General features: G+C 42.0%; 1 protein-coding gene and 1 non-coding gene across 2 annotated transcripts; one reads left to right on the top strand and one right to left on the bottom strand.

Moving 5' to 3' along the window:
* Positions 1-6,146: 6,146 nt before the first annotated feature.
* On the bottom strand, positions 6,147-7,214 carry LOC118491537. The gene has a single exon (XM_035989389.1). The coding sequence runs from the start codon at positions 7,212-7,214 to the stop codon at positions 6,147-6,149; it is 1,068 nt and encodes a 355-aa protein (XP_035845282.1).
* A 33,513-nt stretch (positions 7,215-40,727) lies between these two features.
* LOC118492031 lies at positions 40,728-40,834 on the top strand. The gene has a single exon (XR_004892472.1). It is a non-coding gene; the product is annotated as a small nucleolar RNA R71 (small nucleolar RNA).
* The last annotated feature ends 31,255 nt before the right edge of the window (positions 40,835-72,089 follow it).

Raw genomic sequence — 72,089 nt, forward strand, 5'->3', positions numbered from 1 at the left:
ATTAATCATGTCCTAGCATGGGCATCGGTTTCTCTTTTGGCTGCTGCTAGTACTCTCTGTTCTTGTAACTTTTCATGCGTTTCCTACGCTCGTGTGCTCCCCTACTGAACCATCCCTTCTTTTTCTGAGGAAATGGCTCTTCAGATTGAGCCTTAAATACGAATATTCCTTCTTCCGTATCAGCAGAGTACCCCGAGAGGGCAGGCTGAGAAGAGGCACCTTCGCTTCTAGGCGAACCAGACAATTAACGGTACGCATCAGATGGTCCTTAGTCACTCATACTGTAAAATAACAAATAGTCAAATAACACATAACAATAAAATACAATTATGCACATAGTTTAATAATTTATTTCCTAACAGATTGGTGTCAGCAGAACACTTCTGTGGCTAAATCAGTGGCTTGGCTCTGATACCACATTCTGTCACAAACCCCGTCCCCCTATACCAATATGGGAACGGGCGGCCGCGGCCAGTTTCGGTGGTATCTTGTTTTTATCTAATTTGCCAGCGAAAATTACATCAGGACCGTAGTTAGGAAATATTTTATCAGAGTAAAATACCACACTTTCATAATATTAAAGACATGGTATAAAACCCAAGTTTTCAGTACACACTTTTTCATAGGAATAAATCCTATTTTTATTTAATAAAAACATCTATTTTATTTTAGGTAACTTTCTTGCCACTTTTCCAAGCCTTCAGTGCTTTCCAGCTGGCTTCTATTTGGCTTTCATATTTGGTTAACTGAAACGCGTTTAAAAACAATTTGTCAGTGGGAAATACTGGTGAGTGAATCCCAGTTCAATCAAGTTTAAATAAAAACCATTGTACAGTATTGAGGGCGGTCTCGCAATTACATTTATTTCCAAGTCATACCAATTAGCACCCACGGTACTGTCAAACCCAACTTGTGGAAATGTTACCCCTCGCAAGGCAGTAACAAATTTTGTATACAAAACCCCAACATAACGACGATAATTGTATCCTTACAAATACTCAATAACTGTTTAATATATAATTAATTAAGTGAGGTTTTGTAAAAATAGTTTGCAAAAAGGAGATTACTCACATTGCTGTCATAGATTTTCTGTAAGGGTTCCCTGGGAATTATCTATAAATTACACAAATGTAAACGTGTTAGTATAATAACTCATTTTAACATTTGTAATACCCTCCCCGAGACGGCATTCCAACGACTACGTCGGGCAAAACCACGACAGCCGTTACAGAACCCTAGATCAATCGGGCAAAGTATCTAATACATATCCAGGGGTTATGATACTTACAACGAAGCAGAACCTCGTTATTTAGGGGGTATTATACCCACGTATAATATTAAATCTTCAGAATTTTGAGAGAGAAAGAGTTCGTGAGCGATTTTCGACTGAAGGCCCGATGCCCTCTTATATAGGGCCTGATTTTGGGCTCTACGCGGCCCGCGTAAGGTGTAGCCAAGGGGTTACGCGGCCTGCCTAGTAGGTGGCTAGGGATGTAGCTGATCCGGGTCATCGTATAGGGTCGACGGGTGTTGGGCCACGTGGCGGCCTAGGGCCGCGCCAGCCGTCTGTGACAACCCTAAAAAAATTATGGGTATCCGTACAATTAATTTATATTAATTAGTGCTTAATTACTGTGCTTGACTACAATTACGAATAAACTGCTTTCTGTTTACTGATACATACATACTCATGCATCACATTTTATTACTGTCACTCCATTCATTACACAAACAATAATGACAAACAATACGAAAAAAAGCACAGTTAGCACAGTGAGCAAAAAACCCAGTATACATGCTGACATTGCCAGCGCTAGACATACATTGTCTCTGAGGCCATTATGAGCCGGGAATAGATTACTACACTAGTAGGGAGTGTAGGGAGGTGGGGATTATAAAACTGCGTCACTAAATGATAGTTATAGTGTCGGGAAGTGCCTAAAACATACTTTAACTGCAAAATTCTGCACTTTTAAATAAAATTTGGCATTTAAATATGCTAGTAATGTGCAAAAACTTGACAAAATGATCCTTTATACCTTCCAAAGTGTCAGGAATTAAATGTGTCACTAAAAACACTATAAAAAGCACTTTAAAGCTTTACCTGACACTTTAACGGATCAATATCCAACCGAACAACCGGACTTTACCCGGAACATTAAAATATTGTCAATGACATTGTTTACACTTTTCTGAGCTAGTTAGGGTCCCCGAACACCCTAACACCCGTTATATTACATAACACACCAATAACCTATTTAAATCTCTAACTAAACATAACTAATCCTTAACCATACATTTGAAATCCAACTATAAACCCCCCCCCCTCAACCGAACGGTTCCCCAAGGGGGACACACTCTGTACATTTTGATTATTTTATTTGAACTTGTCTAGTATCAAGATAGCACATTATATAATGGTTAATAGTGATGAATGGTTTATAAATGTGCATAGTGATTAACTCTTCTCTTACATCAAACACTTCACCAACAACTTTCTCTCCTCTCCCTACACACCACCAATCGGCCGCCACCCTCCCACCATCAACCACCCACTTTCAAGTCTCTTACATACAATCCACATACATCTAGAGGTGCAAGGGATCATACAAGCAAGCTTGGAGTGCTCGAAAGCTCAAGGATCCCTCTCGTTTTCTTTTATCCACCACTTTTACGCTTTGAAACTCCCTTAGCCTTGTGCTAGTAGTAAGTGCCTTAGATCTTCATCTTGTTCATATTCTTGGTGGTTAATAGTGGAAAGAATGGTGAAATTACAAGAACTCTAAAGATCAGAACTTAAAGCATGAACATAAAAGCTTTACACAAAGGTCATGAGATGAAAAGTGATAATACATGGTAAATCTGAAATAAATGAACAAAAACCTGCTGTAAACAACTTATGGTCTGATGTTAAACGTATTAGAAAGTATGGCGATCGTATGTGTGCGTTCTGGTAACATTTAACCTATAAACAGCTTGCTGATTTACATTTTCAGCCGACTTTAACTGGCTGTAACAGGACCTTAATAAAATGAAAAATGCATTTTCTGATGTCTAGGTTTATGTACTATGAAATACGGTTCTAATGGCACCAGAATCATAATTTTTGGACTTCGTTTACTATTTTTAAAGCGTCGATTTGTAACAGTAGCTAAAGCTGCATTTTTACGGTTCTAATGGCACCAGAATCATAAATGAGGGTCATATTTTTAGTCATAACTTGAAACCTGAGTAAAGTTAGATCCTGCAATTTGTACTGTAGGTGGTCACTGTTGTCTCCGTGATCCTCCAACTAGAATTACGTCAAACGGACTTACAATGAATTTTAAATAAAATATTCCGTGAACTGCAGTCAGAAAAAGGTAGATCTGAATACAGTCTGGAAAATGAATTTTTATAAAATATTGGTGATAGTTTGGACCACGATATTTTTACACAATAATACTTGGATCGTATAACACAATCTGTAAAAATTTGGGAATTTTCGGAATAAGGTAACTATTTTAATAAAATAACCGAAAACAGTCCAGTTTCGTATATTAAAACTGAAAGGATATAAGTAGTATTTTGCATGTCTAAAAGTCGGGTTGGTTATTGAGTACGATCTAACGTGTTATATATAAAAGAAAATGATACGCTTGTAAGCGTGGACACCTCCAGTTACAGAAGAAACTCTGGCGAAATTTTTCTAGAAATATAATGCTTAGAAATATTTTTGGTGACAAGTGTTATAAATATATTTTAACTTGTTTTCCAAAATATAAATTTCGCCATGATTTTTATTACAAAATAACCAAGTGTCGGAAGTGGATTTTCGTAAATGAAAACTTTTTAAATATATATTGAGAATATATATTCATTACTAAAACTCTTGTGTGATTAGTCGTTTATTTTGAGAAATAGTTATATTATTTTTAGGGTAAAAATAATATTACTGATAATGCCATGATTTTACGACTCCAAAATAATACCGACGCTCTCACCAATAAATATTTAAGTTACACCGGAACTGTTATTACAACGCGAACTTTAAAATGTAACTTATGTAATTTCGGAAAATACTCTTAAATGTGTATTTTAATAAGTGTATTATCTTGGGATATTGTATGGAATAAAATATAATATTTCTGGGAAAATATGTATATTTTGGAGACAGAATATTTTAGATAAGTGGGACTTAAAATATATTTTCAGAATTATAAAGCGTACATGTATAAATACCCCCATCCTTGGGAAGGAAATACACATATACAATACTTGAGAAGTATAACTCTAAAATAGTTGTCTAACTATTATTCCAGAACTAAATACAATTATTATAACTTGGAATAATACCAGAATCGTAACTCAAAATCATACATACTAAGACAAGCACTACCCGTTCGTCTAATAGACATTAGACCATTGTAGGTAGTCGTGTTTGCCGCGGAGATTTGGGTTACGAGTACGAGGACGCAATATTGTGAGTTCATGTCCCCCTTTTTCTCTTAACTGTTTTCAGTTTTATAACTTGGGGGGTGAAATACATGTTACATACTGCTACAGACAGTTACAAATGGTATGGTTAGCTTAGAAAGGAACTGTTAGAGTATGTGATTGGATAGGTGAAGTCTATTTGAGCTTAACAAACCCCACCCATGCGCCCGCTGGTTGGACCATGTGGTGACCTTGACTCAACACCACCCATGCGCCCGCGTATTGGACCATGTGGTGAATACATCTTAGCCTCACCCATACGCCCGCAGGTTGGACCATACGGTGATTACAGTCTAACACCACCCATGCGCCCGCAGGTTGGACCATGTGGTGACTAGGTCCTATCCCCTCCCATGCGCCCGCAGATTGGACCATGTGGATACACATTAACTGATATGTTTCCTTATTTGCTTTCATACTAGAGTTTACGAAACATTCATACTTACAATGATTATAAAGGTTTATTCGCGCGCACATACTAAACACATGAACTCGCTCAACTTTTTTTGACTTTTCAAACTACATGTATTTCAGGGAACTAATGGATCTGGAAGGGTATGCATGTGTCGTCAAGCTGCGTAGTGACATAAAAGATGTTATCCATGGTTGTCGGGTTTAGACGGTGTATCCCTTTCCTGGGCAGGAGACATGATTCTAAACTCCGGTTTTACTTAAGTATTTTTGTTGAGTCTTTGTGAACTCATTTGAACATGTCATGATTTGTAACTTATGTTGGTATCATGTTTTCAAGAACAAGTATGTTAAAAAGAAAATATTTTTCATTCATATTTGCCAAGTTACATCAAAACAAAACGTAGACGGGCAACAAGCTGCGCCGCCACCCCTTTCTGAATGGCAAACCCTAATCTGCCAAAGACAAAATCTCGTCCCTTTGGTGCCGAGCAATTGTTGTGGAAGACCCGTTGGACCCTGGTCAGGAATTGGATAGCTTCTGGCGCTAGAGAGCCAAATGTGTCAAAGGCAAAAGGGACAAAAACATGCTGGTTCTCTGCACAAGCTTTAGCGTGCTTGTCAACTTTCTTCGATTCTGCCTTTCTTTCTGCTTGACCAGCTACAAACCCATTTTCCCTTAAGCCAACCAGAGGGGAAACCCCCGTGAGGTCAACACAAGCGTGTTTCCCCTAGCCCAACCAAAAACGAGCAGATCTGCTGGTCGCAGAGTAGATCTCCCTTCCATGGGGTCCGTAAGGAAATTCACAGGAGCCTCTTTCTTAGCTGAAATCCCAGCTCTTCTCAGGATGTCCCACAAAACATCTCGTACCCAGTCATGCCGATATTTGAACCCAGGGAGCTCTTTCAATGCACTGCGTGCTCTCTGTATTTATCCATACAAGCTTTACGGCATATTGGGCATGTTTCATCTTCTGGATACATAGGGATCATCAGCCGGTATTTAAGGATTGCTCTGTATTCTACTGCTGACATACATTGTCCCAGCCCCTCAATTGGGATAACGGTCAGAAAATCCTGAGCATGGGGACCCTTCAGGCACTCCCACACCGCCCTTTGGCGAGGTGACAAATCAGAATTTTCTCCCAGTCTTTGAGCGATTTTGCTAAACAGAGCATTCGCCAAAGTTGTTTGTGGTTTCGAGGGGGCGGTGTCCTTTTTAGAGAAACCGCCGATATCAAAGTCTGGGAGATAGACATTTAAGCATTCAAGCGCCTGCAGATAGTCCACGTCGAGCTCGACAACCCCACTGTTCCGAAGGATATGATCCTGTAATTCCCAAGACTGAGCTCTGGACGCACAAAAGCATAAACCCCGACATCTCGAGCTGAGAGCAGACCCAAACCACCTAGACGCATTGGCAGGGATGCCAAACGCCATTGGAGGTCCCCAAAGAATGGGCCACCACCTACGACTATGTCTTCTATAGCCTCTAGGAGGCCATCATCGAACCGAGATGATGCATCCTCCATCAAATAAGGTTGACAAGTTCGCAGCCCGAAAAGTAACTTAGCAACCCCCATGCACGATCTTAGCAGAAGGAGTTCACATTGAGGGTCCCTAAGGCATGGCAAGAGTTTCATGAGTTCAACCGCCGCCGTCGCCCGCCGCCCTGCCAACTCGCCAACGAAGCTAGGGTCACGGCTAACAGCTCCACCCAGCAGCTTAACCCCCCTCTCTGGTCTGCCAATCCCTTTCGGGAAAAGCCCGTCCTGAAGTTTCTGCCCATCACATGTCGGCCAATATACCTCTGTTTTCTTAATGTTGAGGTAAAGTCCTAGGGATGGCCCTTCCTCGTTAATAATGTCTAAGGCCCTAGCAACCTCCGTCGCATTGCCAATAATCGTCCCATCATCCAAGTACCAAGCATGAAACGGGAGGTTACATCGGTCCTGCACCCTGAGAATGAGTGGGTGTAAGGCAAGAGAAAAGAGAAGGGGCCCCAAGGGATCCCCTTGTTGCACTCCAGTAGTAGCCCCAATACACTCATTACCAACATACAACCGGGCAGGCTGGGCGTACAGGAATTGAACCCATCGATAGATTGACGGGCAATGTTGATGAACCTCTTTCAGGAAGGTTGTGTGGTCAATCGTGTTGAACGCATTCGAGAAGTCCACAGTAAGCAAGGCTAAGGAACCATCAGCATGAAAGGAGTTGAGAAACCTGTTCGCACTGTGAAGCACCGCCTCTGCACCATTTGACATCCCCACCCCAAACTGAAAGTCTCCCAAGTACCGAGCCATGTTTTTCCCAACCTTCTTCATTGCCACCTTGGAAACCAACCTTCGCCATATACCTCCCACAGCGATAGGTCGAATTCCTTTATCGGGTTTCAGTAACGGGGTAAGGGGGCTGAGGCAACAAACTCTGCTAGCACCTTAGGGCAGGATCCTCCAAGCCATAAGTTGACAACTTCAGTAATGGCCGTTAGCAAACCCGAGGAAGCCATTGATCCCTCACCCCCGATAGCATCTAACAAGTGTTGGGCTCGCATCCCGTCCCTACCACACGATGTCCCTTTAGGAAAGGATCAGATACATTTGAGCACGCACTCGTCATCAACAACAAGAGTGGGTTGAGAGTGAGGGTTGGGAGGCAAGGAAAGGGGCGCCACCACAGGGTGTTTATCAATAAGAGCTTTCAAGGTCGAATCACATAGAGGGGCGACTCCACTGGAACTTAGGACCTTAACCGCAGCCGTAAAATGTCCATCCATATAGCATTGTTATGATTGATTGCTATGGTATTAAGAAGTCACACCAAATAAACCCACGCTTCCGTAAAGCCAGGGTGTGACAGCTTGGTATCAGAGCCTCGATCATAGCGAACTAGGATTCCTTCTCGAGTCTAGACTGTGATTACTAGGGTTCTCACAAAAACATTTTTACCCTGCATACATTATGTCCAGATCCGGGATTTACAAAATATTTTTACAAACAAAAGTATGAGCACATTTTTTTTAAAATTTATGGTTCAGGCATGTAGACTGAGGGGCCAATCTGTGAGATTAGGGAAGTTCTGGTCTGAGAGGCCAGGAATTAGTCTGAGAGACTAGGAGGTTCAGTCTAAGAGACTGGGAGGGTAGTCTGAGAGACTAGGAGGTTCAGTCTGAGAGACTGGGAGGGTAGTCTAGGAGACTAGGAGGTTCAGTCTGGGAGGCTAGGAGGATAGTCTGAGAGACTAGGAGGTTCAGTCTGAGAGGCTGGGAGGATAGTCTGGGGAAGACTAGGACGGTTACTTGCTTACATTAATTGAGACTTACCTGCTTATTTGATTTAAGGCTGATGTACGTGCATATGTGGTAGTTGTTCGCATACACTAATTGTTAGTAATTACTGTGAATATACATGCTACGCACCGACACACACGTCACCTTCCTCAGGGAACGAATTGTCAGATGATAACGACCCTACGGCCACCGCCACAGATGATGAGACTGTACCCGCGCCAGAGATGTTTACGTCAGACACTGAGAGTGACCCTAACATGCTGACCAAGGACGAGGACGATTTCCAACAGTCTGCGCTACCAGATCCTGATGATATTTTACCCTTGCGGATGGCTTCTTTGACAAGAATCCTTCTATCACTCTTGTTTCGGTCCATGATCACTTCATTACTGGTCATCCCGTTGGTAAGCACACCATGGCTCCGATCCTCGACAACGCGCCTCTTGTGGACATTCCTTCCGAAGGTTGGATACTCGATGAAGAATTGAAAATGACGTTGACATATTATTGATGGTCCTTCTGATAATACTCATGATGATGGGAAGTTAGACGAGTACGCTGCTACTAATTTCACTTTTGAGACCCCTGTTAACGAACTATCCTCTGATTTTAGAATACCCTCGATTTCAGACTCCTTCGAGTCTGTGACATTTACAGACTTATATATGGCCGGATCACAACTTTCTACTACTGACACAGACGACGAAGCCGTTATGACTGCTGCACTATCACTTGCTCGAGGCACCACACCGTTAAACACCCTAGAGCCTGCTCCTGAGCCAGCTTCTGCACCTTTTGGATCAGCTTGATGTCGCACCTGCTGAACCTGCACTTTACTTTATCATAACCCTGTTTCTTTTGGTTTACCAGACATTGCACCTCTTATACCCGACCCAGTACCTACACCCAACGATCTTCCTATCAGTGAGACGTTTGTTCCTGCACCTTCACCCACTGATGCCGCTCTTGTGAAGACCGATGTCCATCGCGCCAACATGTCCATCGATTTCTTTTAAGTTATACCCGCACCCCGGGAAGGTACTCCAGGTCAGCACCCGCGTGACGATCCCACTTGCTACGGCAACATTTCCTATGATCTCACAGGCCGCACCGTTTACTACATTCATCTCCACGCCATTGGAAAAGCTATTTCGATGGTTCCTATCGCACATTACACTGATTCTAGATGCTAACCATCCCTCACATTATGGAGGCTACACACAGGATGAGTTGCTCCTATAACATCAACTACAGATTAAGCATAAGTCGCAGCATTTTGGAGCTTGAACTGTCACCACGTCCTCCACCCTGTCTATGCCAGTATACTTTGTTCCCCACATTCATCACAGTTCCATTTGGGCACACACTCACCTGCTGCTAAAATACGCCCTCTTGGTTATTAAGGCTCATTTTCTTTACCGTCAAACAGCAGATCAATCAATTACTTCGACATTTATACGAGCTCGCGAAGGAGTTCACACATGATGAAGGTTTACTTTCCTTTCCTCCTACACCACAATCATCAGGATAGTTGGCGTTCGGTTTTATGCGAAATGCCTTACCTTGGGGTAAAGACGCTACTAATGAGCCGAGATTATGGAGACTTTTAAAGACCACTTTTGACCTCGACATTTTTGTGCACTAATTGACTTATCGGACAAGGGTAGGGTGACCCTGTGTCCCTATTTGATGTGATACACTTTGTAGACAATGTGATTGTGGTCGGGGAATAATGAAAGCCCAATCGACATATTCCCTATTAAACATGTAACAATACTTTGTGGTCAATAACTAGTAAAAGCTCAGTCGCCATATTCTCACTAAGCACATTGTTGGCCCTTATGTTTGGGTAATAATTGCAATGCTATGTGCTAGTTGTTATGTTCCCATTAAATACACTCACGCGTGCATGTTGTGCTATAATGTTATTGCTTGCTATGATGATTGCTTATATGCATATGTATATGCACCACCTAGGTCTCAGTCGTTCAGTGAATGCTTATGTGCTTATGTCCTTAATAAAGACCTGACCTATCTAATCTTCTTCTTAGAAGATGCCGCCACGAAGGAACACCGATACCAACAACCCTCTGCCAACGACAGAGGAGGAATTACACGAGCGCATCTCACAGGCCATCGCGCAGCATGAGGCCTTTCACTCCGAACACAGCAAAGGTACCTTAGGAAATAACCCATCCAACGGATGCTCCTACAAGCAGTTCTTGGGCTGCAAGCCCTTGGAATTCAACGGCACTGGGGGTGCCTTATCCTTCGTACGCTGGATTGAGAAGACGAATTATGTTTTGCGGGTGAGCAAATGTGCCCCAGAGCATCAGGTTTTGTACATTTCTGGATTGTTTCAAGACGGGGCTCTGTCATGGTGGAACCTTCAGGTTCAGATGATGGGCGAGACTGCTGCGTATGCATTAACATGGGACGAACTGAAAGAACTAATGCATAAGAAGTACTGTTCAAGGGCAGAGATCCAGAAGTGGGAAACTGCGTTCTGGAACTTGAAGATGGAAGGTCCAGAGATAGCTGAGTACGTGTAGAAATTTCATGATATGTCTTGGATTGTCCCCCTACATGGTAGATCCAGAGTTTAAGAGGATCGAACGCTTTATCGGGGGATTGGCACCTCAGATTCTAAGCATGGTGACAACATCAAAGCCTAAGACAATCAATGAAGCAATTGACTTAAGTGTAACGCTCACTGAAGAAGCAGTTAGGTTGGGTAAATTCTCAAACTCTGAGGAGAAAAAGGAGACTCATGGGGAGTCACCTGGGGAGAACAAGAGGAAGTTTACCAACTTCCAGAAGGTTACTCGGGCGGACAACAACAAAAATGCCAAAAAGGAAAGAGGATACATAGGTATCCTACCGAAGTGCGACAATTGTCGACGTCACCATAACGGGCGATGTAGATATGGAAAATGTGGTAACTGTGGTAAGGTGGGACATGTCAAGGAAACATGTCGGCAGGGTATTAAACATGGAAATAAAGGACAAGATGGTAGCGGAAATCGCGGAGGAAATAATGACGACAACAACTATCAAGACAGGGATGGCGATGATCAAGGCCATGGCCAAGCATGTTTTAATTGCGGTGATGTGGGGCATTTCAGGAAGTATTGCCCTAAGAACGCTCAGGCACGTGAATGAAGGCTCAACAGCGGGGATAGAATCCAAGCGTGGATATCGGTACGTCTCATAATAGTCAATGTTATGTTCTATTTGACAGTATTGTCAACTTTTAGCTTCAGAAAATATAGTTGTTTAGTAGTAAGTAACCTAGATACCCAGTTCTCGATAACACAAGCCTAAGGGAAGCTTCGACGTGAAAATTGGGATGGACTGGTTGTCGAACAACCAGGCGGAGGTTGTCACCCGCACCCCGACGACGAACGGAGAAACAATCGTGATTCATGGAGCAGGATACGCTCCTACGAATTATCAGGCGATGAAGACACGAAAATTTTCGCACAAAGGATGTGTTGCATTCTTGGCTCAGGTCGTGGAAAAAGAAGCCGAAGAACCAAAACTCAAAGATACCCTCGTGATCAGAGAATATCCTGGAGTCTTCCTCGAAGACTAACCAGAATTATCTCCTCAACGACAAGTCGAATTTTTGCATCGATTTGATTCCAGGTGTCGCGCCTGTAGTCAATGTACCCTGAGCGACTTACACCTTCGGAAATGCAAGGATTGACAGTGAAGTTTTAGCAGTGGATAGAGAAGGAAGATAACAGACCAAGATGTCCCTTTTGGGTAACCCCATTTCTGCTCGTCAAAAAGAAGAATGATGATTTTCAAATAAACATCAACTACAAGGAGCCGAACGAGCTAACACACGAGAGTCGGTGACTCTTACTAAGGGCTAACGAACCTCTTACATAACTGACTATGAGGACCCAACTACTACTACACGACTGATCGACGATCGAGCGTTGTTAGCGGTGAAATCAGGAAGAAAGTATACCAGGGCGAAACTGTGGGACAATGACTTGTTCTTAGACGTAGACAAAATGGTGCTTCCTACACAATGTACAATCCGGATCCCCACGGGATACGAAATCTGGAGAATCTAGAAAACTTATATCTAGGACCTTTGGGAATCCAGGACCAAACTCGTAAGGGTTTTGCTTAGAAACCATATCTGTCAACTCAATCAAACATCGTTAACTTGACAAACTTGTCATATCAGTTAACAAAACCGAAAGTACTTAAATTTTCTTCCGTTAAAGTCTTCACTTTTACTTCTAACGAGTAGATATTTGCATTTCTACTCCCCTCAAAGTAGTTGCATGACGTTGATTTCCTTCGCTGAGAGCGAACACACGTTTGCCTCGTATACTTGGTCACTTCTCCCTTTTGGTAGAAACACATTGCTTCATCACTTGAAAACTTATATATAATCCATGCACCTTTTGCTACGCATGCGGTTTCATTTCGAATAAACGCTTCATTAAAGTTCAAATGTTACGTTGCTAAATCTAATTACTGGTTCGTGATTCGAGTAACCTACGTTATTGAAATTATTGGCTCTTTTGCTATCAAGCCAACACACTCTCTTGAAACTTCTTTTATTACAAATTACATTCATGGTTTATTTTGTCACCATGCCAATATTCCTTTGTTGATACATATGTTTATTGCCGGGCTACACTGAGATTAAGTTCAATTGCTTGAACTTATCCACTTCGCATATTCAGTTTCAGACGTCATATGATGTATTGGGAGCATCATATTCAAATATTTTGGCAAAGATCTTTTCAGTTCGAGTCATAGTAGATTATGTTGGTCTATGACTCCACTAAATCATTGATTGATTTCGATACCTTGCAGTATCATACTTTCACAGAATTGAAGCTTGCGCTAATTGGGTTGCTTATTCCATACACGGATCTAATTGTCTATTTATTTATTAACAATCCATTTTGATATCCACGATCGAAGCAGTCTTAACACAATTGTGTGTTGAGGCAATGGTACATATATTCATTTCATAAGCACAAAGTACCTCCTAACGATTCTTTCGTTATCAATCAAATGCCTTATAGTACTTAATACTTTTTCATCTTCGATCAAAACAGTGGCCCTTTGATGATTCCGTATTCAACCGAAAACTTTTTGACATTATGTAAATCAAATCTTCTGGCTTGTTTCGGTACACTTTCATCTGGCCTCAAACACGGTGAACTTGTTCAGTCACCGCTATTATGGAATTATGTCATTGCGACACCTTGTGGTGTCATTACACACTTGTAGCTTGTGCTAATCATGGTCAACCGTTTCACACAGGACTACATATACTTTTGCTTGACTCATCATTCAAACATATCTGATGCAACTACTAATTAAGGCAAGGATACACCAGATTCGCTTGTTTTTCACTCAGCGTATTCTCGCAATTCAAAACTTTCAACACACTAAACTTTACCATTCATCTACTCGGGAGTTGACAGATCATTTTACTATTACATTTGAGTTGCTGATTTTAAATTCATATAGCGGGTGCTATGGTTTGTGAAAACTCGTTTACATATTGCGATCAACCATTTGAGGATCTTATTAGTCAGAATTCCTCTTTTGTGGACCCCCCTGCTAGCTGGATTACACACCTTTTTAACCCTAGGATTCGGGTTGTTATATATTCTTGGACTCACCAAATGTGAGTAAGGTTCGATTCGGTTTGATGATTATCTACCTCGATATTATTTATATACATACACGTGTGACGAAACCATAAGGGGTTAAGGTAGTACAAATTTCGAGGACGAAATTTCTTTAACGGGGGGAGAATGTGACAACCCTAAAAAAATTACGGGTATCCGTACAATTAATTTATATTAATTAGTGCTTAATTACTGTGCTTGATTACAATTACGAATAAACTGCTTTCTGTTTACTGATACATACATACTCATGCATCACATTTTATTACTGTCACTCCATTCATTACACAAACAATAGTGACAAACTTGATGCACAAAAGTACAGTTAGCACAGTGAGCGGAAAACCCAGTATACATGCTGACATTGCCAGCACTAGACATATAGTGTCTCTGAGGCCAGTATGAGCCGGGAATAGATTACTACACTAGTAGGGAGTGTAGGGAGGTGAGGATTATAAAACTGCGTCACTAAATGATAGTTATAGTGCCGGGAAGTGCCTAAAACATACTTTAACTGCAAAATTCTACACTTTTAAATAAAATTCGGCATTTAAATATGATCCTGTATACCTTCCAAAGTGTCGGGAATTAAATTTGTCACTAAAAACACTATAAAAAGCACTTTAAAGCTTTACCTGACACTTTAAGGGATCAATATCCAACCGAACAACCGGACTTTACCCGGAACATAAAAATACTGTCAATGACATTGTTTACACTTTTCTGAGCTAGTTAGGGTCCCCGAACACCCTAACACCCGTTATATTACATAACACACCAATAACCTATTTAAATCTCTAACTAAATAACTAATCCTTAACCATACATTTGAAATCCAACTATAAACCCCCCCCCCCCCTCAACCGAACAATTCCCTAAGGGGGACACACTCCGTACATTTTGATTATTTTATTTGAACTTGTCTAGTATCAAGATAGCACATTATATAATGGTTAATAGTGATGAATGGTTTATAAATGTGCATAATGGTTAATTCTTCTCTTACATCAAACACTTCACCAACAACTTTCTCTCCTCTCCCTACACACCACCAATCGGCCGCCACCCTCCCACCATCAACCACCCACTTTCAAGTCTCTTACATACAATCCACATACATCTAGAGGTGCAAGGGATCACACAAGCAAGCTTGGAGTGCTCGGAAGCTCAAGGACCGCTCTCGTTTTCTTTTATCCACCACTTTTACGCTTTGAAACTCCCATAGCCTTGTGCTAGTAGTAAGTGCCTTAGATCTTCATCTTGTTCATATTCTTGGTGGTTAATAGTGGAAAGAATGGTGAAATTACAAGAACTCTAAAGATCATAACTTAAAGCATGAACATAAAAGCTTTACACAAAGGTCATGAGATGAAAAGTGATAATACATGGTAAATCTGAAATAAATGAACGAAAACCTGCTGTAAACAACTTATGGTCTGATGTTGAACGTATTAGAAAGTATGGCGATCGTATGTGTGCGTTCTGGTAACATTTAACTTATAAACAGCTTGCTGATTTACATTTTCAGCCGACTTTAACTGGCTGTAACAGGACCTTAATAAAACGAAAAATGCATTTTCTGAAGTCTAGGTTTATGTACTATGAAATACGGTTCTAATGGCACCGGAATCATAATTTTTGGACTTCGTTTACTATTTTTAAAGCATCGATTTGTAACAGCAGCTAAAGCTGCATTTTTACAGCAATAAATGAGGGTCATATTTTTAGTCATAACTTGAAACCTGAGTAAAGTTAGATCCTGAAATTTGTACTGTAGATGATCACTGTTGTCGCCGTGATCCTCCAACTGGAATTATATCAAACGGACTTAGAATGAATTTTAAATAAAATATTCCGTAAACTGTAGTCAGAAAAAGGTAGATCTGAATGCAGTCCGGAAAATGAATTTTTATAAAATATTGGTGATAATTTGGACCACGATATTTTTACACAATAATATTTGGATCGTATAAGACATTCTGTAAAAAATTGGGAATTTTTGGAATAAGGTAACTATTTTAATAAAATAATCGAAAACAGTCCAGTTTCGTATATTAAAACTGAAAGGATATAAGTAGTATTTTGCATGTCTAAAAGTCGGGTTGGTTATTGAGTACGATCTAACGTGTTATATATAAAAGAAAATGATACGCTTGTAAGCGTGGACACCTCCAGTTACAGAAGAAACTCTGGCGAAATTTTTCTAGAAATATAACGCTTAGAAATATTTTCGGTGACAAGTGTTATAAATATATTTTTAACTTGTTTTCCAAAATATAAATTTTGCCATGATTTTTATTACAAAATAACCAAGTGTCGGAAGTGGATTTTCGTAAATGAAAACTTGTTAAATATATATTGAGAATATATATTCATTACAAAAACTCTTGTGTGATTAGTCGTCTATTTTGAGAAATAGTTATATTATTTTTAGGGTAAAAATAATATAACTGATAACGCCATGATTTTACGACTCCAAAATAATACCGACACTCTCACCAATAAATATTTAAGTTACACCGGAACTGTTATTACAACGCGAACTTTAAAATGTAACTTATGTATTTTTGGAAAATACTCTTAAATGTGTATTTTGATAAGAGTATTATCTTGGTATATTGTATGGAATAAAATATAATATTTCTGGGAAAAATATGTATATTTTGGAGACAGAATATTTTAGATAACTAGGACTTAAAATATATTTTCGGAATTATAAAGCATACATGTATAAATACCCCCATCCTTGGGAAGGAAATACGCATATACAATACTTGAGAAGTATAACTCTAAAATAGTTGTCTAACTATTATTCCAGAACTAAATACAGTTATTATAACTTGGAATAATACCAGAATCGTAACTCAAAATCATACATACTAAGACAAGCACTACCCGTTCGTCTAATAGACATTAGACCATTATAGGTAGTCGTGTTTGCCGCGGAGATTTGGGTTACAAGTACGAGGACGCAATACTGTGAGTTCATGTCCCCCTTTTTCTCTTAACTGTTTTCAGTTTTATAACTTCGGGGGTGAAATACATGTTACATACTGCTACAGACAGTTACAAATGGTATGGTTAGCTTAGAAAGGAACTGTTAGAGTATGTGATTGGATAGGTGAAGTCTTAAGACCATTAGTGCTCGTGGGACGATCGAGGGATACAAGTGATAGGTCTATTTGAGCTTAACAAACCCCATCCATGCGCCCACTGGTTGGACCATGTGGTGACCTTGACTCAACACCACCCATGCACCCGCGGATTGGACCATGTGGTGAATACATCTTAGCCTCACCCATGCGCCCGCAGGTTGGACCATACGGTGATTACATTCTAACACCACCCATGCGCCCGCAGGTTGGACCATGTGGTGACTAGGTCCTATCCCCTCCCATGCGCCCGCAGATTGGACCATGTGGATACACATTAACTGATATGTTTCCTTATTTGCTTTCATACCAGAGTTTACGAAACATTCATACTTACAACGATTATAAAGGTTTATTCGCGTGCACATACTAAACACATGAACTCGCTCAACTTTTGTTGACTTTTCAAACTACATGTATTTATGGGAACTAATGGATCTGGAAGGGTATGCATGTGTCGTCAAGCTGCGTAGTGACATAAAAGATGTTATCCATGGTTGTCGGGTTTAGAGGGTGTATCCCTTTCCTGGGCAGTATACATGATTCTAAACTCCGGTTTTACTTAAGTAATTTTGTTGAGTCTTTGTGAACTCATTTGAACATGTCATGATTTGTAACTTATGTTGGTATCATGTTTTCAAGAACAAGTATGTTATGGTTTTCTAAACGTTATTAATGGATAAACATCTCATCTTTTTATCATATAGCATTGTTATGATTGATTGCTATGGTATTAAGAAGTCACACCAAATAAACCCACGCTTCCGCAAAGCCAGGGTGTGACACCGTCACCCGCTCGCGGCCCGTGTAGGCAGTAGCCATGGGCTACGTGCCCCGCGACAGCCTAATTTTCCTTGTTTTTATTTTATTTTTAATGTTATATCATATTTTGGGCTCGGTTTTCACATACGGGGTGTATTTTAAGACATATTGGTATATTTTAAAATATATTGGGGGTGTCGAAAATATTTCGAGGGTGTCGGTTTAATTTAGGGTTGTTATAGAAACGACGGGACTTAATTACTAGCATTTATTATAATAAAATCCCGCCTAAAACAACCGCCAAAAAATCCTCTATGTACAACATCTCAGACCTTCTATTAAAACACACAACACCCCAAATGCCATATTTAATATATACCATTCGTCTTAGAAATGCCAAAAAACCCAAACATCAAATATCCTCTAAAACAAAACGTTTCTTTGAAATTCAGTTTGATTGTCGGTAAGGTTTCGCTCAATGTAATGGACAAAATCCTTAAGTGAGGATATTGTCCATTTCATTGAGTAAAATCTTATTGACTTTATCCTCAACTTCCATCCAATTTATAACGCCAAAACATACAAAAACATTGTTGAGTTTTGTTCTCAATAAAGTTTAGTTGTATGGGGTGGACAACATTGTTAAACATCTTTCTTAACTGAGGATTAACAATGTTGTCCACCTCATACAGCAAGACATTATAGAGTTTAGCATGACCAAATTTAGAGGTTTAAGGTACTTTTATTTAGTGGCGTTCTTTTTCTCGGTAAAACGCCAAAAAGTTAAAAAATCAAACATCGTTCCTTGGATATTCAATATTGTTCTACGCGAAGTTTCGCCAAATGGATTGTTAGCTGAGGTGAACACCCCGTGTTACGAAAGTCAAAGTCAAAGCCAAGATTGAAGTCAAAGGAAGAAAAGATTGCTAATTGCGATCTGTCACTCCTTGCTTAATTACTGATTAGACTTCTTTGACTTGTAATCGAATCTTTTTATTTTATCGCTTTAGTTATATTATGTGGAGTATCTATTAATAATCGATGTGTAATCGATGTTTATCGCATGTTTTATCGCTTTATCGCTAATCACATCGCAATCGCGCTCGCACTTTGATTGATAGATTCTGAATATTGTTTTACGTATGTGTTACTTGTGCATGTTTACTTTATGTTTGTGGTGATTAATCAAAACGCAATCGCAACTCTATCGCAACGCAACTTAATCGCAAACGCTAAACGCAAGTTATTTATAGTGATTGTATGTTAGATATAGTATTTGTGTGTTTATTATCCTATCGCATCGCTTAATCGAAACTCGCTTAAACGCATCGCAACGTCCATCACGCGAAACAAAATGCCGAAACTTAACTCGCCAAACCACCTCGATCGAATGGCCAACCGATCGGATGACCATCCGATCGGGTAGCCATCCGATCGAAGTACTATTCGACACCCTAGCACTTTCCCTTTTTGGCAACCTATAAATACCCACCTGTCACATCATTTGAGATGTGACAGCTCTCTCACTCGACCAGCCGCACTCAAGCCTTCTTTCTCTCGATTTCTCGCGATTCTTTTAAGTTTTCAACCTAAATCTTGTACTTCTATGATCTATACACACTTCTCCATCATCTTCACCTTCGAATCTTAACTTTTAACCGTGAAATCAGTGGATTTGAGGTGTTCTAGGATGATGTCATAATGGAGTTCTTATGAACTTCAAGTTTTGGCCTCATTCCACTAAGAACAACCCAGATCTGAAGGATTTCCACATGATTAAACAATGTTTTCGCATAGATCTACACATATTCATGGTTAAAAGGATTGAAAGATGGTATTCCAACTTTCTTTCAACTCTTTTACACTCAATGCACTCAAAACCGATAGAATCAGAGCTTGTACAGACCTTTCACTCTTCCTTAGTGATGTGTTGGTTCAAGATCTGATTTCTACCAACGAGACAACTAATTTCGGGATGAACATGAACAACCATCGAGGAACAGTCAACAGGTCGGACTAGGGTGATTCCTGTTCGATTAAACGACTTGGGACTTAACGGAGTTCCATTGTTTAGTACGTTGTCACACCGTCTCGAGCAAATTGCAAAATTTTCAAAAATAAGTAAGTTCAAGACGATCAGGTTCATTGGGACGGATTGCCACACGATCGGATAGCCATCCGATCGGATTGTCATCCGACCGAACAACTATCCGATCGGGTTGCACTTGGTTCCACACTTAAACTTTTTATCAAGGGAACGTCGAACAGATTGCCGTCCGATCGGATACCATCTGACCATGTGACATTTGGAACTTCGATACTTAATCATTTTCGTAATTTTCAAAGATCATCAATAACTAACAGATTGCCAACCGATCGGATTGCCATCCGATCGAGTGACAATCCTGCTGTGAACTTGTTCTCACTAAGTGTCCTGCCAATCGGGTCGCTATCCGATCGAGCGACCGTTCGATCGATCGACTGTTCGATCGATCGACCTGAAGGGTAGAGATACTTCTCTTTTTTCAAAATGCTACAACTAAAACTTCAAAGTCATCATACACAAACACATCCTTACCAAACGAATGTCAATCCAATCGAATGGCCATCCGATCAGATGACTATCTGAACGGATTGACATTTGATCGAATGGTCAACCGATTGGATAGCCGTCCGATCGGATTGCCACTCGACACTTAGTCACTTTTCACCGTTTAACGCGCCGCTCATCACTTCTGCCATTGTTAACTGTTCAGGCTAATCTCTCAGCGCTCCCTTCAATCCAAGGCAGTGTTTACTTATTAAATGCTATCTGTGAGTATACTCGAACCCGATTTGCTTTACGCACTTTCGGGTGTTACATACGTTACTTATACTAAATCACAATCGACACACAACGCAACACTATTTATACACTGACCGTTATTGCATGCTACGTGTTATTCGATGAATGCTTGTATGTTATGTTAACACAGTGATTGTTTCCTAAGACCTTAGCAACGATAGTACTATAGTTTGGACTCAGCACCTGTCGTGGACAAGGCTTGTTAAGGGCTTTACTTCACGTGTCCCAGTGGGGATATGTGTTGCGCATTCTACAACTCGCAGTCATGTCTGTGCATATTTTCTCTGTCGATAACCTACTTGCCTTCACTTTATACATGTTACATGCTGGTTATGCATAAACGATTTCGAACTCTATTATACTATTAAACTTGTATGCTCACCTTTACACTATGTGTATTGACTTTATTTTAACGTATGTGACATGTGTTTGAGATGCTAGGATGTTGCTTACTTTCATGAAACCAAGTAGGAGAGTCTAGAAACAAAGACAATTTATTTGATTAAATCTGAGTTTTCGGGACATGTTTAGTTTTGAGAATATCTATATCTGTCATAATTTAATTGCTTGGTAGGTTATGGTATGGGAGATAATATTAACTATCCGGTAATTTAGTTGTTATGGGATTTCTCTTGATAATCTGTTTCGCTCAGTGCCATGCCCCGATGTTTTCGTCATCGGTTGGGGTGTGACAGATTGGTATCAGAGCCATAACTATAGGGAATTAAGCAAGACTCGACCTAGTCCGGGTCGATGTCTTAGAAACGACCTAGTCTATAGTCTAAGTACCAACAGACCACCTTGTGCGAACCCATTAGGGGTTACGTACGAGCTTATTACCATTCCTCGATCGACTCGCACTTATGCTATACTATCACACTGCCTTTCCTAAGGTAGTCGCACTGCACTATTTTCGAAAATGAGCAAGTGATTGGATCGAGATTAGGGGTGAAAACCGCAAACTCTTGATTAAATCACTTGTTCAACCCGCATTTTTACTGTAAACACGAGGAATTGCGTTGAATCAGGAGTGAAATCCGTACTTCAACGCAGATTTCTCCTTCAAACTCGTGATTCTATCACATAAACAGGAATGTAGTCGTTAAGCTAGGGGTGAAACCCGAACCTTGATGACACGTTCCGCTCTCGATTTTTGGTTTTACAAAAACTCTCACCAAAGTCTCGATGGGTTGCAACGACTCGAGTTGCGCAAGTAACCTAAAGGATGCATGCCATTCGCCGCGTGTCGGTGATAGAGCACAGTCTGTTAGGCCAAAACGCATACTTATATTCGTTGAGGATAGTCGAATCACTTTGGCTTGTCAATGTCTATCAAGCCTTAGACAATCTATCTTCGATTTCAACTCGCAATCGCTGATTTTCATGTGTTTTGATTCTGAGCCCGCAACTGCTGACTCTGATATTTGTTGTTTTACGTGAAATTTTATGTGCTATATGTGGTTTTCTATCTTATTTGTTAGCGTTTTGAGATACTGATGGTTTCGATCTAACGCTTCTTGCTCCGCTCAACACACACAACACATTACACACCGCTAACAAATCGTTGCTACTTGTGGATAATCGCATGCTATGTTACTCGCTTATGTTATGCTACTCGCTAATCGCAATCGCTATTCTCGAACTCGCGGACTTTGAATAATAGGTGAATACGTGCAAAAGATAGTATGGTTTCTGTGTTCTATCTGCCTTATGTGCTTCTGTGCCTTACGTGTTTTATGTGCTTTTGTGCTTCCGTGGATACGTGCCTATGTGATTATGTGTTTGTATGGTTGATCATGTTCCTGAGCTTTAGTAGTATTACGTGTGAGGTGAGATTCGATTATATAGCGTTTTGAATCCTATGACGACGTCTGATGTGTGCGATGTGTTATATAATTTTAATTATATTTTTAGCCCTTTTTAACACTTTATTCAAGTTTTAAATCTATAAAACACGATATTCTACTAACACTAAACAAACATATGGGCAAGTGCACCCATCGTGAGCGTAGTATAGCGTTGGTAAGATACCAAGGTCGTCCAAGGACACAAGAGCTTTTAGTACCGGTTTATCCTCAACGTCTAATCAAATCAAAATTTTAGAAAAAGGTTTAAACATGAAAATAAAAACTAAAAATGCTGAAAATAAAAATAAAATAAAAACAGATAGACAAGATGAATCACTTGGATCTGACTCGCCTTTAGTGTAACCTTTGATGATTTCCGCACTTTTGCACTTTTTAAGAGATTATCTTAGTTATAGTAGTAGGCCCCTCTTTTGAAGGTGACGTTACCCTCAACCCAGTAGTTTGAGTAAGCAAGGATACAATCCTAAAGGGTCGGAATATTGAAAGGTAATTAATTATGTTATTAATGCGTAATGTGGTAGGCCCCTCTTTTGAATGTGACGTTACCCTCGGCTAAGTGGTTTGAGTCAGCAGAAATACAATCCCAAATAGCCGGGTTAATGTATTAATAGTAGTTTACATATGAGGGGATCAAGCCATTCGCACCCCCGCCATCCAATACCAGTGGATATTGAAGGAGGTCCTAGTAAGCTTGACCCAGGTCCTTACAGGATCTATACACTGAACAAGGCAAGAACCTTACCAAACCATTCCCTTAACCCCCGACCAGGTAGCCAACATATCTCTATATAGACCGTAGAGATATGAATGGTGTAAATCTTTTATTTTATATAGACAATAAAATAACGCCAAGACACCACAGACAAATGATAAGGAAGTTTCACCTTCAACATAAGAAACTAGTTATTAAAGTCATTAATACAAAACCAAAAAAAAGTGCGAAAAGATTAAAAATCAAAAGTATTACACTAAATGCTTGTCTTCACCAAGTGATGTAAGAGACTTAGGCAAACATGGCCTTTGATTGTCAAGAACTCTTACTATCAATCTCGGATCCCGAGACTACTACACACACTCTATGATGGATGATGGATGATGGTGGTAGATGTGGGTTGTAGTGGTGGTGGAGTGTGGGTGAAGTGGGAGAGAGGTGGTTTGCCAAGGGATGCCTTTGAGGTGAACCAAGCACCTCTATTTATAGCCTGCACAGAAGCCTGGACACGGCCCCGTGTCCATCCACTTTCTCTTTCTTCATTAATTGCAGTTTGTCCGTATTAGCTCCACACACCCCCTTGTCCACTGGGCACGGCCCCGTGTGCAGAAGCGTATCTGTACTATCAAGATTTGCTTGGATTCTGCGAATCTTAGCGTTGACCACGGCCGTGTTGAGCTGGGCACGCCCCCGTGTCGGGAAATAGAAGCTTCTACAACTTTGTCTTTTCTGCAGACACTTGACCACACCCCCGTGTCCGCTGGGCACGAGGCCGTGTTCAGCCTTCTGATCTCTTGTGTTTGCTTAGGAAGATGCTGTCGAGGGGTCGGGCATGCCATGTTTATTCCTTTTCTTGTTTTTATGTTAGATTTGGCTGCATTTTTGCTTCTTTTGTTCATTTACGCTCATTTAATTCTGAAAATACAAAAGGAAGACAAAAGCACACTTTTTCCAACATTAGTACTACAAAAGGATTAGTTTTATGCCTCATTTGATATAATTCATATGTTGCATTTTATAAACATCAATGTCTGCTGCAGACAATGTCGTCATTTGGACCATTTCACTCCCGTTCTGCTCACCGCAATCATGATGACAAGCGTATCGCTTCACTTGTCGCTAAGCAGATAGCGAAGGTTATCCCGCAGATTGTGAGTGAGTTGAATGAAAACGCTAGCAAGTCTTCTGAAGAATCCCAGACTGATTCGCCCAAAGCTACTTTTAGCTTCAAGCAGTTCATAGCCTGCGACCCGAAAGAATTTACCGGCGAAGATAGGCCTACGGCCATGTTACAATGGTTTGATTCTATTGAAGTCACCCTGCGTCAGAGAAACTGTCCTGATAATCTTCGAACCGTTAACGCCACCGGCGTCTTCCAATCCCGCGCGTTAGATTGGTGGACTGCCGAGAGAAACAAACGAGGGAATGATGCAGCTTACGGGTTGACGTGGGATGAGTTGAAGGACTTGATGATGAAAGAGTTCTGCCCTCCCCACGAGCTCCAAAAGTTAGAGGAAGAGTTCTGGCATCTCAAGCATAAGGATGGCGACAACGCTAGTTTGGCTGCTTGCTTCAAGCAGCTAAGCATAATCTGTCCAGGTCAAGTCTCTAGGCCCGAAATCACCATTAAGTAGTATATCCGTGCTCTTCCGGATTGCGTGGCTGATTTTATTCAAGCTGCGAAGACGTCGACCATCGAGGAAACTTTTCTACTCGCTGCTGAGATAAACGACAAGCGACTCAAGGCTAGATACTGGGATAAAGCCTCCAAGAGTAAAAGTTAATCTAAACTAAAGTAAGGATAGTTCCGCAGAATGCCTCTGTGGTGCGCCACGTTTATAAGGGTCCTTGGTTAGACCCAAAGCCATATGTTACTCAAGTGGGATGGTTTGCATCCCATGTTGCACCGTCGGAGAGCATCATCCAAATTTGAATCTATGACTTTCATGTAGTTGGTCGGGTCATCGTCTTCTACCCTTTTCCCAACCCCAAACTTCATCTCCTTGTCCCCAACCCTTAATGTTAGTATCCCACCATTCATGTCTACCATTGCGTGGGCCGTGGCCAGGAATGGTCTTCCTAAGATGAGTGGCACTTCGGTATCTTCCTCCACATCTAGTATGACAAAGTCGGCCGGGAAGACAAAGTCTCCGACTTTTACCAATAGATTTTCGGCGACACCTTGTGGATATTTAGTGGACCTATCAGCGAGTTGTATGCTCATTTTTGTAGGGTTTGTCTTCCATAGTCCGAGTCAGTCGAACATTGATGCGGGCATGAGGTTGATACTAGCCCCAAGATCGGCTAGTGCGTTGCGTATGGGTGATTCCCCAATTGAACAAGGGATGGTTAAGCTTCCGGGATCGATCTTCTTTTGTGGGAGTTTGTTGAGTAGTAAGGCGAAGCATTCATCGCTTAAATTAACTAATTGCAATGATTCAATTTTATTTTTGTGAGTGAGAAAGTCTCTCATGAATTTTGAATATTTAGGCATTTGGGTTAGGACTTCTACAAATGGAATATTGACATGCAATTGTTTTAGTAGATTTACGAATTTTGTGAATTGCTCATCGGTCTTTTGGCGATGTAACTGTCCGGGATAAGGTACCAGAGGATTCTTGGGAGGCTCTTGATTTGGTGGAGGAGTCGTCTCTTTTTGGGGTGTTGACGAAGTTGCGGTTTGGTTAGATGGACTCTTTTCAGTTGGAGGCAGCGGAGCCTCCTCGGGATATACGGTACGGTTTCTCAATGTGATGAGATGTACTTGCGCCTTTGGGTTTGTTTCGGTATTGCTGGGTAACGCGTCTTGTGGTCTCTCAGTGAAATTTTGAGCTAGTTGATTTAATTGTTTTTCAATGTTTTGAATACTAGCTTGTTGATTTCTAAAATTTGATTCTATTTGTTGAAATCGATCCGAATTTTTCTTATCGGTGTCAGAGATGAGGCATGAGACAGTGTCTTCAAGCCTCTCTTGTCCCCCTTTGTCACACCCTGGCTTTGCGGAAGCGTGGTTAATTTGGTGTGACTTCTTAATACCATAGCTTAATCATAACAAGCTATATGAATTAAAAATATGCAAGATCATCCATTAAAATAAAAATCAAAACATTGTCTTAACGGGTTAACACCCAACAACCATAAACTTGTCTAAACATTACAAACCCAAACATAACATAAACATGATTCAAGGACTGTGACTTGTCCAGGAAAGAGTCACATTCCCCGAACCCTTGATAACCCTGGTGACTTATGCAGCGGAAAACATGCCATACCGTGCCAGATCTTTAATTCCCTGAAATACATGTAAGTTGAAAAATCAACAATAATGTTGAGCGAGTTCATGCGATAGTGAGTAAATAAACCTTTATCTTTATCAAAAACCTGGTATGTAGCAAATAAGGAAAAAGAGATCACCAATGGTTTGCAAGGCCATTGATATGTGTGAAATGCATGTAGGAAGGCTCAAACCTAGCAAATTTATGCGTCGGGAACAAAGTCATCCCAAGGTCCGTTATGCTGGACCTGGGACTGGGCTCGCTACACCCAAATAGATCTACCGCTCCTGCCCCTCGGTCCTACCCTGAGGATTAATGACCTCAAGTTTCCGCCTACCCATTCACATGATCTAAAAGTAACCCTCCTTACGCTAACCATACCATGTAATAAGTAATCATAATCATTGTAACATGTATTTCACCCCCGTAGTTAGAAAACTGAAAACTGTTAAGAGAAAAGGGGGACATGAACTCACAGTCAGTGCGTCGCTAAATCAAGCACTCCAAATGTCCGAAAGCTGTGCAACGACCTACATGTGCTAATTCTATTAGACGGATGGCCGTGCTTTAGCTTTATAGTTTAATTTTCGGGAAACAGTTAGACAACTGTTCCTTGTATATATTTGGTAGTTAATCTCCTTCCCAAGGATGGGGGAATTAATACATGCGCGTTTATAATATTAAGTCTCACTTAATATATTTACTTCTCATTCCAAAATATAATTATTTTTCTCAAAAATATTATATTTTCTCTTCGCATAATACTTTCCAAAATAATACGTTGACAAAATACGCATTTATGAATATTTCCGTATGAAGCGTAAGTTACGTTTTGGCGATTTAGTGGTAATAGTGATTACCGTTGTAACTTATATGTTTGTCGTGTAGGCGTTGGTATTATTTTGGGTTCGTCAAAGTTTGTAAATATTATTTTTACTCTAAAAAAATAATATATATATATATTTTCACAAAATAATCATAAACAGTGTGGTGAAAAATATATTTATCGAATAAATATTTACCACGTTTAGTTTTGTGAAAAATCCCACCTCCGATTATTTAATAAATAAAGTCATGGCGAAATATATTTGAAAATATATCAAAAATAGTCTAACACTTGTAAATAATTCTAAGTGTTAGATTTTAGAAAAATTTCGCCAGAGTTTCCCCTGTAACTGGAGGTGGCCACGCTTTCAAGCGTATCATTTTCTTTTACAAAATCATTCCAACACTTCTTTAAATCAACCAATCAATTTCCGATACTTCAAACTAGTTTCAACACATCAAACTTGTAGTCTAGTATGTAAAATCGCATTATTACATGAACTTGTAGTTTTTCCGAAAGTCATAGTGTAGATCACCTTATATTTAGTGGATCTATGTATAAAATAGTTTAGTCTTGTAAAAACCCCGTTTTTAGAATAAATCATCCTTTACAACTTCCCGACAACTTTTATAAAAATTGTTACTTTGTCGGATCTTTCGTTTCACAAGTGTTTATACACTTGTAGTTTGTAAAAATCATATTTGTTAACATGTCACCCAACTTTTATAAAACATGATTTTCTCGACACTTGGTTCTACGAATATACCACTTGTACATACGTAGATCGGCTCGTTTTAAATACTATTTTACAAGTCAAAATACTTTTACACAAGTTCATGTTTCTCGTGTGGTGGAGTTTCACCTTTTAACCCTTGTACCGACAGAAACAAGCTTATGTCAAGATCTATGATCTTAACAAAGTCGGGTTAAACGATGATATGAGCCACCACATCGTAGATCGGGCCTCAATAATCGACATATTCAAATACTACAACATTTACACATGTTATGAGCTTTTAACCAACAATATTCGAGTTTTAGTAGACTTTATAGATTCAAAACGCATGATTCCGACTTTTAACCGTTAAAAATCATATTAACCACTTTAGATACGATCGAGAGTGAGTTTTAAACATTATACCTCTAGCTCGGGGCTAGGGAAGAATCTAGTCGAAAATGGCGTGGATAAAAGCAAAGAAACGAGGTCCTTCAACTTCCGCTTGCTTCAAGGTTCCTTACACGTGACCCGTATGCCTTGTATATGCTTGGAATGGATGAACAAGAATCGAACAATGGATGTGTGATGAGGGGAGTGTTCGGACGAGAGCTCTTGGCAAGGGAGAGAGAGGGATTTTGGTGATTGGTAGTGTGTGTAATCTCTTGTGCTAAGCCCTTGTATTTATAGACAATTTTAGGATTATCGTCCAACGGATCTCATGTTCTCTAGATATTAGACACACACAATAAAATAATCTAACTTTTGTACTCCCATGTCTCCTTATAGTTGGCCGATTAGGATGGGGGGGGGGGTATCCGATTGGTTTCCAATTGTTCAGTTAGTGTTTAGTTATGTTAAGTAGGTTACTTTAGAGATTAACCCCTTTAGTTGCATGATGCGTTATAAAGCGGGTGTTAGGGTAATCAGGGACCCTAACTGGCTCAGAAAAAGGCTAACAATATTTCTGACAATATTTTTATGTTCCGGGTATAGTCCGGTTGTTCGGTTGGATAGTAATCCGTTAAAGTGCTTAAGTAATCTTTTAAGCGTCGTAAATAATATTTTTAGCGACACAATTTATTCTGCAAAGTGTCAGGAATATTAGTTAGCTAGAAGCTAGTATGTTGATAAAAGTGCTGTGTTTTGTGCTTAGAGTACGTTTTAGGCACATCCAATCATTATATCTTATTCCTAGAGACGCAGTTTAACAACCCTTGTATCCCTACACACACTATGGGTGTAGTAAAATATTTCTGGCTCGTATAGGCCTTTAGAGGCAGTGTTTGCCTGATGCTGGCTATATCAGCATGTTTAATAGGTCATCCGTTCAAATGCTACTGTGCTTTTGTGCATCATGTTTGTCACTAGAGTTTAGTAAGTAAATAATGTAGTGACGGAAATCAAAGTATGATGCAGATATGTACATGTATCAACAGTCAAGTAGCAGTTTATCAGTAATCTCAGTCAAGCACAGTAATTAAGCAACAATTAATAGTTAATTAAGACGTACGGATACCTGGTTTAGTGAGGGTTGTCACATTCTCCCCCCGTTAGAAAAATTTCGTCCCGAAATTTTAAGTTCTGCTTGTAGAAGCAGAGTTCTCAGGAAATAAGTGGGGGTATTTCTCTTTCATTCGGTCCTCACGCTCCCAGGTGAATTCAGGACCATGTCTAGCATTCCAACGAACTTTGACGAGCTTGACACTGCTCCGGCGGGTCTTGTTTACTTTCCAATCCGTGACCTCGACAGGTTCCTCAACGAAGTGGAGCGTGTCATCAACATGAATTTCGTCGGTAGGAATGGCAACATTAGCTTGAGTTGGACTCTTCTTCAAATTGGATACATGAAATGTATCGTGAACACCATCCAAGATCTTGAATGGTCCAATATACCTAGGGTTCAACTTTCCACGTTTCCCAAATTGTGCCACACCCTTCCAGGGTGATACCTTCAACAAAACCATCTCACCAACCTCAAACTCTAGAGGTTTCCTGCTTCGATCTGCGTAGGCTTTCTGCCTGTCACGAGCCGCGCTGATACGGTCTCGGATTTGCGCGATCTTATCTGTGGTTTCCTGTACCATTTCAGGACCAACCAATTGTCTATCACCTGCGTCAGCCCAACAAAGCGGCGATCTGCACTTGCGCCCATACAAAGCTTCAAACGGCGCGGCACCAATACTGGTGTGGTAGCTGTTGTTGTATGAAAACTCAACCAGGGGTAAATGCTTATCCCAGCTACCGCCCAAGTCCATTACACATGCTCTCAGCATGTCTTCTAACGTCTGAATCGTCCGCTCGCTTTGACCGTCGGTCTGTGGGTGAAACGTAGTGCTCAGATTCAACTTGGAGCCAAAAGCTTCCTGGAAGGATTGCCATATCCTTGACACGAACCTTCCGTCTCTATCAGAGATAATCGAGAGTGGTACTCCATGGCGCGTAACAATCTCTCTCATGTAAATCTCAGCCAATTTACTCGTATTATCCTTCTCGCGGATAGGTAAGAAGTGTTCTGACTTCGTTAAACGATCCACTATCACCCAGATAGTGTCATGGCCTTTTGGCGTTCTTGGCAACTTTGTAATAAAATCCATGGAGATTTGTTCCCACTTCCACTGGGGAATTTTTGGTTGCTGCAGAAGTCCCGAAGGCTTCTGGTATTCTGCCTTAACTTTGGCGCAAGTTAAACATTTGCTCACGTAAATAGCAACATCGCCTTTCATCCTAGGCCACCAGTAATAATCCTTAAGATCCTGGTACATCTTATCCGCTCCAGGGTGGATAGAGTACCGCGACTTGTGAGCTTCATCAAAGATAACCTCTCTTAAACCACCAAACAGAGGAACCCAAATCCTTTTCTCAAAACATAACGTTCCTTCCCTGTTTGGCACCAATATCTTCTCCATCCCACGGAGATATTCTTCCTCAAGGTTTCCCTCCTTGAGAGCTTCCTTCTGTGCTGCACGAATGCGCGAGGAAAGGTCGGTTTGAATTATCATTTCCATAGCCCTAACCCTTATGGGCTTGATTCTCTCTTTACGACTTAGGGCATCAGCGACCACATTCGCCTTCCCTGGATGATACTTGATCTCGCAGTCGTAATCGTTCAACAACTCGACCCATCGCCTTTGCCTCATATTCAACTCCTTCTGGTTGAATATATGTTGGAGGCTCTTGTGATCTGTGAAAATTGTGCACTTCGTACCATAAAGGTAGTGTCTCCAGATCTTTAAGGCAAAAACCACTGCACCTAGCTCCAAATCGTGTGTGGTATAGTTCTTTTCATGCACCTTCAGTTGGCGTGATGCGTATGCGATAACCTTTTGACGTTGCATCAACACACAACCCAATCCTTGACGCGATGCGTCGCAGTATACCACAAAATCATTAGTGCCTTCTGGTAGAGCTAAGATTGGCGCGTTACAAAGCTTATCTTTCAATATCTGAAACGCTTCATCCTGTTTGATTCCCCAATCAAACTTCTTATCCTTCTGCGTGAGGAGTGTCAACGGTTGAGCGATCTTTGAAAAGTTCTCGATGAACCTTCGATAATAGCCAGCCAAACCCAAGAATTGCCGAATCTCGGTTGGCGTCTTTGGCGTTTCCCAATCTTTGATCGCCTCGATCTTGGTGGGGTCCACGTGGATTCCATCTCCGTTTACCACGTGCCCAAGGAATTGCACTTCTCTTAGCCAAAACTCGCACTTAGAGAATTTGGCGTACAACTGTTCTTTCTTCAGCAGCTCCAGAATGGCTCTAAGATGCTGCTCGTGCTCAGCCTTCGTCTTTGAATAAATCAAAATATCATCGATGAATACGATCACGAACTTATCCAAGTACGGCTTACAAACTCGATTCATCAGATCCATGAATACAGCAGGTGCGTTTGTCAACCCAAACGGCATAACGAGGAACTCGTAGTGTCCATATCGAGTTCTGAAGGCTGTCTTTGGGATACTCTCCTCTTGTATCCGTAGTTGATGATATCCAGATCGAAGATCGATCTTTGAGTAGAAACTCGAACCTTGAAGTTGGTCAAACAGATCATCGATTCTTGGCAAAGGATACCTATTCTTGATCGTCAGCTTGTTCAACTCTCTGTAATCAATACACATCCGAAAACTACCGTCTTTCTTCTTTACAAACAAAACTGGAGCTCCCCAAGGCGAAAAGCTTGGTCGGATAAATCCCTTGTCTAACAACTCTTGAAGTTGTGTCGACAGTTCTTGCATCTCAGACGGAGCAAGTCTATAAGGTGCCTTAGCCACAGGTGCGGCGCCTGGAACTAAGTCAATGTGGAACTCCACTTGCCTTTGAGGAGGCAATCCAGGCAAGTCTTCAGGAAAGACTTCTGGGTATTCCCTCATGACAGGGATGTCTTCGATCCTCGGCTCAGCAGCCTTTTTATCCACAATGTGTGCTAGAAAAGCAACACATCCTTTCTGCAAACACTTTCTCGCTTTCAGGCAGCTAATCATCCTCAAAGGCGTCTCACGCTTCTCCCCATGAACAACAATGGTCTCACCATCATCGATCGGGATACGAACGACCTTCTCATGACAAACTATCTCTGCTTTGTTACTCGATAACCAATCCATCCCTACTACCACGTCGAAGCTTCCCAACTGGACTGGTAGTAGATCTAGAGCGAATTCACGCTCTCCCAACTCAATTACGCAACCTCGAATCACTTCATTGGCTTCTACCAACTTCCCATTCGCTAATTCGATCGAGTACGGAATATCTAACTTACTAGCAGCTAAACCAAGCATGTTTCTAAATTCTAGCGATACGAAGCTATAATCGGCACCAGTATCAAACAAAACGGATGCATAGCGTTGGTTTACAGGGAACGTACCAGTGACAATATTGGGATCCTGGCGCGCTTCCCTTGCTTCTATGTTGAAAACTCTTCCGCGTGCTTGGTTTAATTCTGGGCAATTCCTTTTGTAATGCCCAACATCACCGCAGTTAAAACATCCGGGCCTCTGCCCGTTCCCACCATTGTTTCCCGCTTGGTTAGCATGATTGGCACGGTTTCCATCACATCCCTGGTTTCCTTGTGGGCGGTTCCCAGCACTACCACGGTTGTTCCTATTCCCATATCCTCCTTGGCCTCCCCGACCAGCAGTGGCCCAACAAGTCTCCTTCAGGTGGCCAGCCTTTCCACATGCTTCATAAACTTTTATCCCACAACGACCAGAGTGATGTCGTTGGCATGAGTTGCACTTGGGCTGTGCACCCATATATCCCTTACTTTTCTTTCTACCACCAGCTGAATTGTGAGCTGGCGCATTCGATTCCCCTTTCTTAACCACCATCCCAGTGCCCTGCTTGAAATTCGAAAACTTTCGCTTGTTACCACCTGAAGACTCCACATGAGTCTCTTTCTTCTTCGGCTCGACTTCATCAAACTTGTTCAACCGAATTGCCTCTTCGGTGAGAGCCACACTCAAATCAATGGCTTCAGTGATAGTTGCAGGTTTGGTGGAAGTCACCATGCTGATTATTTGAGGAGCCAGTCCCCAAATGAAGCGTTCAATTCTCTTGAACTCAGGTGTAACCATGTATGGTACCACATGCGATAAGTCGTGGAACCTCTGAACATACTCAGCTATCTTAGAACCTTCCATTTTTAGATGCCAGAACTCGGTCTCCAACCTCTGAATTTCAGCGCGAGAACAGTACTTTTTGCGCATGAGTTCTTTCAACTCAGTCCAGGTCAGTGTGTAAGCCGCAGCTTCGCCAAGGGTCTTGACCTGTAGATTCCACCAGGATAGGGCTCCATCCACAAATAGCCCTGAGATGTAAGTGACTTGTTGATCCAGCGCGCATTTGCTCATGCGAAGCACGGACTCGGTTTTCTCAGCCCAGCGGATGAAAGCAACAGCACCCCCTGTGCCATCGAAGTTTATGGGCTTGCAGTCCAAGAATTGTTTGTAAGTACACCCATGCGGTGAATTGTCGTTGTTGCCCGTGTTGCCGGAGTTGCTTCCACTCATTCCTCCTTGAGAGGCAGCATATTGAGCAATAGCAGCAGCAATGACTTGCTGTAGTTCGTCCTGAGTAGTAGGCATTGGCTGAGGTTGACGTCTTGGCGCCATCTTCTAAAGATGTGTACGTTGGTCAGGCCATAGTAAACATACGAATATAGTAATAGTAATAGCACATAACATCTCATGTTATCAATATATCACACACAACATCCCATGTTACGATCATTATACACACAACATCCCATGTCCCAACATCCCATGTCACAAGTATTATATACACAACATCCCATGTCCCAACATCCCATGTCACAAAAATATAAATAAGAAATCAAGTGCATCAGATATGGTGAGAATACCGCGATTGCTACATATATCGAGACCATAATGTAGTAAGTGTGGCATACAACCATCAATCAAGTAGGGGCTACATCACCCCTGTACAAAACTATATCATATCAGTATCACATACATCAGGTACATCAAATAAGTATCAACAAAAGTCAGTAACATCAGGTGGTCTCCAAAAGGCTGTGCAGTCACAATCGCTGTCGTCTCACCAACGTCTACCTCTATAGCACCGATGAGCTCTATGCGAATGGGGGTGGAGGAGGGGGAAAGTGAGTGTAGAGTAAGCGGCGTAGATGAAGCCAGTCCTCCTCCATCGCCTGCTGAGTGTGAATAACAGAAGCGATCTGCTGCTCCAAAGTCAGAAGTCGGGCAGCGAAGTCCGGGGGTAATGATCGAAACGGCTGAAAAGGTGAGGATGTCTGACCATGACATGGACCTAGTGATAGCTGAGCTCTCTCGAGCTCCTGGAGTCGCTGCGTATGGGACTCATGCTGATGGACAAAGGACATCAAGACGTCCTCTATGGTGTGCCCCATATGGAATGGATGATATGGATCAGTGGGTGGCATCGGAGAGGAAGATGACCAAAGCAGTGGCGTGCTGGTGGGATCGAATGGTGCTGCATGAACAGGTGAAACAGAAGATGGAACAGATGTCATCTGGGGCACGAAAGGAATAGACATCGGTATGTGCCCAAAAGGGTGGGCTGAAGAGCCCTCTCCAGGCCTCGCTTGAGGTATAATCTAAGGGATCGGAAAGGTGAAATCATCGGATTGTGTCACAGGGATCTGAAATGAGAAATCAGCATGATGTGCATCAGTGTGATGTGGGGGAAACGGTGGAACATCCTCGTCAGCAGGTATCCAACCGTGCTGAGCGTCCTCATCGGGTGGATCCAGGTGATCAGCAAACAGAGCGTGCTCAGGCTCGAGGGGAACAGGATCAAATGGAGCAATGACAGGGTCAACTGGTGCAACATGCTCAACTGGGTGGTCAACAGGGATATCAGCAATCAAAGGGGGATCAACAAAAGGTGGATCAACAACAGGATCACCAGCTATAACATGGTCGTCAACAATCAAAGGAATGTCCACAAGATGGTCACCAACAGGTGGGTCTGCTAATATGGGCTCATCAGGAACGCCGGCATGTACCAGGTCATGCTCATGCACAGGATCTAGAGCAACTGCCTGCTCTGGGGCCAAGGCAGGCTCTGGGTCATCAAAAGCCATATCAAAATCAAACTCTGGATCAAAGGGATCAACATGATCAACGGGATCAACAGGGTCCTCCATATGCTGGTCCATAGGAATATACTCAATATCGTGGTCAGGATCAAATCCTGGAGGAAAAACGGGATCAGAATCCTCAATGTCGTCGTGCTCGAACACAAAGCTCGGAATGGGTGCGGCAGAAGATGCCTGATCGGGGTCCGAGTCGTGTACAAAATGCTGCGTGCTCACCTCGTGAGATGGTGCAGATGCCACAGACTCAAAGGAGTCTGGGACGGGCGAATGGGCGGGCGAGTCCTCAACAGGAGCACCAGTGATCATCAAAAGATCGCCAGCGGGAAGAGGGGCTGCATCAGGAATCTCATCCTCGAAAGGCTCGTCCTCAAAGAGATCAACATCGCCGTCAGCCTCGGCGTCGGGTAGCAAGTCGTATGCTGGATATGAAGCAAGGGGTATGGGAGTTGGAATCGCTACCAAGGGAAGATACTCAGCAGGTGGGTCATCGATATGCTCATCAGCGCCATCGGGCAGAGCGAAGGACTGGAAGTCATCATCATCGGTGCTGGTGAAGTCGGAGGTATGCACCTCGTGCTCTGAAGACACAATGTCGTCCGATACTATGGGTAAAGGTCCGGTGGTATCTGAATCACCCGTGGCTGGTGAGTCCATGGGTCTGTAACATAAACAAAAACATGCACAAGAATCAGTAAATCAGGTAATCACACAAGTTACCAAGTAATAATCACATAATCCTCCTAGTCCCACTAGCCTCCCAGCCTCCTAGACTGTCCTTCCTAGTCCCACTAGCCAATTTTCCCAGCCTCCCAGACTGACTCCCTAGTCCCACTAGCCAATTCTCCCAGCCTCCCAGACTGTCCTTCCTAGTCCCACTAGCCAATTCTCCCAGCCTCCCAGACTGACTCCCTAGTCCCACTAGACAACTACCTCGATCCAGTAGATCGAGCCTCGGCCTCCCAGACCGAGCCTCGGCCTCTCAGACCGAGCCTCAGCCTCCCAGACTGAGCCTAAAAATAAAATAAAAATGTGCTCAACATTTGTTTATAAAAACGTTTTGGATCTGGACTTAAGTGGTATGCAGTAAAAATGTTTTCGTGAGAGCCCTAGTGATCATAGTCTAGACTTAAGAAGGAATCCTAGTTCGCTATGATCAGAGCTTTGACACCAAGCTCTCACACCCTGGCTTTGCGGAAGCGTGGTTAATTTGGTGTGACTTCTTAATACCATAGCTTAATCATAACAAGCTATATGAATTAAAAATATGCAAGATCATCCATTAAAATAAAAATCAAAACATTGTCTTAACGGGTTAACACCCAACAACCATAAACTTGTCTAAACATTACAAACCCAAACATAACATAAACATGATTCAAGGACTGTGACTTGTCCAGGAAAGAGTCACATTCCCCAAACCCTGGATGACCCTGGTGACTTATGCAGCGGAAAACATGCCATACCGTGCCAGATCTTTAATTCCCTGAAATACATGTAAGTTGAAAAATCAACAATAATGTTGAGCGAGTTCATGCGATAGTGAGTAAATAAACCTTTATCTTTATCAAAAACCTGGTATGTAGCAAATAAGGAAAAAGAGATCACCAATGGTTTGCAAGGCCATTGATATGTGTGAAATGCAAGTAGGAAGGCTCAAACCTAGCAAATTTATGCGTCGGGAACAAAGTCATCCCAAGGTCCGTTATGCTGGACCTGGGACTGGGCTCGCTACACCCAAATAGATCTACCGCTCCTGCCCCTCGGTCCTACCCTGAGGATTAATGACCTCAAGTTTCCGCCTATCCATTCACATGATCTAAAAGTAACCCTCCTTACGCTAACCATACCATGTAATAAGTAATCATAATCATTGTAACATGTATTTCACCCCCGTAGTTAGAAAACTGAAAACAGTTAAGAGAAAAGGGGGACATGAACTCACAGTCAGTGCGTCGCTAAATCAAGCACTCCAAATGTCCGAAAACTGTGCAACGACCTACATGTGCTAATTCTATTAGACGGATGGCCGTGCTTTAGCTTTATAGTTTAATTTTCGGGAAACAGTTAGACAACTGTTCCTTGTATATATTTGGTAGTTAATCTCCTTCCCAAGGATGGGGGAATTAATACATGCGCGTTTATAATATTAAGTCTCACTTAATATATTTTACTTCTCATTCCAAAATATATTTATTTTTCTCAAAAATATTATATTTTCTCTTCGCATAATACTTTCCAAAATAATACGTTGACAAAATACGCATTTATGAATATTTCCGTATAAAGCGTAAGTTACGTTTTGGCGATTTAGTGGTAATAGTGATTACCGTTGTAACTTATATGTTTGTCGTGTAGGCGTTGGTATTATTTTGGGTTCGTCAAAGTTTGTAAATATTATTTTTACTCTAAAAAAATAATATATATATATTTTCACAAAATAATCATAAACAGTGTGGTGAAAAATATATTTATCGAATAAATATTTACCACGTTTAGTTTTGTGAAAAATCCCACCTCCGATTATTTAATAAATAAAGTCATGGCGAAATATATTTGAAAATATATCAAAAATAGTCTAACACTTGTAAATAATTCTAAGTGTTAGATTTTAGAAAAATTTCGCCAGAGTTTCCCCTGTAACTGGAGGTGGCCACGCTTTCAAGTGTATCATTTTCTTTTACAAAATCATTTCAACACTTCTTTAAATCAACCAATCAATTTCCGATACTTCAAACTAGTTTCAACACATCAAACTTGTAGTCTAGTATGTAAAATCGCATTATTACATGAACTTGTAGTTTTTCCGAAAGTCATAGTGTAGATCACCTTATATTTAGTGGATCTATGTATAAAATAGTTTAGTCTTGTAAAAACCCCGTTTTTAGAACAAATCATCCTTTACAACTTCCCGACAACTTTTATAAAAATTGTTACTTTGTCGGATCTTTCGTTTCACAAGTGTTTATACACTTGTAGTTTGTAAAAATCATATTTGTTAACATGTCACCCAACTTTTATAAAACATGATTTTCTCGACACTTGGTTCTACGAATATACCACTTGTACATACGTAGATCGGCTCGTTTTAAATACTATTTTACAAGTCAAAATACTTTTACACAAGTTCATGTTTCTCGTGTGGTGGAGTTTCACCTTTTAACCCTTGTACCGACAGAAACAAGCTTATGTCAAGATCTATGATCTTAACAAAGTCGGGTTAAACGATGATAAGAGCCACCACATCATAGATCGGGCCTCAATAATCGACATATTCAAATACTACAACATTTACACATGTTATGAGCTTTTAACCAACAATATTCGAGTTTTAGTAGACTTTATAGATTCAAAACGCATGATTCCGACTTTTAACCGTTAAAAATCATATTAACCACTTTAGATACGATCGAGAGTGAGTTTTAAACATTATACCTCTAGCTCGGGGCTAGGGAAGAATCTAGTCGAAAATGGCGTGGATAAAAGCAAAGAAACGAGGTCCTTCAACTTCCGCTTGCTTCAAGGTTCCTTACACGTGACCCGTATGCCTTGTATATGCTTGGAATGGATGAACAAGAATCGAACAATGGATGTGTGATGAGGGGAGTGTTCGGACGAGAGCTCTTGGCAAGGGAGAGAGAGGGATTTTGGTGATTGGTAGTGTGTGTAATCTCTTGTGCTAAGCCCTTGTATTTATAGACAATTTTAGGATTATCGTCCAACGGATCTCATGTTCTCTAGATATTAGACACACACAATAAAATAATCTAACTTTTGTACTCCCATGTCTCCTTATAGTTGGCCGATTAGGATGGGGGGGGGGTATCCGGTTGGTTTCCAATTGTTCAGTTAGTGTTTAGTTATGTTAAGTAGGTTACTTTAGAGATTAACCCCTTTAGTTGCATGATGCCTTATAAAGCGGGTGTTAGGGTAATCAGGGACCCTAACTGGCTCAGAAAAAGGCTAACAATATTTCTGACAATATTTTTATGTTCCGGGTATAGTCCGGTTGTTCGGTTGGATAGTAATCCGTTAAAGTGCTTAAGTAATCTTTTAAGCGTCGTAAATAATATTTTTAGCGACACAATTTATTCTGCAAAGTGTCAGGAATATTTCCTTATGTTTTGGCACTTTATTAGTTAGCTAGAAGCTAGTATGTTGATAAAAGTGCTGTGTTTTGTGCTTATAGTACGTTTTAGGCACATCCAATCATTATATCTTATTCCTAGAGACGCAGTTTAACAACCCTTGTATCCCTACACACACTATGGGTGTAGTAAAATATTCCTGGCTCGTATAGGCCTTTAGAGGCAGTGTTTGCCTGATGCTGGCTATATCAGCATGTTCAATAGGTCATCCGTTCAAATGCTACTGTGCTTTTGTGCATCATGTTTGTCACTAGAGTTTAGTAAGTAAATAATGTAGTGACGGAAATCAAAGTATGATGCAGATATGTACATGTATCAACAGTCAAGTAGCAGTTTATCAGTAATCTCAGTCAAGCACAGTAATTAAGCAACAATTAATAGTTAATTAAGACGTACGGATACCTGGTTTAGTGAGGGTTGTCACACCCTTGTTGTTATTGAGAGAAATTTTGTGATTCATTTCATGGTTGTTGAAAGTTTGTTCTTGGGTTTTGATTTTGTTGGTTACTACTATTGCTAGGTTCTCTCTAACCAAGGTTAGGGTGGTTACGCCATCCTTGGTTGTAGGTACCTGTCGCGGGACCTGACCGCCTAGGTCTATTATCAATGTAGTTTACCGTTTCCGTTTGATTATCCATTTCTTTCATACAACTCCAATTTCCATGTGGCCCACCACACCCTTCACAAGCCATAACCGAGGCTGTTTTTGCCATTTCTAATTTTTTGATTTTTGAAGAGAGGGCCTCGATTTGGGCTTGTAAAGAAGTGCTTTCGTCAACCTTATGGGCGCCCGGGGCAATAGATTTATTGCCTCGGGGAGTGTGCCACTGAAAATTGTTTTGAGCAATTTACTCAATTTGATTATAAATTTCATTTGGGCGGCGATTACCCTAAAAGTCCCCCGGAGTTAGAGTCAATTGTTTGTCTTGTGTGTGGCAACAACCCATTATAAAAAGTGGATACTTGTTGCCATACCACAAGACCATGATGAGGACACTTTCTTAGTAGCTCCTTGAACCTTTCCCAAGTTTCATATAAGGATTCCCCATCCTCTTGTGAGTACATATTAATTTCAGTCATTAATTTAGCCGTTTTAGAAGGTGGGAAATACTTATATAAAAACTTTTTGGCTAGTTCATCCCAGGTGTTTACCGAACCAACTGGGAGGGTGCTAAGCCAAGCTTTAGCTCGGTCTTTTAGTGAAAATGGAAACATTCGGAGGCGGGTGGCGTCGTTTGATGCTCCATTGATCCGAAAAGTATCACATATTTCCAAAAAGTTGGTAATATGTAAATGGGGATCTTCGTCCGCAAGCCCGTGGAAGGTTGCGGAGTTTTGAAGAATTTGTATCAAATGCGGCCGAAGTTCGAAGTTGTTGGCATCGACATTCGGTGCAGTGATAGCGGCACCAAGATTACCTACTATGGGCCGTAGGTAATCCATTAGGGTACGTTGATCCGCCATCGGAAGTGGGTCCCTCGAAACTTTCTCTTGGCTTTTAGCTTTAAGTCTTTTTCTTAGAAAGCATTCGGGTTCGTCTAGAGGTTCTTTTATGTCTTTACTAGAACTGGAGCTCATGCACTACGTAGGAAGTTTAGGTGTGGCGCCTGGGTTCCAAGTCCTGTGATAAAAACAAAAAGATTGTTGGTCAGAAGTTTCACCACGGCCCCGTGCTCAGCTGAACACGACCCCGTGGTCGGAAGTACAATGATTGTTTTCTGGATCCCTATTACTGGAGAGTTCGACACGGCCCCGTGCTGCACCAACACAGCCCCGTGCTCAGCGTCTCTATATCTCGGAAAATAAAAACTGCCAGTAACGATGCTGGGCACGGCCCATGTCCGACCAGGCACGGCTCCGTGCTGCAGTCTGCAGAAGCTGAAAATTTAAGAAAAATCCTAAAAAAACAGAAAAATAAGAAAAACGATTAAGCCGTTGATTCCTAACTTTCTTAAAATCCTTGTGTCCCCGGCAACGGCGCCAAAAACTTGACGTGTACGATGTGTTATATAATTTTAATTATATTTTTATCCCTTTTTAACACTTTAGTCAAGTTTTAAATTTATAAAACACGATATTCTACTAACACTAAACACACATATGGGCAAGTGCACCCATCGTGAGCGTAGTATAGCATTGGTAAGATACCGAGGTCGTCCAAGGACACAAGAGCTTTTAGTATCAGTTTATCCTCAACATCTAATCAAATCAAAATTTTAGAAAAAAGGTTTAAACATGAAAATAAAAACTAAAAATGCTGAAAATAAAAATAAAATAAAACAGATAGACAAGATGAATCACTTGGATCCGACTCGCCTTTAGTGTAACCTTTGATGATTTCCGCACTTTTGCACTTTTAAAGAGATTATCTTAGTTATAGTAGCAGGCCCCTCTTTTGATGGTGACATTACCCTCAACCCAGTAGTTTGAGTCAGCAAGGATACAATCCTAAAGGGTCGGAATATTGAAAGATAATTAATTAAGTTATTAATGCGTAACGTGGTAGGCCCCTCTTTTGAAGGTGACGTTACCCTCGGCTAAGTGGTTTGAGTCAGCAGTGATACAATCCCAAATAGCCTGGTTAATGTATTAATAGTAGTTTACATATGAGGGGATCAAGCCATTCGCATGTCACACCCCCAAAATCCACCTGCGGAGTATCACCGCTTGGGAGCGTGACTGACCAGGATCAAGCCACCAATCATATAGAACATTGTATAAAGTAAAAGTAATTGCAAAATAATCCAAACCAAATCCATATGAAAGGTGTTTCCAAAACATAAGTAAGTTATCATTGTTTAGCGGAAGCGTATAATCAAAACCCAACATAATTAAGTACGAAATGTCATGAGTGTTTAATAAGATGATCACGATCCAAGCCCACAACGACCCGCTCCTCCATGTGCAAGCTCCATATACCTAACGACCTGCAAGGCATGTAACAGAGGATCAACAACTAGTTGAGCGAGTTCACAGAAAGTAAATGCGTGATAGTAAGTTCGTCTGTAACAGGGGGCTCTACTGGGCCGTTAGTACGTTCTATTGGTGGGGGCTTCCCATGTTGTATAACCACTAGACTACTCGTAACCATAAGTATCCTTCACAACCGAGGATAGTAATAAGCATAAGTATCCTTCACATCCGAGGATAGTACTAAGTATAAGTATCCTTCACATCCGAGGATAGTAATAAGTTTAGGTATCCTTCACAACCGAGGATAGTAGTAAGTATAAGTCTACGTAGATTGTAAGTATGTGTCCTGCACAACCGAGGACAGTGAATAGCATAAGTATGTGTCCTGCACGACCGAGGACAGTGGTGTGGTAGTCTAGTATTAGTATCAGTACGTATCCATTCAATCATATTCCTTCAATCCCATTCCCAAGCCCTTGGGAATCCCATGCCTTAGTAAGGGTGTGAACTCACCTTGGTTTGCTCGGTATGTTATTGCTTTTAGGGTTTATTAATCTCTAAGTCCGTTACACACGACCTAGGATATATTGCACATGATTCGTTCCATTAGGGTTTATAAATCCTCGATATTCAAACAACGGTGCTTTGTGTGTTTATTGTGTACACGACGATATTACATATAATGTTCACACATGCAGAATCATACCGTTGCATTCAATATCACACAATTATTCACATAGAATCATACGTCATGCAAGCAGTCAATTCTATTCACGTAATTCATGCGTAGCGTCCCTGATTTCATGGTTTAATCTTACGTGTACATTATTCTAGTGGCCACTGTTAACACTCTTTATACCTTTAACAGTGTAAATACTTCACATGTTTAACGAAGTCAGGGAATCAAAGTGTCATACAGGCTTAACAGGATTAACATAATATATCATGCAGCTACTTGTTTCAAATTGACAGTTACACAGCATCATACAGTTACACAATATCAGACAAGTGTGAGGGGGGGGGGGGTTTCCCCTGTTTGAAAGTCAGACTTTGAGAAACAAATTACATAAACTCAGACCATGGGCCTTCTAAAACTCGGGTAAATGACCTTCACAAGGTCGGACAAGAGAGGGGGCTGCCCCTTCCAAACTCGGACCATATTGTGAGCATAAGGTCGGACCTTCATTTCCCTTAACAAAGTCGGACTAGGGGGTATTATATTAAACTCGGACCTTGTGATCTTATACTAAACTCGGTCTAGGTGATATCATATTAAACTCGGACCTTGCTAGTGTGATCAAGAAACTCGGGCCACAAAACACTATAATAAACTCGGACCATGCTAGTGTGATCAAGAAACTCGGGCCATGCTTTCATTTAATAAACTCAGACATGTTTTCATTTAAAGAACTCGGCCATGATTTCATTTAAGAAACTCGGACTTCATGCTTGTTACACAAACTCGGACTGGATGGCATTATATTAAACTCGGGCAAGATACAAGCAAACAAAGTCGGTCTAAGTTGCATTTCTTAAAACTCTGGCTAACATCAACATGCATACGAATGTTCACCTCAAAACGATTGTATCAGTTACGTTCTATTGAACCAGTTACGATTACATACAATCCAAAACCCTAAATCACCTTACAGAAATCATAAGCAGTAAATCGGTGATTATAATAACTATCATATAACAAACAATCCATCCGGCATTCGACTAATCATCATCATCATCACAGTAATTTCAGAATCAAATCACTAACCACAGCCTATCACATAAAGAACTAGGGTTTTAACATCAACCAAACAATCAACAATTAATCACAAACAATGGTTAAACAATTTCCTTGATTCGATTCTTAGATGAATTGCCAAGCAAACTTGATGCAAAAGACTTGTGAAACCAAGAAAGATGAGGAGATGATTGTAGAGAGGATTAGAGGAGGTGAAAGTACGTGTTTTGGTTTCTTGTGAATGATTAGAGAATGATTAGGGAAGGGGATTAGGGTTATTAGTTGTTAAAGTTTCACTATCAACCCTAAGCACCCTTAAGTAATATTTATTACAGTTTCAACACCACATTCCATTATTTGACAAATCTATATTTATTACAGTTTCAACACCACATTCCATTATTTGACAAATCTTTCACAAGTAACACATAACCATGCACAACCACAAAACACTATATTATATCAAAACGTATACAGTTTCATAGCAAACCAATTGTGCAAGCAAACAATTTAAACGATCAATAAACGTGCAATAAATGCGTAATAGAAATCTTGGAAATTCGAGTTGTCACATTATCCCCAACTTAAAAGAAATTTCGTCCCGAAATTTGGTACGCACTCACTAAGGAAGCTAGGTAAGTTGTATTGTTCACTGGTTTTCCTGGGGTGTCACATCATCCCCCCGTTGATTTGGAATTTCGTCCCCAAATTCAGTAGTAGTAGCTTCAGCCTCAGTAGTGGATGCATTGGTTCTAAATAACTGGGGATACTTTTCTTTCATTTGATCTTCGCGTTCCCAGGTGTACTCTGGGCCACGTCGGGAGTTCCAACGAACTCGAACAAGAGGGATTCTCTTGTGTTTGAGGACCTTAACATCCCGGTCCGTGATTTCAACTGGCTCCTCGACGAACTGCAACCGCTCATCGATAGTGAGTTCCTTAAAAGGAACTATGAGGGTCTCATCTGATAGACATTTCTTCAGATTCGACACGTGAAATACATTGTGAACTGCACCAAGTTCAGCTGGTAGGTTCAGTCTGTAGGCTACTGGGCCTATTCTTTCAGTGATTTCGAATGGTCCAACATACCGTGGATTTAGTTTTCCTCGTTTACCAAATCGAACCACACCCTTCCAGGGTGAGACTTTAAGTAAAACTCGGTCCCCGACCTGAAATTCCAATGGCCTCTTACGCTTATCCGCGTAGGCTTTCTGACGGTCGCGTGCTGCCGCCATGCGTTGTCGTATCTGTGCAATCTTTTCTGTAGCGTCCACTACGATCTCTGGACCCGTAATCTGACTATCCTCCACCTCTGCCCAACAGAGAGGTGACCGGCATTTACGTCCGTACAATGCCTCGAATGGAGCGGCTTGGATGCTGGTGTGGTAACGGTTATTGTATGAAAACTCCACTAAAGGGAGGTGCTTTTCCCAGCCGTTGCCGAAATCGATAACACACGCTCGAAGCATGTCTTCTAGGGTTTGAATCGTGCGCTCAGACTGCCCATCCGTCTGAGGGTGATATGCTGTGCTCATGTCTAAATGAGAGCCAAACGCTTTGTGCATCGCTTGCCATAGCTCTGACGTGAATCGTGCATCCCGATCCGAAATGATGGAGGTGGGCACCCCGTGCCTCAAAACAACTTCTTTAAGATAGATGTCTGTGAGAGTGGAGAACTTATCCGTTTCCTTAATAGCCAGGAAGTGTGCAGACTTGGTGAGTCGATCCACGATCACCCATATGGTATCATTCCCACGCTGGGATCTAGGTAAGCCCGTAACGAAATCCATGGAAATTTCTTCTCATTTCCACTGTGGTATCCTGGGTTGTTGCAGTAGACCTGCGGGTTTCTGATATTCGACCTTGACTCTCGCACAGGTCAAGCACTTGCCAACATAGGTGGCGATGTGGGCTTTCATACTTGGCCACCAGTATGTTGTTTTGATATCGTGGTACATTTTATCTGCCCCTGGGTGTACCGAGTAGCGAGACTTGTGCGCTTCGTCCATCACAAGCTCTCGTAGACCGCCATAAAGTGGGACCCAAATACGCCCCGTTACATAGTAGGCGCCGTCTTCCTTTCGTTCCATTTGTTGCCTTGAACCGCGTAGGGCTTCAGCCATGACATTCTCAGGTTTTAAAGCTTCTATCTGAGCAGCTCGTATCTGTGCAGGAAGACTAGACTGGATAGTAAGCTATAGCGCTCGCACGCGCTTAGGTAGGTTGTCTTTCCGACTGAGGGCGTCAGCCACAACATTAGCCTTGCCTGGATGATACTTGATAGCGCATTCGTAATCATTAAGCAGTTCGACCCATCGTCGTTGACGCATATTCAATTCTTTCTGCTTGAAGATATGCTCGAGACTCCTGTGATCGGTGTAAATTGTGCACTTGGTACCGTACAGGTAGTGTCGCCATATCTTAAGCGCAAAAACAACAGCTCCCAGCTCTAAATCGTGTGTCGTGTAGTTCCGTTCATGAACCTTGAGTTGACGAGAGGCGTAGGCAATAACTTTATCCCGCTGCATCAATACGCAACCAAGCCCCTGTATCGATGCGTCACAATAAACCACGAAGTCGTCCGTGCCCTCGGGCAATGAGAGGATAGGTGCGCTGCATAGTCTATCCTTCAGGTACTGAAAAGCAGTTTCCTGCGTATTACCCCATCTGTAAACGACACCTTTCTGTGTCAGCATAGTAAGCGGCTACGCGATCTTGGAGAAGTCTTTGATAAACCGCCTGTAGTATCCCGCCAAACCCAAGAATTGGCGTATTTCTGTTGGTGTACGCGGTGCTGACCAATTCCTGATCGAATCTACCTTGGATGGATCGACATGAATCCCATCCTTGTTCACCACATGGCCTAAGAAGTGGACTTCACGAAGCCAGAAGTCGCATTTTGAGAACTTGGCGTACAATTGCTCCTTTCGAAGAAGTTCCAAGATAAGGCGTAAGTGTTGCTCGTGTTCCTCCCGACTCTTGGAGTAGATCAGAATGTCGTCGATGAAGACAATGACGAACTTGTCAAGATAAGGTTTGCACACTCTGTTCATAAGATCCATGAAGACTGCAGGCGCGTTCGTAAGCCCGAATGGCATGACCAGAAACTCGAAATGGCCGTAGCGAGTTCTGAATGCTGTCTTGGAGACGTCCTCATCCCGGACTCTCAGCTGATGATAACCTGACCTTAGATCAATCTTGGAATAGTAACTCGACCCTTGCAACTGGTCGAATAAGTCGTCAATACGAGGAAGAGGATAGCGGTTCTTCACTGGGACCTTGTTCAGTTCGCGGTAATCAATGCACATCCTGAAAGTGCCATCCTTCTTTTTCACGAATAGAACTGGAGCTCCCCAAGGCGAAGAGCTTGGACGAATGAAGCCTTTATCTAAGAGTTCTTGTAGTTGCTTTGACAGCTCTTCCAGTTCGGTTGGAGCTAAACGATACGGTGCGCGGGCTATAGGTGCTGCTCCTGGAGCCAGCTCAACTTGAAACTCGACCTGGCGATGAGGCGGTAGACCAGGTAAATCTTCGGGAAACACCTGAGGAAATTCGCGTACAACAGGAATATCCTCAACTCTTTTCTCTTTCGAAGCTGCATCAGTAACCAATGCCAAGATAGCAGTATGACCCTTTCGTAAACATTTCTGAGCCTTTAGGAAAGAGATGATGCCAACCACAGCACCACTCTTGTCACCCTGAACTTCGAGAGGTTCCTTACCCGAACGAGGAATACGAATGATCTTCTCCTTACATAGAATCTCTGCCTGCTGCTTGGATAACCAATCCATGCTGATGACGATGTCGAAACTACCCAGAACTATAGGAATAAGGTCGATGGAGAAAGTCTGACCAGCTAAAACAATGTTACAACCCTTAACGATCTGTGTGGCTTCTACACTTTTACCATCTGCTAGTTCTACGATATGTTTGGTGCTTAGGGGTGTTGGTGTACGTTTTAACAATTTATTCATTTTCAAAGACATATAACTCGTATCCGCACCCGAATCAAATAAAACAGTAACATAAATGTCGTCGAGAAGAAACTTACCCATAACGACGTTGGGATCATTTCTGGCATCACCCTGCCCCAACACAAACACACGGCCCCTTGCATCATTGCCATTGTTGTTCCCACCATTGTTGTTGTTGTTGCCATTGCCCTGATTGTTGTTATGGTTGTTGTTGTTGTTCTGGTTCCTGTTCAGCTGAGGGCAGTGCCGTTTGAAGTGACCCTCGTCACCGCAATGAAAACACCCTTTGTTGCTCTGCTGCTGATTCTGCTGTGTCTGAGGCTGCTGCTGATTCTGGTTCGCAGGTCGAGGGCTTCTACAATCTTTGGCCTCGTGACCCATCTTGAGGCATCTTTGACAGCGACCCTTATTACACTGGCCACTGTGGTGCTTTTTGCAGGTGTTGCACTTCGGGAGGTTTCCTCGATATCCCCCCTGTCTGTGGCTGCCTGAGGAGTGCTGACTGGGACTCTGGTAACTGTCTGTCTTTCGTTGCTGAGCTTGTGACTGCACTGAAGCTGATCCCTTGCTAGAGTCCCCATCCCATTTTCTCTTACTTTCACTGGGAGTAGCAAGTGTAGTAGAAGCAGTAGCGGTAGCAGTAGCGCTGATACGCTTTGGCAGTCTATTCTGATCCACTGCCTGATCTGTGATGCGGTGAGCGAGGCGCTGAATAGCCTGAATGTTGTCGAGATTAGCCGATGTTACATGGCTCTGGATTTCTGGCGCCAAACCCTTGAGATATAACTCAATACGCTTGTATGGAGGGTCTACCATGGTTGGACACAACACAGCCAACTCGTTCGATCTCTTTGTATAAGCCTCGATTTCTGACCCAGTCATCTTCAAATGATAAAACTCATCCTCCAGCTTGTGGATGTCTTCCCGAGTGCAGTATTCACGCTTAATCAATTCCTTGAAGTCATTCCAAGGGGTGGCGTTAGCAGCTGCCAACCCTAGGATCTGCACTTGCGCGTTCCACCAAGTCAACGTGATCCCTTCCAAAGTACCAGTGGCAAACTTAACCCTGCGAGCCTCAGGGCATTCACACATCTCGAACACAGACTCGAGCTTTTCAAACCAGTGGAGGAGTCCAACCGCTCCTTCAGTGCCACTAAATGTGCTAGGACGACAATCCATAAAGTTCTTGAAAGTGCACACAGGCTGCTGCGCGTGTTGACCTATAGTGTATGAATAGGACAAAGTTAAATACGAGAGTTAATGTAGGATCTAAAGATCCTAGTGTGAGTCTAATCTGCAGGGTATACTACCTGCTTGAGCAGCTGCAAGTGCCGCAGCAACTTGAGCTTGAACAAGAGCCTCTAGCTGGGCTTGAGTCATGTTGATTCGTCCGGCCATTGATCTTCACATCAAAGGCAACATAAGTGAGAAAGGTTCGCGAATAGTGCGATAACAGAAGAGTGTAAGCACATAAGTGTTCTTAAGCAATAACAAGTAGTGAGCAAAGTATTGTAAGCATACTACGAGCAAAGTTCTATGCAGATTCTAGCATGTAGGCAATAAACATAAACCTTATTACCTAGGATGTTGAGTCTTGCACGTGGAGCGAAGCGTCGTTGTGGATCGTTGAGAGCACTGTTCTGGTTATAGTCTGGTTTTAATAAAATCGTTTTCCCATATTAAAACCAAGTTCTCTATAACCAATGGCTCTGATACCAATCTGTCACACCCCCAAAATCCACCTGCGGAGTATCACCGCTTGGGAGCGTGACTGACCAGGATCAAGCCACCAATCATATAGAACATTGTATAAAGTAAAAGTAATTGCAAAATAATCCAAACCAAATCCATATGAAAGGTGTTTCCAAAACATAAGTAAGTTATCATTGTTTAGCGGAAGCGTATAATCAAAACCCAACATAATTAAGTACGAAATGTCATGAGTGTTTAATAAGATGATCACGATCCAAGCCCACAACGACCCGCTCCTCCATGTGCAAGCTCCATATACCTAACGACCTGCAAGGCATGTAACAGAGGATCAACAACTAGTTGAGCGAGTTCACAGAAAGTAAATGCGTGATAGTAAGTTCGTCTGTAACAGGGGGCTCTACTGGGCCGTTAGTACGTTCTATTGGTGGGGGCTTCCCATGTTGTATAACCACTAGACTACTCGTAACCATAAGCATCCTTCACAACCGAGGATAGTAATAAGCATAAGTATCCTTCACATCCGAGGATAGTACTAAGTATAAGTATCCTTCACATCCGAGGATAGTAATAAGTTTAGGAATCCTTCACAACCGAGGATAGTAGTAAGTATAAGTCTACGTAGATTGTAAGTATGTGTCCTGCACAACCGAGGACAGTGAATAGCATAAGTATGTGTCCTGCACGACCGAGGACAGTGGTGTGGTAGTCTAGTATTAGTATCAGTACGTATCCATTCAATCATATTCCTTCAATCCCATTCCCAAGCCCTTGGGAATCCCATGCCTTAGTAAGGGTGTGAACTCACCTTGGTTTGCTCGGTATGTTATTGCTTTTAGGGTTTATTAATCTCTAAGTCCGTTACACACGACCTAGGATATATTGCACATGATTCGTTCCATTAGGGTTTACAAATCCTCGATATTCAAACAACGGTGCTTTGTGTGTTTATTGTGTACACGACGATATTACATATAATGTTCACACATGCAGAATCATACCGTTGCATTCAATATCACACAATTATTCACATAGAATCATACGTCATGCAAGCAGTCAATTCTATTCACGTAATTCATGCGTAGCGTCCCTGATTTCATGGTTTAATCTTACGTGTACATTATTCTAGTGGCCACTGTTAACACTCTTTATACCTTTAACAGTGTAAATACTTCACATGTTTAACGAAGTCAGGGAATCAAAGTGTCATACAGGCTTAACAGGATTAACATAATATATCATGCAGCTACTTGTTTCAAATTGACAATTACACAGCATCATACAGTTACACAATATCAGACAAGTGTGTGGGGGGGGGGGGGGGGGTTTCCCCTGTTTGAAAGTCAGACTTTGAGAAAAAAATTACATAAACTCAGACCATGGGCCTTCTAAAACTCGGGTAAATGACCTTCACAAGGTCGGACAAGAGAGGGGGCTGCCCCTTCCAAACTCGGACCATATTGTGAGCATAAGGTCGGACCCTCATTTCCCTTAACAAAGTCGGACTAGGGGGTATTATATTAAACTCGGACCTTGTGATCTTATACTAAACTCGGTCTAGGTGATATCATATTAAACTCGGACCTTGCTAGTGTGATCAAGAAACTCGGGCCACAAAACACTATAATAAACTCGGACCATGCTAGTGTGATCAAGAAACTCGGGCCATGCTTTCATTTAATAAACTCAGACATGTTTTCATTTAAAGAACTCGGCCATGATTTCATTTAAGAAACTCGGAATTCATGCTTGTTACACAAACTCGGACTGGATGGCATTATATTAAACTCGGGCAAGATACAAGCAAACAAAGTCGGTCTAAGTTGCATTTCTTAAAACTCTGGCTAACATCAACATGCATACGAATGTTCACCTCAAAACGATTGTATCAGTTACATTCTATTGAACTAGTTACGATTACATACAATCCAAAACCCTAAATCACCTTACAGAAATCATAAGCAGTAAATCGGTGATTATAATAACTATCATATAACAAACAATCCATCCGGCATTCGACTAATCATCATCATCATCACAGTAATTTCAGAATCAAATCACTAACCACAGCCTATCACATAAAGAACTAGGGTTTTAACATCAACCAAACAATCAACAATTAATCACAAACAATGGTTAAACAATTACCTTGATTCGATTCTTAGATGAATTGCCAATCAAACTTGATGCAAAAGACTTGTGAAACCAAGAAAGATGAGGAGATGATTGTAGAGAGGATTAGAGGAGGTGAAAGTACGTGTTTTGGTTTCTTGTGAATGATTAGAGAATGATTAGGGAAGGGGATTAGGGTTATTAGTTGTTAAAGTTTCACTATCAACCCTAAGCACCCTTAAGTAATATTAATTACAGTTTCAACACCACATTCCATTATTTGACAAATCTATATTTATTACAGTTTCAACACCACATTCCATTATTTGACAAATCTTTCACAAGTAACACATAACCATGCACAACCACAAAACACTATATTATATCAAAACGTATACAGTTTCATAGCAAACCAATTGTGCAAGCAAACAATTTAAACAATCAATAACCGTGCAATAAATGCGTAATAGAAATCTTGGAAATTCGAGTTGTCACATTATCCCCAACTTAAAAGAAATTTCGTCCCGAAATTTGGTACGCACTCACTGAGGAAGCTAGGTAAGCTGTATTGTTCACTGGTTTTCCTGGGGTGTCACATCGCACCCCCGCCATCCAATACCAGTGGGTATTGAAGGAGGTCCTAGTAAGCTTGACCCAGGTCCTTGCAGGATCTATACACTGAACAAGGCAAGAACCTTACCAAACCATTCCCTTAACCCCCGACTAGGTAGCCAACATATCTCTATATAGACCGTAGAGATATGAATGGTGTAAATCTTTTATTTTATATAGACAGTAAAATAACGCCAAGACACCACGGAAAAATGATAAGGAAGTTTCACCTTCAACATAAGAAACTAGTTATTAAAGTCATTAATACAAAACCAAATAAAAAGTGCGAAAAGATTAAAAATCAAAAGTACTACACTAAATGCTTGTCTTCACCAAGTGATGTAAGAGACTTAGGCAAACATCGCCTTTGATTATCAAGAACTCTTACTATCAATCTTGGATCCTGAGACTACTACACACACTCTATGATGGATGATGGATGATGGTGGTGGACGTGGGTTGTAGTGGTGGTGGAGTGTGGGTGAAGTGGGAGAGGTGTGGTTTGCCAAGGGATGCCTTTTAAGTGAACCAAACACCTCTATTTATAGCCTGCACAGAAGCCCGAACACGGCCCCATGTCCTTCCACTTTCTCTTTCTTCATTAATTGCAGTTTGTCCGTATTAGCTCCACACGCCCTCGTGTGTAGAAGCGTATCTGTACTATCAAGATTTCCTTGGTTTCTGCGAATCTTAGCGTTGACCACGGCCGTGTTTAGCTGGCACGCCCCCGTGTCGGGAAATAGAAGCTTCTACAACTTTGTCTTTTCTGCAGACACTTGACCACGCCCCCGTGTCCGCTGGGCACGGGGCCGTGTTCAGCCTTCTGATCTCTTGTTTTTGCTTGGGAAGATGTTGTCGAGGTGTCGGGCATGGCATGTTTATTCCTTTTCTTGTATTTATGTTAGATTTGGCTGCATTTTTGCTTCTTTTGATCATTTATGCTCATTTAATCCTGAAAATACAAAAGGAAGACAAAAGCACACTTTTCCAACATTAGTACTAAAAAGGGTTAGTTTTATGCCTTATTTGATATAATTTATATGTTGCATTTTACACACATCAATGTCTGTTGCAGACAATGTCGTCATTTGGATCATTTCACTCTCACACCCCCAAAAATCCACACGCGGAGTATCACCGCTTGGAGCCGTGACATGACCAGGATCAAGCCATCAATCATATTGAACATAGCATAATATAAATAAGATAATTCGTAAAACCCAAATCAATACGATTGATGTTCTAAACCAAACATAGTATCAATAGCGGAAGCGTAATAATGAAAATCCAAAGTAAAGTTATAAGTTCAATTGTTTAGCATAATGTCTGCGATCTGAATCCCACAACGACCTGCTCCTCCTTGTGCAAGCTCCATAAGTACCTAAGGTCCTGCAAGGCATGCAACAGAGAGTCAACAACTAGTTGAGCGAGTTCACAGTTAATAGTTCAGTAATAGTATAGCGTGAGTAGTAGTATCTTCGTTCGTTATATCGTATGTCATATATTGTATCTCCATCGCGGCCTCCCAGGCAGGTATGCGAAGACTTTAGGGGATGTTCCTCCCAAGTATTATAGACTAGGTTTAATTGTATCGCGGCCTACCAGGCAGGTGTGCGAAGATTAGTATGTTTAGTTCGCGGCCTTCCAAAGGCAGGTGTGCGAAGATGTTAGTAAGTTTAGTTCGCGGCCTTCCAAAGGCAGGTGTGCGAAGTCAGTCATAATATCGCGGCCAACCCTTGGCAGGTGTGCGAAGATCAGTTCAGTAAGTGTTACTAGTCTAGTCGTGTCATATCGTTCAGTTCTATCAGCTGAGTATGTACAGTAATTCAACAAATCCCATTCCCACCCGGGAACCCCATGCCTTGGCTGTGTGAACTCACCTTGGTTTGCTCGGTATGCTAAGTTAAGTGCTCACAAGAATCAATCAAGTCCTATATCAGGCACGTATTCTACGTCAGTACAGGTTTGTGATGTTTCGTATGCAATGTATGTCATATAGTGTACTGGATGGTTAATATCACGTAACGTGTAACAGTAAATCAAGTGTACATAATTCACGCTTCTCATAGTAGATTTCTCAGTCTACTCTAACGAGATTATTCATTTCCAGTCATGGCAAGCTTAACAGTGTTAACAGCGTTAATCAGGGTTAATAGACTTAACATACACAATAAAGTTACCCACTTAACGTAGTTAATACACTTAACATGGTTAACTCACTTATCACAGTTGATGTGCCATAATAGAGTTGTATCAGCATTAACAGGGTTAACATACGTAGCAAGATTAACATACTTTACATGCCTGACATACTTAACACAGTTAATACTTAGCATGATTAATCACTAACAGAGTCAAACTTAACAGAGTTAACCACGTAACAGTTTAACATTCAAGATACAAGGTTACCGATTACTAGGCGAAATCACTTAGTGGGCGAAAACCCCTTTGGGCCGAAATCACCTTGAGCCAATAGCACTTGTTGGGCCGAAAACACTTGTTGGGCCGAAAACACTTGTTGGGCCAAAAACACTTATGTGTTTTCGTTGAATAAAGGGATTTCGTGGGGGGGTTTTCATTGAGTATGTGGGTGACGAAATCACTAGGGTGCCGAAATCCCTTAGTGATTTCGTTGGTTTCCCCATCATCAACAACATCAGTACACAAAACAACAATCCTAATATCACTAACAATCTCGATAGTTTCAACAAACCAATCGTTCATACATATCAGTTTAGAATCCTTGCTAAATCGTAACAGAATCATGAGGATTCCAATCAATCACATATCATCCATATTAAACATAACAGACAATACACAGTTCATCATTCAGTTTTACGATCATTCTTATAACATCACCTTAATCACGAATAGACACAACATAATCGATGATATCATCATCATTATTATACTAATCACATATGTATTTTAACCAGATATATATGCATATACGCAGACATGTAACGATCTATCGAAAGTTAGATACAATAGACCACGGTACAAACTAACCGAGATGGAAGGCTAATGAATTGATCGTAAACGAAGGCTCCGTAGATTTGCAGTTGTCGTCACAGTTAGGGAGGTGCTCTAGGGTTTTGCCGAATAACAGTTATCACGCAAAGTCTTGAAATCAAACATATAGTAAATCAACAGTGGGCCAAGGCCCATTTGGTTTTCGTTGGGCACATGTTGGACGAAAACACATATGTGTTTTCATCAGAAAGTGTTTTCATGAGAGTGGGGGTGTTTTCAAGTGGGAGTGTTTTCGTGAGGGATGCTTAGCCAAGTATTCTAGTTTTTTTTTTTTTTAGTTATACACATCCCACCAAACATGTATATATAAATCACATACGCACTTATATAATGCACACCAACATATAAAGTATCAACCACAGTACGATTCGACATATTATCACGTGTACAGTTGTGAAACAAACAAGTCGTGACAACAAACAATCCAAACAATTAACGTGTAATAAATGCGAAGATAGAAATCGTGGAAATTCGAGTTGTCACATTATCCCCAACTTGAAAGAAATTTCGTCCCGAAATTTGGTACGCACCCACTGAGGAGGCTAGATAGGTTGCATCGTTCACTGATTTTCCTGGGGTGTCACATCCTCCCCCCGTTGATCTGGAATTTCGTCCCGAAATTCCGTGGTAGTAGCTTCAGCCTCAGCAGTGGTTGTATTGGTTTCGAATAACTGGGGATACTTTTCTGTCATCTGGTCTTCGCGTTCCCAGGTGTACTCTAGGCCACGACGGGAGTTCCAACGAACTCGAACAAGAGGGATTCTCTTGTGTTTGAGGACCTTAACATCCCGGTCCGTGATTTCAACTGGTTCCTCGACGAACTGCAACCGCTCGTCGATGGTGAGTTCCTTAAAAGGAACGATAAGGGTCTCATCTGATAGGCACTTCTTCAGATTCGACACGTGAAAGACATTGTGAACTGCACCGAGTTCAGCTGGTAGGTTCAATCTGTAGGCTACTGGGCCTATTCTTTCTATGATCTCGAATGGTCCGACATACCGCGGATTTAGTTTGCCCCGTTTGCCAAAACGTACCACACCCTTCCAGGGTGAGACTTTAAGTAAAACCCGGTCCCCGACCTGAAATTCCAACGGTTTCCTACGCTTATTCGCGTATGCTTTCTGACGGTCGCGTGCTGCCGCCATGCGTTGTCGTATCTGCGCAATCTTTTCCGTGGCGTCCACTACAATCTCTGGACCCGTAATCTGACTATCCCCCACCTCTGCCCAACAGAGAGGTGACCGGCATTTACGCCCGTACAATGCCTCGAATGGAGCGGCTTGAATGCTGGTGTGATAGTTGTTATTATATGAAAACTCCACCAGAGGAAGATGTTTTTCCCAGCGGTTGCCGAAGTCAATAACACATGCCCGAAGCATGTCTTCAAGAGTTTGGATCGTTCGCTCAGACTGCCCATCCGTCTGAGGATGATATGCTGTGCTCATCTCTAACCGTGAGCCGAAAGATTTATGCATCGCTTGCCATAGCTCTGACGTGAATCGTGCATCCCGATCCGAAATGATGGAGGTGGGCACCCCGTGCCTCGAAACAACTTCTTTGAGATAAACGTCTGCGAGAGTGGAGAACTTATCCGTTTCCTTTATAGCCAGGAAGTGTGCAGACTTGGTGAGTCGATCCACAATCACCCATATGGTATCATTCCCACGCGGGGATCTGGGTAGGCCTGTAACGAAATCCATGGAAATTTCTTCCCATTTCCATTGCGGTATCTTGGGTTGCTGAAGTAGACCCGCTGGTTTCTGGTACTCAACCTTGACTCTCGCACAAGTCAAACATTTGCCCGACGTACGTTGCGATGTGGGCTTTCATGCTTGGCCACCAGTATGTTGTTTTGATGTCGTGGTACATTTTATCCGACCCTGGATGTACCGAGTAGCGTGACTTGTGAGCTTCGTCCATTACCAGCTCGCGTAAACTGCCAAAAAGTGGGACCCAAATACGCCCCGCTACATAGTAGGCGCCATCTTCCTTTTGTTCCATTCGTTGCCTTGAGCCGCGTAAGGCTTCAGCTTTGACGTTTTCGGGTTTCAATGCTTCGATCTGAGCAGTTCGTATCTGTGCAGGAAGACTGGACTGAATAGTGAGCTGCAAAGCTCGTACGCGCCTAGGTAGAGTGTCTTTCCGGCTGAGAGCGTCAGCCACCACATTGGCTTTGCCTGGATGGTACTTGATGGCGCATTCGTAATCGTTCAGTAGTTCGACCCATCTTCGTTGACGCATGTTCAAATCCTTTTGCTTAAGGATATGCTCGAGACTCCTGTGATCGGTGTAAATCGTGCACCTGGTACCGTACAGGTAGTGTCGCCATATCTTAAGTGCGAAAACAACAGCTCCCAGCTCTAAATCGTGCGTCGTGTAGTTCCGTTCGTGAACCTTGAGTTGACGAGAAGCGTAAGCAATAACCTTATCCCGTTGCATCAATACGCATCCAAGACCCTGTATAGATGCATCACAATAAACTACGAAGTCATCTGTGCCCTCTGGCAATGAGAGAATAGGTGCGCTGCAAAGCCTATCCTTTAGGTACTAAAAAGCGGTCTCTTGGGAATCTCCCCAATGATAGGTGACACCTTTCTGTGTCAGTAGTGTGAGCGGCTGTGCGATCTTGGAGAAATCTTTGATAAACCGTCTGTAGTAACCCGCCAAACCCAAGAATTGGCGTATTTCCGTTGGTGTATGCGGTGCAGGCCAGTTCCTGATCGAATCTACCTTGGATGGATCGACATGAATCCCATCCCTGTTCACCACATGGCCTAAGAAGTGGACTTCACGAAGCCAGAAGTCGCATTTTGAAAACTTGGCGTACAACTGCTCCTTTCGAAGAAGTTCCAAAATCAATCGTAGGTGTTGTTCGTGCTCCTCCTGAATCTTGGAGTAGATCAAAATTTCATCGATGAAAACAATGACGAACTTGTCAAGATAGGGTTTACACACCCTGTTCATAAGATCCATGAATACGGCAGGCGCGTTCGTTAACCCGAATGGCATGACAAGAAACTCGTAGTGGCCGTAGCGAGTTCTGAATGCGGTTTTGGAGACGTCCTCATCCCGGACTCTCAGCTGATGATACCCTGAACTCATGTCTATCTTGGAGTAGTAACTCGACCCCTGCAACTGGTCGAATAAGTCGTCTATACGCGGAAGAGGATAACGGTTCTTCACCGTCACCTTGTTCAGTTCACGGTAGTCGATGCACATCCTGAAAGTGCCATCTTTCTTTTTCACGAAAAGTACTGGAGCTCCCCAAGGCGATGAGCTTGGACGAATAAAGCCCTTATCCAAGAGCTCTTGTAGCTGTTTTGACAGTTCTTCCAGTTCGGTTGGAGCTAAACGATACGGTGCTCGAGCTATGGGTGCTGCTCCTGGAGCGAGCTCGATTTGAAATTCGACCTGATGATGAGGCGGTAGACCAGGTAAATCTTCAGGAAACACCTGAGGAAAGTCGCGTACAACTAGATGGTCTTCCAACTTCTTTTCTTTCGTTGATGCGTCAGTAACAAGAGCCAAAATTGCGGTGTGACCCTTCCGCAAACATTTCTAAGCCTTCAAGAAGGAGATGATGCCAACCACAGCACCACTCTTGTCGCCTTGAACTTCGAGAGGTTCTTGGCCAGAACGAGGAATGCGAACAATCTTTTCTTTGCATAGGATTTCTGCTTGCTGTTGCTGCTGGCGATTCTGATTTGCAGGCCGTGGGCTCCTGAATCCTTAGCTTCATGGCCCATCTTGAGACACCTCTGGCAACGTCCCTCGTTGCACTAACCACTGTGGTGTCTGTTGCATTTGTTACACAGTGGGTGAATTCCCCGATATCCACCCTGCCCCTGACCACCAGAAGTTGACTGACCCGGGCTCAGGTGATCACTATTCTTTCGCTGCTGCTGTGCTTGAGACTGAACGGTAGCGGAACCCTTGCTGGAATACCCATCCCATTTCCGCTTGTTGTCACTAGAAGTAGCGGGAGTAGCAGAAGTAGTAGCGGTAGTAGTAGCGCTGATACAACTAGGCAGCCTGTTCTGTTCCACTTCCTGATCCGTGAGGCGATGAGCAAGACGCTGAATGTCTTGGATCTTGTCGAGGTTAGCCGATGTAACATGGCTCTGAATCTCTGAGGCTAGACCCTTGAGGTACAATTCGATACGCTTGCTTGGAGGGTCCACCATGGTTGGACACAAGATGGCCAGTTCGTTCGACCGTTTCGTATAAGCTTCAATTTCTGACCCCGTCATTTTCAAATGGTAAAGCTCCACTTCCAACTTGTGGATGTCATCACGCGTGCAGTATTCCCTTTTAATGCGTTCTTTGAATTCGTTCCAGGGGGTGGCGTTAGCAGCTGCCAACCCTAGTATCCGTACTTGCGCGTTCCACCAGGTGAGCGCAATCCCTTCCAACGTGCCAGTGGCATACTTGACCCTGCGTACCTCAGGGCATTCGCACATTTCAAACACTGACTCTAGCTTCTCAAACCAATGGAGGAGTCCCACTGCCCCCTCGGTGCCACTGAATGTGCTTGGACGACAGTCCATGAAGTTCTTGAATGTGCAGACAGGTTGCTGTGCGTTCTGACCCGTTGCGCGAGAAAGATAGATCAAGGTTAAGCGCGAGAGTGGGGTCACGAGAGTAGGATCTAACATCCTAGGATAGGTTTCGAATAGCAGGTTATACCTCCTGCTTGTGCGGCTGCAAGCGCCGCAGCAACTTGTTCGTTAATGAGAGCCGTCAACTGGGCTTGAGTCATGTTAACATGTCCAGACGTAATCGAGTAGTAAAAGTAGCATAAGTAAGAATGGTTCGCGAGTAGTGCGATGACAGAAAAGTGTAAGCACGTAGGTATTCTCATGTAATAATGTCATGTGTATCTAAGCGTAACGCGAGCAAAGTTCTACATAGTTCTAGCATGCAGGTAATAAACATAAACCTTATTACCTAGGATGTCGAGTCTTGCACGTGGAGCGAAGCGTCGTTGTGGATCGTTGAGAGCACTGTTCTGGTTATAGTCTGGTTTTAATAAAAACGTTTTCCCATATTAAAACCAAGTTCTCTATAACCAATGGCTCTGATACCAATCTGTCACACCCCCAAAAATCCACACGCGGAGTATCACCGCTTGGAGGCGAGACATGACCAGGTTCAAGCCATCAATCATATTGAACATAGCATAATATAAATAAGATAATTCGTAAAACCCAAATCAATACGATTGATGTTCTAAACCAAACATAGTATCAATAGCGGGAGCGTAATAATGAAAATCCAAAGTAAAGTTATAAGTTCAATTGTTTAGCATAATGTCTGCGATCTGAATCCCACAACGACCTGCTCCTCCTTGTGCAAGCTCCATAAGTACCTAAGGTACTGCAAGGCATGCAACAGAGAGTCAACAACTAGTTGAGCGAGTTCACAGTTAATAGTTCAGTAATAGTATAGCGTGAGTAGTAGTATGTTCGTTCGTTATATCGTATGTCATATATTGTATCTCCATCGCGGCCTCCCAGGCAGGTATGCAAAGATGTTAGGGGATGTTCCTCCCAAGTATTCTAGACTAGGTTTAATTGTATCGCGGCCTACAAGGCAGGTGTGCGAAGATTAGTATGTTTAGTTCGCGGCCTTCCAAAGGCAGGTGTGCGAAGATGTTAGTAAGTTTAGTTCGCGGCCTTCCAAAGGCAGGTGTGCGAAGTCAGTCATGATATCGCGGCCAACCCTTGGCAGGTGTGCGAAGATCAGTTCAGTAAGTGTTACTAGTCTAGTCGTATCATATTGTTCAGTTCTATCAGCTGAGTATGTACAGTAATTCAACAAATCCCATTCCCACCCGGGAACCCCATGCCTTGGCTGTGTGAACTCACCTTGGTTTGCTCGGTATGCTAAGTTAAGTGCTCACAAGAATCAATCAAGTCCTATATCAGGCACGTATTCTACGTCAGTACAGTTTTGTGATGTTTCGTATGCAATGTATGTCATATAGTGTACTGGATGGTTAATATCACGTAACGTGTAACAGTAAATCAAGTGTACATAATTCACGCTTCTCATAGTAGATTTCTCAGTCTACTCTAACGAGATTATTCATTTCCAGTCATGGCAAGCTTAACAGTGTTAACAGCGTTAATCAGGGTTAATAGACTTAACATACACAATAAAGTTACCCACTTAACGTAGTTAATACACTTAACATGGTTAACTCACTTATCACAGTTGATGTGCCATAATAGAGTTGTATCAGCATTAACAGGGTTAACATACGTAGCAAGATTAACATACTTTACATGCCTGACATACTTAACACAGTTAATACTTAGCATGATTAATCACTAACAGAGTCAAACTTAACAGAGTTAACCACGTAACAGTTTAACATTCAAGATACTAGGTTACCGATTACTAGGCGAAATCACTTAGTGGGCGAAAACCCCTTTGGGCCGAAATCACCTTGAGCCAATAGCACTTGTTGGGCCGAAAACACTTGTTGGGCCGAAAACACTTGTTGGGCCAAAAACACTTATGTGTTTTCGTTGAATAAAGGGATTTCGTGGGGGGGTTTTCATTGAGTATGTGGGTGACGAAATCACTAGGGTGCCGAAATCCCATAGTGATTTCGTTGGTTTCCCCATCATCAACAACATCAGTACACAAAACAACAATCCTAATATCACTAACAATCTCGATAGTTTCAACAAACCAATCGTTCATACATATCAGTTTAGAATCCTTGCTAAATCGTAACAGAATCATGAGGATTCCAATCAATCACATATCATCCATATTAAACATAACAGACAATACACAGTTCATCATTCAGTTTTACGATCATTCTTATAACATCACCTTAATCACGAATAGACACAACATAATCGATCATATCATCATCATTATTATACTAATCACATATGTATTTTAACCAGATATATATGCATATACGCGGACATGTAACGATCTATCGAAAGTTAGATACAATAGACCACGGTACAAACTAACCGAGATGGAAGGCTAATGAATTGATCGTAAACGAAGGCTCCGTAGATTTGCAGTTGCTGTCACAGTTAGGGAGGTACTCTAGGGTTTTGCCGAATAACAGTTATCACGCAAAGTCTTGAAATCAAACATATAGTAAATCAACAGTGGGCCAAGGCCCATTTGGTTTTCGTTGGGCACATGACGAAAACACATATGTGTTTTCATCAGAAAGTGTTTTCATGAGAGTGGGGGTGTTTTCAAGTGGGAGTGTTTTCGTGAGGGATGCTTAGCCAAGTATTCTAGTTTTTTTTTTTTTAGTTATACACATCCCACCAAACATGTATATATAAATCACATACGCACTTATATAATGCACACCAACATATAAAGTATCAACCATAGTACGATTCGACATATTATCACGTGTACAGTTGTGAAACAAACAAGTCGTGACAACAAACAATCCAAACAATTAACGTGTAATAAATGCGAAGATAGAAATCGTGGAAATTCGAGTTGTCACATTCACTCCCGTTCTGCTCGCCGCAATCATGATGACAAGCGTATCGCTTCTCTTGAATCTAAGCAGATAGCGAAGGTTATCCCGCAGATTGTTAGTGAGTTGAATGAAAACGCAAGCAAGTCTTCTGAAGAGCCCCGGAATGATTCGCCCAAAGCTACTTTTAGCTTCAAGCAGTTCAAAGCATGCGACCTGAAGGAATTTACCGGCGAAGATGGGCCTACAGCCATGTTTCAATGGTTTGATTCTATCGAAGTCACCCTGTGTCAGAGCAACTGTCCTGATAATCTCCGAACTATTAAAGCCACTGGCATCTTCCAATCCCGCGCTTTAGATTGGTGGACGGCTGAGAGAAACAAATGAGGGAATGATGCAGCTTACGGCTTGACGTGGGATGAGTTGAAAGGCTTGATGATGAAAGAGTTCTGCCCTCCCCACGAGCTCCAAAAGTTGGAGGACGAGTTTTGGCATCTCAAGTAGAAGGATTGCGACAACGCTAGTTTAACTGCTCGCTTCAAGCAGCTAAGCATAATTTGTCCAGGTCAAGTCTCTACGCCTGAAATCACCATCAAGAAGTTTATCCGTGCTCTTCCGGATTGCGTGGCTGATTTTGTTCAAGCTACGAAGACGTCGACCATCGAGGAAACTTTTCTACTCGCTGCTGAGATAAACGACAAGCGAGTCAAGGCTGGATACTGGGATAAAGCCTCCAAGAATCTGCACCAAGTCACTGCCGCTTCAACCGCTGAAATCGCCACCGCACTGCAGTCTTCAAAGTCCTCTTGTCGCAAAAGGAAGAACAACAACAACAACAACAACAATAGTAGCAAAAGTTGCGCTGTCACGACTGCCACTCCACTTCAAGTCGTCCCTGCCCAACAGCAGTCTCCACACCGCCAAGTAGCAGCACTGGTTACCCATGCATCGCTGGCCAAGCGTTCATACACTGGTCCTCACCCGGCTTTCCCTACTTGTACTTATCACTATCTAGTGGGAATTGCTTGCAGATACTGCGTGCACTGCAACATGTACGACCATTTCACCGCCAACTGCCATACAGGTCCACGTCAAGCTCTAGCTCCAGCTCAAGGTCAAGCCCCTGCTCAACATGCTCTACTTCCCTCTCCTCAAGGCCAACAAGCGGCTCCTGCACCCACGATCCACGCTAGAGCTTGCTTTGCGTGTGGTGATCCCAACCACTTCGCAAACATGTGCCTGAATCGAGTGGTGAAGCAAGAGCCACAACAGCAACAACCCCAGCAACAACAACAACAACAACAGCAGCAGCAAGCAGCTTGCGGACATACTTTCAACATCAACGTCCGTCAAGCTCAAGCAGACAACAATGTGGTTAATGGTACGTTCCTTGTGAATGGTATATATGCTTCATATTTTTTTGATACTGGAGCCGATAACTGTTTTGTGTCGTTAGAATTCGAAAAGCTCCTTAATCGTAAGTGCGCCCATCTCCCCTCGTCATTCGATGTTGAAGTTACCACCGGAAGAACCATCGCCGTCAATTCTGTTCTTCGTGATTATACTCTTGAACTCAACAATCACATCTTTCCTATCGACCTTATTCCGATGCAGCTCAGTAGTTTTGATGTTATAGTAGGCATGGATTTTCTTCGTGAGAATCGTGCTGAAGTTGTTTGCTTCGATAAGATGATTCGCTTCTCGCTCGCTAATGGTGATCTATTATGTGTCTATGGTGAAGTCGCTTCAAAGAAACTCCAACTCATGTCGTGTGTCCAAGCTAGCAAGTACCTCCTCAAGGAATACCAAGCTTTCTTGGCTCACGTAGTAGTAGCAGAGAAAAAGGAAGTTAAGGCAATCGATAAGGTGCCCGTGGTTCGTGATTTTCCTAATGTCTTTCCTGATGATCTTCTTGGTTTACCCCCGAGTCGTGATATTGATTTTCGTATCGACTTCATTCCTGGAGCCAACCCTGTTGCTTAATCTCCTTATCGTCTCGCTCCGTCCAAAATGCACGAACTCTCAAGTCAACTCCAGGAACTACTTGACAAAGGCTTCATTCGCCCAAGTACCTCTCCTTGGGGCGCACCAGTCCTTTTCGTAAAAAACAAGGATGGGTCGTCCCGGATGTGCATCGACTATAGGGAGTTGAATAAGCTGACAATCAAGAATCATTATCCCCTGCCCCGAATCGATGATTTGTTTGATCATCTGCAAGGTGTTTGATCATCTGCAAGGTGCTACATGTTTTTCGAAGATTGATTTATGCTCAGGTTATCACGAGTTACGCATTCAGGAGGAAGATATTCCGAAAACCACTTTCCGAACCGCTATGGCCACTATGAATTCGTCGTAATGCCCTTTGGTTTAACCAACGCACCTGCGGTTTTCATGGATTTGATGAACCGTGTGTGCAAACCATTTCTTAACCGCTTCGTGATCGTGTTCATCGATGATATCCTTATCTATTCAAAGTCGAAAACCGAACACGTGCAACATCTACGTTTGGTTCTCGAGTTACTCCAGGGGAATCGACTATATGCCAAGTTCTCCAATTGTGAATTTTGGTTAGAGGAGGTTCAATTCCTCGGTCACATCATCAATAGCCAAGGTATTCACGTCGACCCCATGAAGATCGAAGCTGTTAAGAGTTGGGTTACTCCAAAATCCCCATCCAATGTTCGTTCATTCCTCGGATTAGCGGGCTATTACCGTCGATTCATCGTTGACTTCTCGAAAATCGCTGTCCCGCTTACTTCCTTGACGCATAAAGACAAGCCTTTTGTTTGGGGAACCGAACAAGAGACTGCCTTTCAAACTCTCAAGCATATGCTCTGCAATGCTCACGTTCTCGCTTTACCCGACGAAAACGATGACTTCATTGTCTATTATGATGCCTCGAACCTTGGTCTTAGTTGTGTTCTCATGCAATGGGACAAGGTTATCACCTACACATCTCGTCAGCTCAAGAGCCACGAGAAGAACTATACAACCCACGACCTCGAGCTAGGCGCAATTGTTTTTGCGTTGAAGATCTGCCGACGCTACCTTTACGGTACCAAGTGTACGGTCTTCACCGACCATAAGAGCCTACCACACATCTTCAGCCAAAAAGAACTGAATATGCGTCAACGCCGATGGGTAGAACTTCTCAACGATTACGACTGTGAGATCCGTTATCATGCTGGCAAAGCAAATGTCATTGTCGGCGCCCTCAACAGACGAAGCTACTTGCATAGTGTTCGTAATGTTCACGCCCAGCATCATCTCGAAACTCTCATCGGTGACGCTCAGCATGCTTGTTTTACCGAACAGTTAGTGAATGAATTGAATGGGATATTCCATTATTTGGATGGAATTTGGATTCCCAAACGTACTAACTTGCGACAAATCCTGTTGGATGAAGCCCACAAGTGTAACACCTCGAAATTTTGTGTCCAATAATGTGTTAACACGTGTCATGAGTTTACACGTGGCATTAAATATCAAATAAAGGACTAAAGTTGACAAACCTTGAAAGTATGTAAATTCGAGGGTTATAAATGTCAACGAAGGGTAAATATACTGTATAGTAACCCTAAATGATGCTAGTACCTCCAAACGAATAAATCATGAATCGTACGAAGCGAGACGCGGAAGAAAGTGAGAGATTGCAAGCTACAGGGGTTAATTGTGTCAACATGTTTAATTTATACCTCTGAGTGACCCTTTGACGAACCCGAGGCTTTGTAACAGTAAAATACGCTCACTAGAATATACTACGTAAATTTCGCGAAGTTCCGTTTTAAAACGAGAAAGTTATGATCAAATTCGTATGAGAGGGGTTAAAAGCGTCAACAATAAAAGTTAAGGCTTTTCGGATAGTAATTAAACTAACCGGGGACTTAACAATACGGGTAAAAGTCACGAGGCCCTTAATGGTAAATAATCGAGGGCCAAATCGCAAAGTTACCCCTTCGAAACCGAAAGGCCAAGTTAATCATTACAAAAGATTTGAAAATCTTGAAATTCAGGCCTCAGGCGGCCCGCCTGAGTGAAACAAGCAAGTTAATGCGGGCTGCGAGCCACCTGTGGATACGTTTCCTGACATGAAGATTCAGGCGGCCCGCGTGCAAGTAGCCTGAATCTAATGCGGGCCGCGTACGAGTCCCAGATGCAGAATTCTTGGAGAGACTTGCTGTTTGAGGCTGTGAACGATCATTTGAGCAATTAATGAAGCATGGGCACCCTCTACATGACCCCTAGCACCCAGGGCCACCTGCTGAACATCCATGATCCCTTGTAGGTTGATGTGTAATGATCTTAAGTCCAAATTTTCACTATAAAAGACACTACATTGCATCAAAGTGAAACACACCTCAAATCTGCTCTCTTGACCATCTCTGGAGCTCTCAAGCACTTTTCTAACATCCTTAGTCGTGCACCAAGCTTCTGTAAGTATGTCAACCCTTTTATGGCTTAGTTTTTGCTTAGTTTAGCTTAAAAGTCAATCCGTCATAATTAACGAATGACTTTGAGATAAATCACAAATGGTCCAGTGGTTTGTCGAATCAAAGATAGTTATATGTTGGTAATCATGTGGGCTTTAACCCCTTAAAAGGGCTCCCTCTGATTCCCACTCTAACTAGTCCAAATGTCGAGTCAAACGTGCTTAGAAAAGTCAACAGAAATGCTAATTTGCGATTTCTTGCATAATCGGTTATGTAAATGATATGTAACCTGTTTAAACACTCATAAAACATGATAATAGGTATATTAACTAGTCTAAGCGTGTTTGATCCGACCATTTACTGTTTTGACCCGATTCGGAGCCGAAAGTCGCAAAAGCTTTGACTTTTGCTTTGACTTTTGCATTGACTTCAGTTCTGACCCGTTAAAACTTGATTTAGATATGCCTTAGGACTCTCGTAGGACCAGGTTACATGATGGTATAACCCTCTGTGACCGGTTCGTTGTTTGTCCGAGTCTTTTACACATTTCCGTTAAATGCTTAAAAGTTGACCGTAATCCCCTTTTTGATTTAAAACGAGAATTTCGGACATGTGAAAGAATCATAACCTTAGTTACTGATTTCTAAGCATGTCCCGAAAATTTAACGTGAATCCGAGGTCCAGAATAGGAGTTATGCTAAATAGCGCAAATTACGGAAACTTTAGTAAGTTAATAGCGCAATTAGCATAACGCCTATCTAAAACCGGATTTCGACACCAAACCTTTTACTCACTGATGTAAAATAATATTTTGGGATTTTTAAAGATTTTTAGTTATTTTTAACCTGCTCATAACCTGCGGTTATGGCAACGGTTCGGTAAATACCGAATATACCCTTTTCGGCCATAACTTGAGTTCTACAAAGTCTTTTGACCCGATTCTAGTTGCTACTGATTTTAAATAATAAATAAAGTATTTTAGACTTTATAAACTGTTCGGGAAACTCGGATTTCCTGTAGAACTCAGAAACCTCTTTTATAATCTTTAAAAAGACCGAAATACCCCTACGGGGCATAATATGAACTTAAACTCGTTACGGACATTATGGAAGGTATCCTACTGATATCACGACCTCTTTAAAGCATATTGACTTAGGAAAACAGTGTAGGACTCTTACGGTTACCCGTTGCGCCTTTTGCGCGCACGGTTCGGCTTATGTAACTAGTTTACATAAACTAGCCGAAACGGGTCAAACCATATTGTTTTGACCCCAAAATACAGAGTGTGATTATTATACCTCTATAAAACATGTCTTCAAACTTGTTGGGTCAAAATCACATTCCATTCCCGGTTTTCGCCTTTCACGCGATTTAACTGTAAATATCCTTCGAAACTGACCGGTCCAAGCTACGGCTAAATTAAAGACCCGTTAGGATTCTAATAGGTTAATTTAAACCTTCGTTCCAGATTAAGGGGACCAGTAAAAGCTATCTGCAATTTATTTCAATTTAGGAATTATACTTGCAAAGGTAAATACTTTTAACTTATTTTCCGTTATACGGGCTTGGGTTACGGTATTTAAAATACCGCTTGGTCGGGCAATTGACCCCAACTCATTAGTAGTTGGGTATTATCGATGTGACCCGTTTAAAAATTTGTTTTGTTGGCTTAACGCCTTTGGGGGCTTAATGACCATGTCCCGGATATCCTTGGCAGCATTTTACGAAATGGCCACGACCTTGACATCCGGGTGTAGGCGTACACCCGGCATTATGTCCATGACTATAAAGGTATAGCCGTTGGTTTTCCCGCCACGGTTTTATACTATGTGGTGTGTCTATTATACTTTAACCCGGCACGACCCGGGCGACCAAACGCATAGTAAACATGTAATTCTTTACAAGATTTAATTATAAATTTCCCAAGTTATAAAGAGTTTGTGCCTTGTGCATTTAAACCAGTTTTATTAGACATTTTACAAAAGTGTTAGTTGAATGTATTTACCAGTGTAAACTGACGTATTTTCCCAAAAAGACTAAATGCAGGTACTATGCGTAATTGGCTGGGATTCCTCCTTAGCATCAATAGAAGTCTCGCAAGCTTAAAATGCCTGAAGTCTGTTGAACAATATTTTTATTATTATTATTGATCCCCCGTGGATTTTATTTCAACAATGGTGACACTTTGATATTACACTTAACGTTGAAATATATTTATCTTTATGCTTCCGCTGTGCATTCATATAATTGTGTGGTTTGACTATATTGTTGCCAACTACGTCACGGTAATCCCCCACCGGGCCCACCGGTGAGACACGTGGAAATCGGGGTGTGACAGGTTGGTATCAGAGCCAACATTGAGTGAATTAAACACTATCCTTATGTGTTTAATCTCAATGACACAATTTCACATACTTGAGTCTAGACAAGAACATAGGACAAATTCGAATTGTTATTCCAGTTTGTCTTTTTATTGTTTATTGTTACTTAAAGTTTTGAAAGCAGGAAATATGCCACCTGCAATCAGACAAGGAAGAGGAGGAAGAGGCAAAGGAATGATCATTACTCACAATGATCACGAGGCTGGACTTTCGAACATGCGAGCTCCTTCAAGTACAAGAAGTGAAGAACCACAAAGACGAAGAAGAAACCTCTTTGAACCTGCGAGACATTCTACCTCGCATAGCTCAACACCCTCATACCGTCATTCGTTTGGACCAGATTCGGAAAATAATCCCAACAACCCTCAACCATCCTTTATACCTCTCCAGCGATCTGCTTCGCACCGCTCTTATGGCGATCCTTCACCTTTCTTCATAGGACAGTTTAACCCGGCGGATTATGTCCAGGAGCCAATAGGGTATAACCCTTTAGGACCAGAGGATCACTTTTCTGAAGATAATGCAGTGGATATAGACGAGGATACGGACCCCGTCGAGCCTGCAAGGGGTACTCCCAATCATCCAAACGAGATCTCGGATGGGTCATCCTTCCATGGAACGCCCTATCAAGGTCCCGACAGTTATCAGGCGAGGTTTGACCAATGTAATTGGTACTTTACACCTTCACATCACTTCTCGCCTCATGATCAACAACAACAACAGGATCCTTCTGAGGATTCGTGGTTTGTGGCCGTTACGCCACCACCACCGCCACCGGTTCAACCAGTAATTCCAGATCCGCCAAGGCGAAGAAGATCAGGCGCACAGATGTCCACCCGAGGAGGCGAATTCCATTTCAGCACCCCTCGCCACTCGAGTGCTAGTCACTTTCCGTCAGTGCCTGAAGAAGAACCACAATTAGGGGAACCTTCTGGTCACCCTGCAGAGGTGAATTCTGCACCAGTTGCACCACCTCCGCCACCATTTGAATATGACAATCCGATACCAGCATACGGCGCTTCCACGGCGTACAATCCGTTTGAGAAGCCGACTCACACGCATTACAACTATAACTATGATGCCGATCCATATGTGGTAGCGGCTAATTATAATGCCCTTCATGGAACCTCTTGGAGACCAGATTACTCAGCTCATGGGTATCCAATACCTCCTAGGCCTCCGGTTCAACAACCGTCGCAGCAACCACGTTTTTCTCCACCGGAGCAAGAAGAAATACTCCACTGTTTAAACCGTGTGGAATGAGACTTTGAACAAGAACGTAAGAGTAATCGTGGATTTCTCAAGGGGTTAGCAAACCTACTGAAAGGAAGGAAGAAACGAGACCATTAGTCTCCTTATGTAATGTTGTATTTGCAATTTAGTCCCTGTGTGGACATTTATCGTATTTCAGTCCCTACGTGGACTTATCTTTATAGTCCCTGTGCGGACATCTATCTTGTGTTGGTCCCTGTGTGGACTTGTTTTTCTATAAACCTCTGCGTAGGTAGTTATTTATTTAAAAGTCCCGCTTAGGGCAGCGTGTAATCGTATTTTAAGTTTATGGAATGTTATGTTATAAATTTCATTTTTGTTATTATTATATCTGAAATAAATCAAAAATCATTCCTTTTAAATTTAAATCTGCTTAAATAAAGAATCTTAAGAGTGAAACCTAGCCAGGTGTCTTTATAAGATCCGGCCAAGATGGCAAGACCTGATTAAAAGATTCAGATTTCCTGTTAACCTCTGTGATCATGTTAACGTTCAGGGCAGATGTGATTCGTTAAAATCGCACGCGTCATTCGTATATAAGAATCCTTCTAAGGATTACAAAGCCCAAATTAACAATTAAAAAATCGTGGCTTAAATCGCCAATGAAGACGATCAATTATTAAACATCCATTAGTGATATAGTGCCTACGGGCCAATCTCATTAAACATCCATTAGAGATGTAGTGCCTACGGGCCAAT

This window comes from Helianthus annuus, chromosome 4 (genome assembly GCF_002127325.2).
Source record: "Helianthus annuus cultivar XRQ/B chromosome 4, HanXRQr2.0-SUNRISE, whole genome shotgun sequence".
NCBI classification, from domain to species: domain Eukaryota; kingdom Viridiplantae; phylum Streptophyta; class Magnoliopsida; order Asterales; family Asteraceae; genus Helianthus; species Helianthus annuus.

Excerpts from the sequence above, each read along its gene's own strand:
- LOC118491537 (XM_035989389.1), bottom strand. The coding sequence starts at position 7,214 with ATGAAGAAGGTTGGGAAAAACATGGCTCGGTACTTGGGAGACTTTCAG.